Consider the following 62556-nt stretch of genomic DNA (forward strand, 5'->3'; position numbering starts at 1 on the left):
AAGTATTATTCTTGTTATTTTTGTGTGTGTGCTAATGAAGGTGTCAGGGATTGATTTAGGTGATGAATGTACAGCTATGTGGTGGTGCTGTGGACAGTCGAGAGTGCGGTTTGTTTTGTGTGACTGCGTGGTATGTGAATATATCTCAATAAAATGATGATAAAAAAAAAAATTGATTGTGGTGCTAAGTTCCAAAACCCAGAGGCAATATCCTCTTCAAGAACAGCAACTAGTTCCAGTCCCTTTTCCCATAATATCAACACCCGTTTTCAGTGGTCACTGCCTAGAAGTCCCTGAATATCAGGAAAGTGATTAAACTAGAGGAAAGGGAAGCAACAGACAAAATAGAATTTAACAAAGGATTATGAATACTGAATCTCTATGTAATTTTCTTTTTCTTAGTTTCTAATGTATTAGAATAGCTAGAAGGAAAGAAGTGAAATGGTGGAACTGTAATTCATAAATTCTTTGAAAATTGCTGTATAGCTGCTTGTTAAATTATAATTTGAAAGTTACCACCTTTTTGTTTAATATATTTCACAATAAGGAAATAACTGGAACTGTGGTACTGTAACCCTTAACATTCTCGGAAATTTCCTATATAACTACTTGTTAAATCATACTTTGAAAGTTATCACCTTTTTGCATATATGTTATATTTCACAGTAAGGAAATAACTGGAACTGTGGAACTGTAATCCATAACATTCTTTGAAATTCGCTATCTACTTGTTAAATTGCACCTGGAAAGTTATCACTTCTATGTAAATATGTTATATTCCACAATAAAAAAAAAAATTTGTTCTGGTGATGAATGCACAACTATGTGATGATACTATGAACAATTTATTTTACACTTTGGATGATTGTATGGTATGTGACTATATCTCAATAAAATTGCATTAAAAGAAATAAATGAGAAGGGTCTCAAAACAGTACAATACAAAATGTCAAATAAATATGAAAGTAGGCATTAATGGAAGAATTAAGGTCAAAATATGTATGAGTTACAAAACCAATATAGTAAAATGCAGATGAAAGTCCTGCATTATCATTAGTTACTTTAAGTGGATTAAACTCTCCAGTCAAAAGGCTGAGGCTGGCAGAAGGGGTAAAAAAGCACAAGCCCCCATATGCTATTTACAAGAGACTCAGCTTAAATTCAAAGACATAAATACATTAAAAGTGAAAGGATGGGGAAAATATACCATGAAAGTAGTAACCAAAAGACAGCTGGGGTAGCTATACTAATATCAGGTAAAATAGACTTTAAGTCAATATGAGGGACAAAGACAGTCACTATGTACTGATAAAGGGGTCAATCCAACAAGAAAAAAATTTAAATATATATGCACCTAATAGCAGAGCTCCAAAAAATATGAAGCAAATATTGACAGATTCAAACAGAGAAATAGACATTCTACATCAATATTAGGAGACCTTAATACACCACTTGCAATATTGGATAGAACATCTAGACAGAAAATCAATAAGGAAATTGAAGACTTGAATGATACTCTAAACCAACTAGACCTAACAAACATGCATAAAACACTTCACCCAACTAGCAGCAAAATACACATTCATCTCTAGTGTACATGGATGATTCTCCAGGATGGACCATATATTAGCTCAAAAAACAAGTCTCAGTAAATTCAAAAATTTGAAATCATGCAATATATGTTCTCTGACTACAATGGAATGAAGCTAGAAATCAGTAACTTCTAGAAGAAAATATAGGGAAGCCTCTTCAGGACCTTATGTTAGGAAATGGTTTCTTAGACTTTACACCCAAGTACAAGCAACAAAAGAAAAAGTAGATAAATGGGACCTCATCGTGAAACATATGACAACATGGATGAATCTTGAAGACATAATGCTGAGTGAAATAAGCCAGACACAAAAGGAGAAATATTGTATGTTACCACTAATGTGAACTCTGTGAAAAATGTAAAATAAGTGTCTTAAATTGTAGAATATTGGGGTCCTAGAGATAGACAGCAGCTAGTGAAGTGGGAGCGATATACTAATAAGAACAGACAAGATATTGAGGGTGACCGTAATGATATGGGAACGCTCAGGTATGACTATGGTTTGTTAATTTTCTTTTGCTATGGTAGGAGTATATTAGAAGGAATAAAGTTATTTCAGGATATTTGTTTTTCCCATTGCTTTGCTTTGTTTTGTTTGGAGATTTTTTTTATTTGATAAATAAAATAATTTTTAAAAAATTTTAAATGGGACCCCATCAAAATTAAAAATGTTTGTGCATCAAAGGACTTTATCATAAAGGTAAGAAAGACAACTATAATGGGAGAAAATATTTGGAAACCACATGTATTAGTCAAGGTTCTCTAGGGAAACAACCAACAGAAGATAGATGTAAATATTATGAGATTTTATAAAAGTGTCTCACACAACTGTGGGGATGCACAAGTCCAAATTCAGTCATAAAAGCAATCAACTTACTGATTATTTAAGTCCACAAAATGTCCTCACTGTAAGTTAGGCCAGTGCTTGCTTGACCAGACAACTAGGCACCATTACTTGGCCAAGCTGACCCATGAGCCTAAACATCACACCATATATTCAACAAGGGTTTAATATCCATAATATATAAAGAAATCCTACAACACTACAACATAAAGACAAACAACACAATTAAAAAGTGGAAAACGGACTTGAGTAAATATTTCTCTTAAAAAAGATGTATAAATGGTCAAAAAGCACACGAAAAGATACTCAACATCATTAGCCATTAGGGAAATGCAATTCAAAACCACAATGAGATATCATTTCACACCCACTAGAATAGCTATTATTTTTTAAAATGGAAAACTACAAGTATTGGAGAGGATGTGGAGAAATAGGAACATTTGTTCTTTGTTTGTGGAAATGTAAAATGGTGCAGTCATTGTGGAAGACAGTTGGGCAGTTTCTCAGAAAGTTAAGTATAGAATTATCACATGACCCAGCAATCCCACTTCTAGGTATATACCCAAAAATTGGAAAGCAGGGGCTCAAACAGATATTTGCAGACCAGTGGTCATAACAGCATTATTCACAATTGCCAAAAGTTGGAAGTAATTCAAGTGTCTATCACCAATAAATGGATAAACAAAATGTGGTATATACATACAATGGAATTAAGTTCTAATACATGCAACAACATGGATGAACCCTGAAGACATTATGCTGAATGAAATAAGCCAGACACAAAAGGACAAATACTGTATGATCACAGTGATATGAAATAATTAGAATAAGCAAACTCACAGAGTCAGAAACAAGAATATAGGTTACCAGGGGCTGGGGCAAGGGTAGAGAAGAGGGTGTTAATGTTTAAAGGGTACAGAGAAAAGATTTGGTCATGGATTGTGGTGATGGTAGCACAGCATTGTGAACTTAATTAAAAGCACTGAATTATATATTTGAATATGATTTGAAAGGGAAATTTTAGGTTGTATATATGTTACTTGAATAAACTAAAAAAAGAAAAAAAACCATGAGACTGTATAACACAAACAGTGAACCCTAATGTTAACCATGGACTTAGTAATACAATTATAAAAACGTTCTTCCATCAGTTGCAATAAATGTACCACAAAATGCAAAGTGTTAATAAAAGAATGGTATATGGGTACTCAGTATTTTCTGTATGACTTTTCTGTAAACCTACAACTTCTCTGATAAAAAATAAAATAAATTATTTGCTCTTGAAAATACATATCCCACAATATGAGCCCTCTACATCAGTGGCTGATATAGACCATCAAGTCATGTTAATGGATAGACTGCGAAATAGGAGAAGACTTAAGGCAGGGAGATCTTACTACCACAGGTGTATGGAGCCTCCCTACAAAACTAACAGGTTCTTGTGGAGGAAAAATAAGCATAACCTTCTATTGGTCCAAGATAAACTACAACTCATGGAGGACATTTCATGCCAATGCCACAGGCCAATTACCACAGCATTAGCAAGAATATTTATAATGGGTGAAAGAAAGCACACCCCGTGCAATGTGGGTTACTGGTGGGTACTTCATGACTGGGAGGAGGATGACCTGGGGACCTTGCCTAATGACCCCAAAAAATGAATCCAGGCTTACAGTATTGCAAATAAATATTTATGAGAAAGCTGTCATATTGGTCAGGCATAGAGAATGTGACAAGGACACAGTTCCCCTTGAGAAGAGGAATGATTCATCTGACTGGTGAAATAGTAAGAAGAAGGAGCCAAGCATGTATGGCTGAGACCCTTCTGGTGTCTAAGGCCTTTCTTTCTCTAAGTTGTAGCCCCTGTTGTGCTCGCCCAAATCTGCCCGTAACTCTGCGGGTGCATGTAATTCTCATTTTCTGTGTAGCTTTATTAGAAGCAAAGCTGTTATTTTGATCATCATCAGTCTAACTTCCATGTTTACTACCCAGGAGAGAATGGTACTATGATGCTTCTTCCAAAACCCCAGAATGGCTTCTCACCCTCTTCTATCTACTGAGGAAGAATCTGTTTTTGCTCTGTCTAGCTTGCAGAAACTCTGTTGTAACAATCTCAGTATTGGGTAAAACAGATACTAGAAGAGCTCAAGGAAGGTCAAATTAAACTTACCTGAGAAAGGACATGGAGCTCATCTTGAAAGAATATAATAGATCTGGAAGGTGAGAGGAGAAATCAAAACCCCAGAAACAAAACCCCAGAAAGATGATGAGAAGCAGCTGGAATGATGAGGGGGATTTGGGGAAGAGAGTACACTAAAGAGGATGTTCAGGAAGTTTTGCTATGTGGCAGGTGGCAAAGTTACCTTTTTACTCCCTCCTCATGAGGCATCTGTCTTGACTGACATACATTGCTTTTTAGGTGTGTGATTTTTTAGAATTTGGGATTCTTCTGGATGTGACAGTATGCTGAGACTCACCTATAGGCAGATCTGTTTTATTCTGATTCTAGGACATTGAGACTTGCTAATTAGAGCAAGGTAAGAGAAACAAATTTTCCTAAAGTGATTTTGCAGAACACTAGTACCACAAGACGTTAATTGGTATTCAATAAAATAAATTTAGAGACCTCTTTATCTCCCACTAGGAGATTTATGATGGATGGTAACATCCCAGCCAAGGTTCTGGAAAAATAGTCAAAAAAGGAGCCCATTTTTACCTTAATCCAGCAGCTCCCAAATTGAATCCCAAATCACCCCAGAACTCCTTTTTCATGGAAGACACTCTGAGAACCCTAGCCTGAAGGATTAAGCAGTAAGTCCCAAAGAACTGCTTGGTGATATGGGGTGAGAGAAGACACTGAATATTATCACCAGAAGCTATCATGGCATTCATTTCTCTGCCCATGAAGAAACTGTTTTGACTTAACCTTCCACCCAACAAGAACTCTTACTGTGAAAGAAAGGTGGGGAAAAGAAGAGGGGACCAGGAAGAAAGATAATCTGCCATGACCACAGACACGAGGAAAATGCTTACCTTGCAGAAAAAGCAGCAAGAGCTAAAGATGCAGAACTCTTGCTTGTTGGAGAGACAGAATGCATTGCACAGCCAGAGTCAGCAGTTGCAGAGCATATTAAAGGGAAGCCTTCCATAAAATCAATGGAGAAGAACTCAGTGCTTAAAGACTGCGTAAACAAAGATTAGAATTAACTAATGCCTTTTCCTGCTTCAAGAACAAGGTGATACCTACAAACGGGAATCCAGACCAGACCAGAACCAGCCATTTAGGCACACACTTGTTAAATGTTACCCCTTTTTCCTCAATGAAGTGTCATTGATGAGTGATATAAACAGCAAAGCTGGACTTAGTACCTACTGTATATCATTATAGTTTATTATATATAAATTGTTATAGGCAATTATGTGAAATAACTTGTATATTCTCAGAACAAAGTGCTTTTCTCCACTCCATAAAGACCTGAGTTAAATAAACCCATGAGTTGAAAATCTAAACAGATTTATAACTATAAAAGAAATTGAAAACCTAATCAATGCTACCATTTCAAAAATGGCACCTGGCAAGGGTTTTATTCCATGAGTTCCACCAAAACTTACCATGAGTTCCACCTGTTTCTTAAACAGGTGATGTTTGTGTTTTCTTTTTATTTCCCCAAGGGGGGGAAATGATGGAAAGCTCTTCAATTCATTTTACTAGACCACTATACCCTAATACCAAAATAGGGTAAGAAGGAAAGCACCATCTAAAAAAAATTCAATAATTTATAAATATATAAATGAATTCCAAATTAAAGGGAAAAAGCAAATACAGCAGAATATTTTAAAAGTAATACATCATGCAAAAAGAATTTCATATTAGAATGTCTATTAATGTAATCTGCTACTTAGATAAATGGAGAAAAGTCATATACTAGCTTTTTTCCCCACATATTGGTAAAAAATCCAAAAGATCAATAAAATCCAGCATGGCTATGGATGAACAAACACTTTCATATGCTGTTGTTGGACATTTAATTGGTAAAGGCGTTTTTGTATGACAACATGGCAGTTTCTAAGAATCCTCAACCTGTAGAAATACCTGTACCTGTGCAGAAAGACATTTACAATGAAGTCATTGCAGTTTGTTTGTAATTAAAATTCAATTTGAAAAAAGCTAAATGTTCATGAATATGGATGGATATGATTGAATAAATTATAATGATTTCCGTAATATGGAATGCTATTCGTCTACTGAAAAGCATGCAGTATAATCAACCAAATGCAATGTGTAGGCCTTATTTGGATTCTGATTCAACAAACCAACTATACAAAATGTTTATGAGATAATTGGAGAAATTTTAACACTGACTAGATATTGAAGTTATTAAGTTTTATTGTTAACTTTTTAGGTGTAGTATGGCATTGTGGTTTCAAAAAGTATCACCAGGTTTTGGAGACACATAATAAAATATTTACAAATGAAATTATATGATATCTGGAAGTTTCTTCAAAATAATCCAGTGGAGAAGAGAGAAGAAAGAAGTTGGAGGGAGGCAGTTATCAGATAGAGATAAAACATCAGTGACTATAAAGTGATAATTACTGAAGTGATGAGTATTTTGGAGTACTACTTTCTCTACTTTTGTATATGTTTGAGATTTGCAAGTTTTTTCAAAGAAACAGAAATTTAAAGTCCTTTTTTTCTCAAAGTAGAATAAGAATGACATGAAAAATCTTCAAGGCATGACCATGTGCTGCTGAAGTTTCTCTCTCCCCTCCAGACCTGCTGTCAACATCAGCTGAGGACACTCCTTTTGCCTCCCAGAAGTGTTCTGCTTTGACCTACACTTGAGGGCTGGAGGTAGAACACAGATGGTTTAGAGGCAGAAAATGCTGGGCAACCCTTTACCTTAGCCCATATTTCTCCCAAATGTCCAGTTCCTGGTCCACATTTCAGCACCAGCAGATGCCCCAAGGACTCACTCATGACCTTGCCCACTGACTTCTTTAGAGACTCTTAGAAATGCTCAGGGAAATGGCTCTGTTTGGCTTACCCTCTCTTAAAAGCCTTCCTCTAATAGCAGTGATAGTGCCTCTACCTTACACAGGTTTGTGTTTGCAATTTCATTTTTCAAAACTAGCATAGCAAACTACAAAGAAAATTAAGCCAAAAGCCAGGGTTAGTTCTTACTTCTGGGGAAAGAGAGGGTGATGTAATTGTGGAGGGGCACAGAAGGGGTCTTCTAAGGTACTGATGATGTTTTATTTCTTAAGCTAAAAGGTGGGAACAAAAGTGTTCTCTTTTATTCCTCTTTAAACTATGTATGTATATTCTATATACCTTTCTGTATTTAAGATACATTTTGTACATAAGTTTAAATTTTCAAGGTGTATTTCTATGTGTAAAAAGAATAATATATAATGTGTGACTTTATTATGTACATACAATACATATTTATGCACAGACAAAAAAGTCTAACAGATAACACATTCAACTGTTAACACTGTGTACTTCTGGGCATAGGAGTGGGATTGAAGGATGCACTGAAGGGGCCCTATCATTTTTCCCCTCAATATATTTCAGTATCTTTTCAAAATTTTTATAAACAGCTGGTATAACTTTGATTTTTTTGAATAAGAATCTTTCCAGAGTTTGAGTTTTGTTTTTGTTTGTTTGTTTGTTTTTTAATCCCTTGGTATCTGGCTAGTATCTCCCTGACTAATGGAATTAAGATTCTCAGGCCTGCAATGGGCAAACCAGATATCCCTCAGAGCAGTACTCTCAGATTTTAGAATGCAACAAAATACCTAAAGAACTTGTTGAAAAGGCAGATTCCTGGGCCCCAATTCTGGAGAATCCAATTCAGCAGGACTGGTATAGAATCTAGGAATTTTAGCAAAATGCAGGTAATCTGGGTAAGAGGCCACATTTTGAGAAAAACTTGTCTCCACCAAATGCTAACTTAATGAAGCTTATTTTGTTCTGGGTGTGTTTCACCTGTCTGAATTGAGACTTAGAACTCTAAACAGGAATGGCAAGTAGGCAGGGCAGCAACACAAAAAGGACTGATATCAGGAATTCCTTATCAGAGTGGCCTGGCAAACAGCACAAGATGCAACAAACTTAGGCAGACCTGTCTTTGTCAACCCATTGACAAGAGAAGATGATAATTTGAAGTTGGGTCAAGGTCAGAAACCGCAGCTGGGATTTCTCCCAGGAGCCCAATTATAGCATTATACACACACACACACACACACATACACACATAAATACATACATATATATACACACACACATATGAATAGATATATATTCATATGTGGCTCAGGTCTGTCCATCAGGTATTCCTTCTGAAGAGTCTTGACTAAGGTCAAGTTTGGTTCAAGGTAAAGCCTCCTTTCTAAATCCACCTATTTCTGTTAACTGTTTTCTTGTCTGTCTCCTCGACTATGCTCTCACCGAAATGTCAACTCCTGGGATATCCCTTGTCTTGTTTCCCACCTTCCAAGTTTTATTCCCCACCGAGGTCTGGCCAAGATTCAGTAGAGTTGGGTTCTAGCCTTGACTTAAATCCTTTTAATTGTGTTATCTTATTAACATCTTGTTGCTCATCTGTTGTTTATGCCTGTCCAGTACTCATTCCCCATATTCAGATAAAAATGCCCCCATTCCCCTGCAGAGGACTATCCCTGCCCCACATTCCATGCACTCAGTTCAGGAGCTATTGTCTCGGGGATGAACGTGTGACCCAATCAGAGCCAATGAGACACAATCTGTAGACTTGCTGGAACTGTTGAGAAAGAGGCAGTCTCTTTTTTTCTATTGTATTTAGAGCTGAGGATGTAAGCTTAGAGCTGTTAACAACCATCTTGCTTCCTTACAGGGAAATCCTGTCTTATGGGAAAACATATGGGAAAACAGACCTGGGAGATGTCAAGAGAGATTGGGTTCTAATGATATCAATTGGATACCTCTTTCGCTGGACACCAAAAGCTAGTTCTAGCCCTGGACTTTTCTATTCTGTCAGCCAAAACATATGCACATACAGAGAGGGAAAGAGAGGGGCAAACCTCTCATTGCTTAAATAAGTTTGAGCAGGATTTTCTGCCACTTGTGACAGAAAATATTTCGTAGACATCTGTTTTTCATCCGTAAAACAAGGATAATACTTGCTACTGGACTTTGGTGGGGTCTGAGTATTTAGGAAAGGGTAAAGCCTATTCCTTTATAAAGTGTTATTCCTACTTGCCACCTCATTCTGCTCCTGCTTGACTTCTTGCATGCTAAAATATGAAATGTAATACTATAAAAGAACATTTCCATTACTAAATATGCCTGAACTATTTTCAGGGAATTCTGATCCCATCAGTTCTTCAGAATTTTTCAAATAATAGAATTCTTTGAAGATAGGTCAGCAAAGTTCTGTTTCAATGAACCAGTTGTTCCATTGGCCACAAAAATAGCTTTTGAAATAAAACACTATATTACAAATGGTATTTGTGAAGACATCATTTTACCTGAAATACATGTGAACATGCTTTGGAAATGAAATTGCTTTGTAAATTTATTGTTGATGTTTGGTAAATTTCCATTACTACTAATTAAAGTCTTAACTCCTGGTTTTTGAATCTTGGGAGTTGCTGCTCATAAAAAGGCACAGCTGTGTGGGGAGCCAACAATGAAAGCTCTTTGGTCTTTATCCAAACAGTAGACTCTTTTCAATAATCAATTGATCATTTTGCTTCTGTAATCCTCTTTTTCCTTCATTTCTGTCTCCCTCCTTTCCATGACTCTTTAATCCAGCTTTGAAATTTGATTCTTTGTTTTGATCAATCTGCAGTATTTATTCCCCATAGCCATTATCAGTGCCCTTCCAGGAATTCATCTGATGCTGTGAATATGGGAAGACAGGGAGATACAGGGGTTTTGGTTGCACTCTAAAAAGTTAGCAAACAGAAGCAATAATTTGTTATGTGAATTCTGTCTCAATAAACTTGGTATTAATTTTTAAAAAGATGAAGAAGCAATGAGTTAATACTGACCCCCCTCTAAAGCACTGATACAAAGTCACATACTGATCCTCCCTAGAAACCAAACTGCTGTTGGGGCTCATCAGCATGAAGGATGATGACATTCTTCGCTCAGTAGCCAAATAAAACCCAGAAAACCATTCTTCAGCTGTTACCAGTGAGGCATGTGGAATCACAGTGGGTGGTTTTAACTGATAAAGGCATTTTATTTGCCAGCATTTAAATGTGCCCTTTAAAGACTAGAATCAATTCCAACATCCCTATTTATGCTCTGATGCTGCACATGTGTATATATAGCAAACCAGCCATTATGAAGGAAGCTTTGCATCTTCTTTTCACATAATCTAAAACAATGGCAAATTATGATGTGGTAATTAAATCAAGACCTTACATAATAAAAAATATTATGGGCTGGATATAGTCAAAGCTACCTTCTTTTTAAATTTTACTTCCTATTTTCATATTTCATCCTACCTTGCCAATGTATTCTCCTTTTAATTCATTTTCTAGCTAGGCTGGACTTACTACTTAGGATGACAGGTACCACAGTGAAAAGATGATGTCACCCTTTAGCTAGTCCCAAATCGCTCTATTATTGCAGAACCACATGTACTCTCATTCATTTATCTCAGCTGACGTCGCTCCACAGGAAGGCTTGCCAGGGCAGATGTGAGCTCCCTTGGCAACAGAAGTGGTGGAGAGTGCACATTCATTTTAAAATCCCAAGAGGTAGAATTTAATAAATCCTGGCTTTTAAAAAAATGTATTGTGAATAAGGGATATATCAAATTCTGTCCTCAAACCTGTTCTGATCAGAAACTTCAAAAAAGCTTGAGGGTGAAACAACTCCCAAAATTTATTCTTGTTATAAAAGTATTTTCTTCATTTCAAGGCATGCTTTTCACCCACCAAAAAAAAAAAAAAAAAAAAAAAGTGCAGATTATAACAGCCTATTTTGCATAGTTGTTAAATTTGTGTATATTTGTTAAGAAATGATGTTACGCTTTAGCTATTGTGTGAGTAGGAGTTGGGGCAAAAATTAGTAATAAAAATAATAATAAATTAGTAAAAAATTAGTAATTAGTAATTAGTAATTATACAGGGTCCCAACCAAATGTACTAACGCAGCTTCAAAATCAAACACAGGGCTTTAGGGAGGTAGTTAGGGACTTTTTGAAGAGGAGAGCAAGAAATCAGAGCAATGGTATAAAAGAAAAGAGTAACCCAGGAAATGAGCATGAAGAGAAAACCCAGGAAATATCAGGTTCATGTGAGGGATGCTCTCCCCAGATCTGCTCTTCCCTCTTCTTTCTTCTTTGGTTCTCTGGAACAGAAGTAACTCTTAAAATACAGTTTATTCTGCTTTATTTTTAAAAAAGATAATCCATGCACATAGTAAAAACTCTAACAGCACAAAAAGACATATAAAGAAAAGGAAATCTCTCTCCCACTCCTGACCCCAGACCCCTAGTGTCTACAACTAGTGCACCCAACTCCTAGCTACTATAAGTGCTGACTATGAATGGTTCACAGCTGCCTCCATCTACAGAGAATTCTCCACCCCCCCAGCCCTGTGGCACACTGCAGCCAACACAGGAATACGAACAGCTGGCACCGGGGTACAAAAGCTGGGACAACTCTGTGGTGCCATTCATGCTCTAGAGATCCCTGTGGGACCAGCAAAAGCTGTTGTCCATTGAGACCACATACTCGCTTAGTCTTTGTGGCAGATTGAATTGTGTATCCCAGTTTGGACATTTTCTTGGTCTTGGTATGCATTCTGGCAGGTGTGAACCCACTGAACTCTTCAAGACCTTATGTCAGTTAAGGTGTGGCCCCACTGAGTCAGGTTGGGCTTTGATCCAGATTACTGGAGTCCTTTATAGGCAGAGTTTATAAATCAGATGGAGAGAATCCTGGAGAGGCCGCCATGCGCATTGCTGTGTGACAGAAAAGCCAAGGTCAACCAGTCAGCCCCACAGTCTTTGGGGAGAAAGTATAGCTTTGCTAACTACTCAGTTTTGGCCTTCTCCTAGCCTCAAAACCATGAACCAATAAATTCCCGCTGTTGAAGGCAATCCACCATATGGTATTTGTTTTAGCAGCTAGGAAACTAAAACAGCCTTTTCCCCTTGCCTTATCCTGCTTCCCTCCCTCCGCTTTACCTGGAAGCACTTCCTCCTAACTGCACAAGAAACCCTGTTTCAGTCTTTGCCTCCAGAGAATCTGACCTCAGACACTTATTCACCATCCCTTACCTTGATTTTTCCATTTATTGATTTCTTGAAAAGGGTTCCATATTTGTACATACGGATCAATCTCATTCTTTCAACAGCCACATAGTATTCCGTTAAGTGGATTTACCATAATTAATTTTGCAGACCTCCAGCCACAGTCATTTTCAATGATTGTGTACAGCTTTTGTTTGCTTGTAAAAAGACTCAAGTTTTTCATCTGTTAAAGAGGAATAGCAATCATATCTATCTCCTAGGATTGTTATAAGAGTCAAGTAAGATAATGCATATAAAATGCTTAGTTCATCTTCTGGCACATAGTAAGCATTCCAAAAGATTATTAAACTAATAATTATTTATTTATTTATAGGTTATCCTCCACCTTTTTCCAAAAGGATTTAAGGTACTCTAGACCGACTGCAAAACAGTGCAATATAAAACCCTTAAGGATAAAACAAAAGAGAGGCTAGCTGAAAGAAGCAGAAAAAAATATACATGCTTTCAGACGTCAAGTGTATCAGTGAATTAGAATCTTTGTTAAGATGTAGAGTTATAAAATACCATATTTCTATTAAATTAATTAGCAAAATAAAGTATCTTCACTTTTCTGATAATCTTTTCTCTTGGCTTAATTAAAATCCAGGAAGACTCAGGGACATTTTACCTTAAAATTCCCTATAAAACATTATAAATAGTCTATGTGTTGATACATTTTAAATTGTGTAATGAGGAATACTAATTTCATGAGATGCAAATAAGTATTACCCCCCTCCCCCAAAAGGGATTCTGGGTCAAAATGATTTGGGGAAATTCCAAGGTAAGTTTTGCCAAACAAGTTGTTTATTTATTTGTTGCAGGACTTCTCAAGCCTTTAATATGCTAATGGACTTAGTGAATTTCCAAATTTATTTGACTGAAAAAGGGAATTCCCAAATTCTCTTTCTTGGCAGAGCATCTTACACCATTAGTTTTCTGGGAAACACAATTATTAAGAGCTTCTCCATGTCAATATTTTCCAACCTTTTTCAAGTTTTGACATAACCGATGATCTTACTGAAACCCAAGACACAACAGGAAAGAAAAAGGAATAACTTCAATGCTGAAACATCCCCTCAAACCATTAGTGAGCCCATAATCCTTATAAAAAAAATTTTTTAAGGTGTCTCCACTGGGAAGATGCAGCCCTGTACACATGTGGCTTGACATGTGAAGTATAAGACTATATTTTAAGCCTCCACTTACCCTTAAGCAGGACACCTTTGTGCAGGTCACAATATACACAACTGCACAAGGTGATTCTGCCCATTAGAGGAGTTATTGTTCAAAAACATGACCCTGCTGTCCTGACTTCTTGACTTGTTCCCAGCACCCTCCAGACCATGCAAGTTGACTTTCCTTTTTTAAAATTTTCCAAAAGCAAAAATAATACCAGTCACTTTGCATTTTTGAGAGGATATTTACAGCTTTTAACCAAAAGAATAAAATGCCACTACAGGAATAATATAGAGATACATACAACTATATACCAGTCCATCAATGCCCTATGGTCATCATCCTTAAAACATACACACACACAGACACACACACACACTCATACACACACACACCAGTATCCAGTTGCTTCTTTTCATATTCTTGGAAGCTTCTAGTTGGTAACTGGGTTGGTGAGAAAAGTTTGCAGGGCTGAAGGAAGAAGTTGAGGCTGGAAGAGTATGGTAAAGGACTGCTCCCTGATGGGTCCTACAAAACTGTGTTTGAGCCTCTCAATTTATAGAAAGGGGAAAGAAAGAGGAGGCCAAAAGATGTTAGAGTCAAGACAGATACGAGATGCTGGCACAGTTGGGGCTGCCCCATTCCTAGGAGACAAAGAATAGCACAAACCTCAGCTTGTGGCCTTTTGAATGCTCAGGATGACACATCCACCAGACCTGGTAAGTGGGTTTGGGAACCAGAAGCCCCTAAACCACAGAAGTGGGTTTGACACAGGCCTTGCCCCCAGCCCACTCACAGACAGATTATAAGGATGATATTGTTTCCTCTCTGGGAACTTAATCTAACTTTTACACATTTGAGAGCAATTACTGCCTTGTGACATTTTACATATCTAGTTAGTTGCTGGGGAGCCTCTCTTCAACCTCATGAGCTACAAAACCTTAGCACTTTTGCTGTATTTTTGGAGTAAAACTTTATTTTCAAGGTTATTTGAATTCATAGTTGACAAATTATAAAGACCCTGCTGGTTCGTAGCCCCTGCATCTCTCTATTCTCACAGGTAAGTCTCTTAGGACCAGGTCAAGGACAGGTCAAGGACCAATCTCCATTCCAAGGTGGAAAAAGACAAGGACCTGCAAATGCTTAACTTGGACCACTCAAATCACTGTGCCTTACTGCTTCTCCCCGCTGGCAAAAGGAGTAGATGTGTCTCAAGTCTGGTAGGAAACTCCTGGACCTCTTGCTCTCTCATGCAACATGTTTACACACCACTCCAAGGGCAAACATTAATTCTCAAGGGCAGCATAGTCTAAACCCCTAAGGGGAAGACTGTTTCCCACCTGCCCCACAAATTGAAAGATGGTTTCACCCTGCAATGTAGTATTTGTTGTATTTGTTGTAGGCATTAGTTTGAGGCTACCCTGCACCATTTGAAGAGCCTTCCTGTGTTTGAGAATTTCCCACAGTTTAAGTTCCACTTCCCCAAGGTTGAAACCAGAGCTGACTTTCCCTGCCTTGCAGCTGTCTTACACTGTGCCCAATGATAGATCAAGGAGAGAGCAACTCAAGGAACAAGGTCCTGCTCAGAATCCATTTTCTAGCCAAGATGGAATAGAGTAACCCAGAGGCATGGAGACTCCAGAGCTGACAGTGGCAGCAGAGTCTCCACTGGATTTGTTTGGTGATGTTAAATTCTGCTGCTTGCATCTAAGAACTCAGACCGATATTGTACCTTACATTTGTTTTTCCTTCCCTCACAGGCTCCAAACTCCTCCAACCATAAAAAGATGCTCAACTTCACACAAAATCAGAGAAATGCAAAGTAAATCTAGAGAGAAATATTGTTTTCCACCTATCAGATTGGCAAGATGAAAAGGTTCAATGGACTATGTTGAATAGATGTGGGAAAGCATGGTGCCAGTGGGAAAATAAACCAGTATAAGCTCTACAAAGAGAATTTGAACATAATTCTTAAAGGTGAAATGCAAAACCCTTGACTCAGCAATTCCATTAATGGAATGTATCCTACAGATCAGAGGCCAGCAAACTTTTCTTGTAAAGAGCCAGATAGTAAATATTTTACATTTGTAGGCCATATGTCACTGTCACAACTACTCAACTCTGTCACTGTAGTATGAAAGTAGCCATAGACCGTACATAAGCAAGTGGGCATGGTTGTGTTTCAATAAGACTTTGTTTATGAAAATAGACAAAGGATTAAATTTTCCCACAGGCTGTAGTTTGCCAATCCTGGCCAGATATCCCAGTACATGGAAAAAAAAAAACATTTCTACAATATTCATCGCAGCAATAGCATAAGAATGGAAACCCTTTCCATGCCCATCAAGAGAGGACTGGATAAATAAATGATGGCACAACCATTCAATGAAATAGTTACAGCCACTTAAAAGAAGGAGGCAGCTCTAAGTGTACTGATAGGGTTTGCTGTCCAAAATATATCAAATTAAAAAATAAGCAAGGTGAAAAACAGAACATGCTTCCATTTTTTATTAAAAAGTTATATATGTAGATGTATGTATTTGCTTATCTAAGCATAGCACATATCTGAAGGAAACAGAAGAGACTGGGAAGGGCAGCTGGATGGCAGGGGACAGAAGTATGAGGAAGACTTGTTTTCACTGTATACATTTTTGTACCCTTTGAATTTTATATCATGTGCTTTATCTATGAAGAACAAATAAATACAGTTTAACTTTTAAATGCATATTCTCTTTCAGTAATGCCTTGGATCATCCAATATAGACAGGAGAATAAAATGGTGCTCTGCATAGTAAGCCAAGCTATATCCAGAGACCCCTCCTATACCTGTAGGCTGTGTGGCATCTGTCAAAGAGCATTATGCTGGGAATCGGGACACCTGGGTGCAAGCTACTGTGAACCAGTTGCCTCATTGCTCTTATCATCACTTTCCTTTCCTATAAAACAAATGAAATTGTGCTTTTGAGCTACTTAATATAAAATAACATTATTGTTTGGGGGGAAGTCTCTTGATGTCTCTCGGCCTCTTTCCTCATCTGCCAAATCAGAAATTTGAACTAAATGAGCTTTTCAACTCTAAAATGCATGGTTATGTTAATAAACAACATTGTTGCTTACAGGAATTCAGACAGAATAATTAACTTGGCAAACAAGTGAGGGTCTCTTTTTGCTTATCTCAAGAAAGTGACTTCCAAGTCCAAAAAGAAAATAAGATATGTGGATGCATTTAGAGACCCAGTCCAACCTGGAGGCAGGGACAATCGCTGGGCTGCCTTCTTTCGCGACACCCCCTCCTCTTTTCTTGGCCCGACTGATACAGCAGTCATCAGCCAGGCGGCACTTATTGAGCTATCACTAGGTACAGAACACACCTAGTAGGAAAAGCCTTAGGAAATGTCTCTTATAAAGAGGTATACATTAAGAGGGTCAAACAATAGACTCAAGAGTACTAGAAGGACAAAGAAATGGAGGGACTGGGGTCAAAGCAGTCACTCAGGGAAAGCCCCTGTGCCCCTTCCTCACTTCTGTCACATGGCTCTGCTGAGAGCCATCACTCGTACTGTTTCAGGAACTACAGAGAGATGACAGGATGGTGATGAGGAAAAGCAGTGTTGCATTATCCTCCTATTTCTGAGAATTAAGAACAGGAATTGGTTATTGTTAAACAAAAAGTTTGGAGTTAAACTGACAGGAAATAACATATGTCTTGAGTTATAATGTGGCAAATGTTGTGAGATCTATTTTCTGAAAATGCCAACTGTATGAGAGTGTGCTGATGTGATAAAGACCCAGAGCTCTCAACACCATCTCAGCTGTGGAAGGATCTTACTTTTCCCTCCTCGTGAACCTGGACTTTGGTGTAATTTCCCAGGCATCTGGAAAAGAATATCACAAAAATTCATAAAAATATATTCTCACTTAAAAGAAATTTTTACTGCTGAATAAACCATTTTACCCTCTCAATCTTAGAACCATGGTAGCCAGTCAATTTAAAGAGATTTTAACACATGACAGGTACTTGAAAACAGACTGTCCTGGAAATTCAGAGAGCACAGCAGGGGTACATCCCAAAAATGTCTGGACAAAGAGTGTGACATCTTTAATGCAGCAGAGGAAGCATAGGATGGGGTTTCAAATGTGAGTTACAGAATTGTACTCACTCTTTGAGAGGTGGAAGATAAAGATTTATTAAATATAAGAAGACTCCAGGGTTTGGTAAAAATTTTAGTGGATTGTGGGGGCAAGTAAAAACAGGATAGAAAAGAAAAAAAGATCAAGAGTGAATTTTGTTGAGTAAGAATTTGTATGAACCCGTTCTTTGGGCTGCCTAATGAGAAGGATCCTGTCAAGGAGACTGTGCTAGAGAAGAGCAGGCAGGCCCTATGGTGTAGGGGCTTGTGAACACTCAGAAGGAGCAGCACTCAAGAATGGAGAGAGAGGACCCCAGCAGTATGTCCCCTTTGTTCCTTCACCAGTCCCAGTCCCCTCCCTGACTCCCCAGGGGGAATCACTATCATAAATTAGGCTTGACCTTTCAGTCTGTGTTTTGCTACGCATCTAGGTATCCATAAACAACAGATTGTATTGTGTGTTTTTTACCTATCATTGGAAAAAATGGTAGCATCCAGTATATATCTTTCTGCAATTTGCTTTTTCATAGCTCGTTTCCTGATGCATATGGATCTAGCTTGTTCATTTTAACTATTTAATATCGTTCCAAGAAATGAATACACCGTGATTATTTATGCATTCCCCTATTGATGGGCAATTAGTGTATTTCCAGTTTTCCTATCTTGCAAACACTGCAACAATGAAAATCCTTGTGTGTATCTCCTGGTGTACATATGCAAAAAATTTTCCTAGACCAATATATACCTAGAAATAGAATTGTTGAATCCTGTAGTATGTTTACTCAGCTTTAAAAAATATTACTAAATTATTTTCCAAATGGTTGTACTAATTTACACTCACATCCACTCCCCAGAATACAAGACTTTTTTATTTTTGCTATTCTAATGGATATGAAGTGCTATCATGTTTTAATTTGCATTTTCCAGATTTCTGATGAAGTTGAGCAGCTTTTTATATGCATTTCTCATCTATAACTTGCATGTTTATACTGTTTTACCACTCTTTTTTCATCCGTTTCATGTTGATTTGTAGGAGTACCTTATATATTCTGGAAACTATTCGTTTGTTTAATATGTCTGAGGCAACTTTTTATCCAACAGTTTGGAAACCAAAAATCACATTTGTAGTACAAAATTCGGATATATATGTATTTTTTGAGAAAAATTCTTATTTGATTTTCTGATCTAAAAAAAAAATCATAAAATATTTTCTATCTTTGACTGATGCATCAGAATGCCTACGAAGGGCCAGTTCCTGGAGTATGCAAAAATGTTTCATCATATGTAACAATAAAACTTGACGTAAAAGAGGAACTTTCCTTCTGATTTGTTTTAAACTTTCTGTATCATTTGCCCACCCCCAATCAATGAAAAGAACCAGAAAGCACACTCAAATTTGAAAATGTGAAAAGACTTTATTTACAGAGACACTATTTATAAAGGAGTGAGCAGGTATCAGGAAGCCATGAGGGAAGGTAGCAGTGGAGCCATCACCATCTCCAAAGGGATAAGGGCGAAGGACAGCCTGCCAGAACCTGGAAAGAGAGAGGCCAGTGTTGGCTGGGTCACCTAGACAACAGCAGTGACCTTCTGTTGAGGGACACAGCAGCACGTGACAAACCTCTAGGAAAGAAGCAGGGAGATAAATGCCCTGACCCCACGTTCCTCTCTTACTCCTTCCCATCACCTGCAGAAAGCAAGAGAGCCTCCCAGGGCAGGGAACAATTCAGAGAAAGATGGAGAGTGGATCTAGAGGGGCAAACTGAAGAAATCCAGCACACTTGCCTAGCCAATCAACTTCAGAGTCTATCCCGTGCATAGGAAAGGTAGGCAACTTAATTAAGGTACAAATAATTATGAAATATTTTCCTTCCATCCTGAATATGAGTTTAGATCCTGAGTTACCAAGCCAAGAGCTCATTCTAATCCCTATAAAGAATAGACTACAATACTCTAACCCTCCCAAAAAAAGTCATTTAACAAAGATCAGAAATGTTGAATAACTCACAATTCCTTGCAAACCCCATGCTCTACTATAAACTTTTAAATGTCAAGGATGACTTAAAGGACATTTTTAATTATGTAGGAGCAATAAGGAAAAGAAAAGTGAAAGACTAATAATGGGGGCAGATATTTAGCTCATTGGATACTTTATCTCCTGCCTTCCATCTTTCATCTCTGCCAAGGAAAATGACCACTGTGACAAAGCATGTTATAACAACATTCGATGAGAGACCTAAAAATCCAAACTGGTAGGAAGATTACAAAGAGCACCCGGGTTCCCTACATCAGTAAAAACCTCCTGGCCTGAACAAACTATATCCCAGCCTGATAATGGAAGAACTTGGTGATAAAATAAGCTGGTTCTTGTTATTTCAGAAAAAAATCCTAGAAATTGGGACAGGGATGGACAATGTAGTTCTTAATCAGATTATCAAACATCACTTTGAACACAGAAAGAAGCAAGGGGAGCACTTAAACCTGTATGGAATTCAGGAAGGACAAGTCATGATTTAATGAATTAACATCACTTCCCTTTTTATCCAAACTCTGCCAGATTGATAGAGAAAGCAGTTTTCATTCATCTTCAGCATTTGAGGTCAGCAATTGACAGAGACTCTCATCTTGTGAACAAATGGAAGAATTTGGCCCAGATGATCATAAGATAGATGTTAATTATGAATCCATATAGCCCAGAATCTCTAGGGTCATGGGTTTCTATCTTCAGCCTTGTCCTGTTCATGGAATAAATAGCTTAGCCTATGGTTGGCTTGCTTATCAACTTCTTTAATGGCTGAGGGGAATAATCAAAATATTTAATGGCAGAGTGACGATCTAAAGACTGTAACAAAAAGCCAAACTTAATAATAAAAATATAAATGAAATAAATGTAAAGCCCTATTCCTAAAATTTTTACTGTACGAGAACAGAATTAGAAAAACATAACTAGACTTTGAATTAAGCATAGTGAATTTTATTTCTTGCTTTTATTTCTTTTCTCTTCCAAAAATCTACCAAAATGACAGCAGAAGAATATTTTTTAAAAGAAAAGAATAAATTCACAAGAACAAAGAGAATGAGAGAGAATAGATGACAGGAGATGTAAGTAATAATTTGAAAGCTAGAAAACAGTAACTGATTTGACTGAGCAGAAACCACCGTCCATGAACCTGGAAGGAGGAATACCAAAGAGAATGAAGCCAATTCACCCTGAAGAACCCTGGAGAGGCCCAGGACTACGAGGCTCCAGGAACTACAGAAGGGAGTGGTGAAGCATGGAATGAAAAGTAGATGCTTGTGAAGATTTTCACAGTATAAGCTGCTTAGTGAGGATGTGTTTCCATTCACCGAAGATGTTCAAGCAGTCATGTAACTTCTAATCAAATATGTCATACAAGTAATTAAAGCTTTGGCTAGAAAACTGATTCTGATGACCTTTAAAGTCCTACAACCTCTGAAATCCTATGATTCTAGAATTTATATCATTGTGTGGATGGGACTGCAGTAGGTTTGGGTAACTTCTGGAAGTAGTTCCTGTAAGTGTCCTATAGGTGGCACTATGGTATAAAATGACATTCTGCAAAGGGCTGCTCTCACCTGATTCTTCTGCACTATACAAAGAAATATCTAGCAATAAGTAATAATTAGAACGTTTCTGAAATTTTAAAAATCAGAACACTAAATCCATAGGTTCACAATACCTCAGTACAACAGTTCTAGTTATGCCTGAGCCTTTGCGTGCATTAGTTTGGCATCTTTTGGATTTATGCAAATCTCAGCCGTGACACTTCAATGTTATATACCAATGTGACTGCTCCTTCACATCCCAGGTGTCCTGCCTCATTACTATGTACCCTTTATGGCAGAGATTCTGGGAATGCAGAACTTTACAAGCTTTCTGCTCCTTGATTTAAAAAATAATAAATAAATAAATAAAAGCAAAGCAAAACAAAAAACTTCTCTTCCATACAAGTTTAACACCAGTATCTCAAATAGGATTTTGTTTCTAGATCTCTTCCCTTTTCCACAGCTAAAGGAGATTTACACTTAGATTCTTAAAAATTAATTATTTAGAGGATCTAAGATGGCAGCATAGGGAGGAGTAGAAACTAGTTAGTCCCCCTGAAACAACTAATAAACAACCAGGAATAACTGGTTATTATAACTAGTAAATAATCCGGAATAACTGAGGGGACAAACATGACCGTCCACTCATCAAACACCAACCTGAATTGGGAGGAATGCCTGAGATCACAGCATAAAATCTGTAAGTAAAAACTGCGGATCCAAGCTGGGAGCCCCCTCCCCCCACAGCCCAAGCTGCAAAGCCTTGTGGTGCTAGAGAGAAGCTCTCTTCCAGCAAGTGAATATAGCTCAGCTGAGCTCCAACTGGGGTTTCAACTAACAAGTGTGACTGCTTGCTATGAGCTACAAATCCCCAACAAACAGACAGAAGCTTTGGGTGACAACTGACCTTGGAGAGCCGGAGGGTGCTTTCTGTCCCTGTTTCAGCTCAGTGGAGAAAGCCTCAGCCATTTTCAGTTCCCAGCACTCTGACCCAGACAACAAGGGTGGAGATAGCACAGGCCCAGTCTATTCAAATGCTAATGACTTCTCCCTGGGGGGTTATCTTCCCTAAGAGAAAAGGGGTGTGGCTCAGCTCTACTACCCGCTTTCCATTCAGAACCAGACCCCAGAGCCTGGGGGCAAACAGCCATGGGCCACACCTCCTTACAACAGTCTGGAATTACAGGCTGACAGGCACCACCTGCTGGGCAGAAAAGCACAGTGATCTGAGGCATCACAGGGTATCCCAATTTTCTAAGATACAACCTCAGGGAAACTGGATATGAATATTTCTTCCTTCTGGGACCTGAGCCCATTCTGGTCTGGGAAAACCTGATTGGGGTAACCAAGGAAACCATGCCTAGACAACAGAAAACTACCACCTACACTAAGAAAAATGAAGTTAGGCCCAGTCAAAGGAACAAACTTATACTTCAATTGAGATAAAGGAATTGAAACAACTAGTAATAAGTCTATTCAAAATGTTTAGGGAAGATATGGCAAAAGAGATGAACTGTATAATGAAAACACTGGGCGTACATAAGGTAGAAATCAAAAGTTTGAAAAACCAACTGCCAGAATCTATGGAAATGAAAGGCACAATGCAAGAGATGAAAGACACAATGGAAACATACAACAGCAGATCTCAAGAGGCAGAAGAAAACACTCAGGAACTGGAGAACAAGGCAACTGAAAGCCTACACACAGAAGAACAGATAGAAAAAAGAATGGAAAAATACAAGCAACATCTCCAAGAACTTCAGGACAAAATGAAAAGCAAGAATGTATGTGTCATTGGTGTCCCAGAAGGAGAAGAGAAGGGAAAAGGGGCAGAAGCAATAATAGAGGAAATAATCAAAGAAAATTTCCCATCTCCTATGAAAGACATAAAACTACAGATCCAAGAAGTGCAGCAAACCCCAAACAGAATACATATGAATAGGCCTACACCAAGACATTTAATAATCAGATTATCAAATCTCAAAGATAAAGAGAGAATCCTGAAAGCAACAAGAGAAAAGCAATCCATCACATACAAAGGAAGCTTGATAAGACTATGTGCAGATTTCTCAATAGAAACCATGGAGGCAAGAAGGAAGTGGGGTGATATATTTAAGATACTGAAAGAGAAAAACTGCCAACCAAGAATCCTATGTCTGGCAAAACTATCCTTCAAATATGAGGGAGAGCTTAAAATATTCTCTGACAAACAGACAATGACAGAGTTTGTGAACAAGATACCTGCTCTACAGGAAACACTAAAGGGAGCATTGCGGACAGAAAGGAAAAGACAGGAATGAGAGGTTTGGAAAACAATTTTGGGAGATAGAACCACAGCAATGTAAGTACACTGAACAAAGATGACTGTGAGTATGGTTGAAAGAGGAAGGTTGGGACCATGTGGGACACCAGAACAAAAGATGAAGGATAAAGACTGGGACTGTGTAACTCAGGGAAACCTAGGGTGCTCAAAGATTGTAATAAAAGGTACAAATATGTTTTTACATGAGGTAGAACAAATGAATGTCAACTTTGCAAGGTGTTAAAAATAGGGTGGGATTGGGGGGAAAATACAATCAATACAAACTAGAGACTATAATTGACAGAAACATTGTATTATGCTTCCTTTAATGTAACAAAGGCAATATACCAAAGCTAAAAGCATATGGGGGAGTGGGGAATACCGGAAGGGTATGGGATTCCTGGCATTGGTGATGTTATCTGACTGTTCATTCTACTTTAGGTTAATGCTATCTTTCCTTTTGTTGCTTTCTAGCTGTCAAGTTTTGCTTTTTTGGTTTGTTTGTTTGTTTGTTTTCTCTTTCTGTTTTCATTTTCTTTTGTCTCTCTGCCTTCTTTAACTGTTCCTCCTTCTTTGTGGAAGAAATGGAGATGTCCTTATATAGATAGTGGCAATGGTGCTGAATATATAAATACGTGACTATACAGGGAACCAATGATTGTTTACTTAGGGCGGAATGTATGGTGTGTGAACAAAACCGTCTTAAAAGAAATGGGTTGATGAAGAAATCTTGAGGGCACTATATTGAGTGAAATAAGACAGACATATAAAGGCAAATATTGCAGGATCTCACTGATATGAACTAAATATAATATGTAAACTCATAGACATGAAATATAAGTTACCAGGATATAGAATGAGGCTAAAGAATGGGGAATGGTTGCTTAGTATGAACAGAATGTTCAACTAGGGTGAACTTAAATGTTTGGAAATGGACAGGGGTGATGGTAGCATGTTGTGATAACTAACTGTGCTGAAAGGTGTGTGAAGGTGGTGGAAAGGGTAAGCTCAGAGTCACACATGTCACCAGAAGGAAAGTTGGAGGTAAAAAGATGAGAATGTATAAAACAGTGAATCTTGTGGTGGATAACATCTCTGATTAACTATACAAATATTAGAAATCTCTCTCATGAACTAGGAAAAATGTATGACACTATAAAAGTTAATAATAGAGGCATATAGGAAAAAATATATATATCTATTGCAAACTATATACTTCAGTTAGTAGTATTTTTTTTTTTTTGCTGGGTGTACTTTATTGATGGTACATGACAGAGTAGGGCTCTCAGCCCCTCCCCTTCCTCAGGGGGTCTGGGATGGAAACTGTGGAGGATGGGTGATGCTCGGTGTCAGGGCATCGATTTGGGGCCAGGACTCCCCAGCAGATGATGGCCTCTCTTCCTCTCATGCTGTTGCTGGGGCTGGTGGTCCAGGGGCTCTTATTCCTTGGAGGCCATGTAGACCATAAGGTCCACCACCCTGTTGTTGTAGCCAAATTCATTGTCAGACCAGGATATGAGCTTAACGAAGTGGTCATTGAGGGCAATGCCAGCCCGGCATCAAAGGTGGAGAAGTGAATGTCACTGTTAAGTCACAGAAGACAACCTGGTCCTCTGTATAGCCCAGGATGCCCTTCAGGGGCCCTCTGATGCCTGCTTCACCTTCTTGATTTCATTGTATTTGGCTGCTTTCTCCAGCTGGCAGGTCAGATCCACAATGGACACATTGGGGGTGGGGATGTGGAAGGCCATGCCAGTGAGCTTCCCGTTCAGCTCTGGGATGACCTTGCTGACTGCCTTGGCAGTGCGAGTAGATGCAGGGATGATGTCCTAGGCAGACCCATGGCCATCACACCATAGTTTCCCATCCACAGTCTTCTGGGTGGCAGTGATGGCATGGACAGTGGTCAAGAGTCCCTCCACGATGCCATAGTTGTCCTGGATGACCTTGGCCAGCAGTGCCAGGCAGTTGGTGGTGCAGGAAGCATTGCTGACAATCTTGAGGGAGTTGCCATACTTCTCATGGTTCATGCCCATCACAAACATGGGGGCATCAGACAAAGGGGCAGAGATGATGACTCTCTTGGTGCCACCCTTCAAGTGAGCCACAGCCTTCTCCATGCTGTGAAAACATCAGTGGACTCCACAACATATTCAGCACCAGCATCACCCCATTTGATGTTGGTGAGATCTCACTCCTGGAAGATAGTAATTGGATTCTCATTGATGACAAGCTTCCCGTTCTCAACTTTGATGATGCCTTTGAATTTGCCATGTCATACTGGAACATGTAGACCATGTAGCTGAGGTCAATGAAGGGGTCATTGATGGCCACAATCTGCTCTTTGCCGGAGATTACAGCAGCCCTGGTGACCAGGCACCCAATACGGCCAAATCCATTTGTTCCGACTTACCATCATGTCTCAGAGATGCAGCTGGCACTGCACAAAAAGATGCGGCTGTCTGGTGAGTGGGCAGGAGCAGAGAGCCCAGTTAGTAGTATTTTAATACTCTTTCATCAACAGTAACAAGTGTACTATACCAAAACTAGGAATCAATAATGGAGGCAGGCATGGTTAGGGCTATGGAATTATTTGAGTTTCCTTTTTTGTCTTCATTTCTTTTCTGGAGCAATGAAAATGTTCTAAAAATTGAAAAAAAAAATGTGTTGATGGATGCACAGCTGTATGATGGTAACCATAGGAAATTGTACACTTTGGATATTTAGATAGTTGTATGGTATGTGAACAATCTCAATAAATATATATATATATATATATATATATATATATAAATTTTTTAAAAAACTAATTATTTAAATAACATCAGGTACTTTCTGACAAATTTTGCCACTCAACAAAGCTGTAAAATTTGGTTTCTTTATTTCTCCAATCAACTTCAGATTGCAAAGTTTGTAGGGATTTTCTGCTCCTCACCAAGGAATGGCTCATCAGCTCCATAGATTCAGTTAACTGTGCTTCTGTATTCAGACATAAAATCCAGGAAAACTTCCCCAAAATAGAAATCAATAAAACTGTCAAATTCACTTGTTCTAGGCATAACATGTTTTTATGGACTTTTCAACTCACTGATATTTATTTATTATTTATTTATTCATTTATTGGCTAAATGCCATTAGACCAAGACTGTTTTTTTCATGCTTGGTTCTAGTCTAGCTGACAAAAAAAAAAAAAAAAAAATGCTTGGAATGGGAAAAAAATTCCCACATACTTTCTTTTAGTGGCCAGATTTTTTCAATAGTAATAGATTTCTGCACCTTATTCCAAGTGTGTGTCCCAGCTGCTCTAGTTCATTACAGACGCAAGCCCAATGTCTGACTGACTCTTGTTTTGTCTATTTGTATGTTCCTGAAATGTCCTCTGGATCTGAAGAGTATGATGTGGTAGCTCACAAGATTTCCCCTCTGTACTAATTCTTATACCAGCTGTCTGGGCTTGAGGATTCTGTCCCTCTCTAGAGAAAATGGAAATATTTGGAGCAGTTAATAAGTACTTAGGGCAAGATTTTTAATTGTTTGTGTCAAAGAAGGAAAAGTAACACATGGTTAGTTAGTCCTTCAACTCAGTCAGTTCTAAAGTTTCAAAACTGTTCACAGCATTTCCAGCATCACTTGTATAAGTGAACACCCATCACACCCCAAGTCACAAAATGAGAAACTGTCAAAGAAATATGTGCCAGTTTGAATGTATATGTCCCCCCAAATGCCATTATCTTTGATGTAATCTTGTGTGGGCAGACCTATCAGTGTTAGATTGTAATTCTTTGAGTGTTTTCATAGAGATGCACCCCACCCAACTGTGGGTGATGACTCTGATTGGATAATTTCCATGGAGGTGTGGCCCCGCCCATTCAGGGTGGGTCTGAATTAAATTACTGGAGCACTATATAAACTCAGACAGAAGGACCAAGCTTGCTGCAGCCAAGAGGGACACTTTGAAGAAAGCACAGGAGCTGCAGACTTGAGACAGTTTGAAGATGGCCACTGAAAGCAGACTCTTGCTCTGGAGAAGCTGATAGAGGACAAATATCCCAAGTGCAACTAAGAGTGACATTTTTGAGGAACTGCAGCCTAGAGAGGAACATCCTGGGAAAAAGCCATTTTGAAACCAGAACTTTGGAGCAGACACCAGCCACGTGCCTTCCCAGCTAACAGAGGTTTTCCGGACACCACTGGCCATCCTCCAGTGAAGGTACCCGATTGCTGATGTGTTACCTTGGACACTTTGTGGCCTTAAGACTGTAACTGCATAACCAAATAAACCCCCTTTTATAAAAGCCAATCCATTTCTGTTGTTTTGCATTCTGGCAGCATTAACAAACTAGAACAGATTTTGGTACCAGAGAAGTGGGGTGCTTTTGCTGCTGAGTTTGCAAATGCCAAACATGTTGGAACAGCTTTTTAAATGGATAAGGGGAAGATTCTGGAAGAATTGTGAGGAACTTGGTAGAAAAGGCCTAAACTGCTTTGAAGAGACTGTTTGTGGAAATATGGACTCTAAAGATACTTCTGATGAGGCCTTGAACAGAGATGATCAATGTATTGTTGTGAACTGGAAGAAAGGTGATCCTTGTTTTAAAGTGGTAGAGAATTTGGCAAAATTGAGTCCTGGTGTCAGAAGGAAGGAAGAATTTGAAAGTGACAACCTGGAATACTTAGCTGAGGAGATCTCCAGACTATGTGTGGAGGATGTACCCTGGCTTCTCCTTGCAGCTTATAGTAAAATGCGCGTGGAGAGAGATAAACTTAAAACTGAACTCTTGGGTTCAAAGAAACCAGAAGCTGATGGCTTGGAAAATTACAGACTTCCAGGGAGTGGAATCCCAGAAGCTACAGCCCAATATGAGGATGTAACCAAACATGGAATCCAGCCACCATTTCAGTACAAGCCAAGATTGGAAAAGGAATTAAGCAGAAAGGATTTGTGGAAAGTCCTATTGTCTGATGGTTTTTACCCCTGTGTGCTTCATGCAAAGCCAACAGAATTTCTGTGAGATCTTTATAAGACAGAGCTGTTGCCAGTCTGGACTGGAGGAGACAGACAAGGAACAAATTGAAAGAAAAACTTCTTCAAAGACAGAGCCATGGAGATTGAGGTCTGGAGTCAAGAGGTCTCGGGTTGGAAGAGCGGAGCAGCCCACATGCATGGAGGTTGAGGGCGGGCCTTCCGCCTCAATGCTCAGGAAATGTTCTGCAACTCCAGGCCCCAAAGATGGTGGAGCACATTCCCAGGGAATTGGGAAGAGCCTGGCTGCCACCACACTGTTCTGAAGGGGTTGAGCATGTTCCCCGGAGATGGAAGGGAATCCAGATGCTTCCCCGATGTTTAAGGAGGGTGGGGCCAAGAAGGTGGTCTCTCCAATGTGTGGATATGTTGGAGCACTCACCCAAGTGTTTGGAGAGGAAACAGCTACTGCAAAGGCCCTTAGGATGGGTTAGACTCCCGCTCTCTCAAGCCCCAAGGATGCAACGTCATTCTGTTAATGACTCTCAGACCTTGAAATCTAATGGAGTTTGTCCTGTGGGTTTTAGGAACTGTTTTGGTCCTGTTAACCCTGTTTTCCTTACTGTTTCTCCTTACGGCAATGGGAATGTTTACCCTATGCCTGTCCCTCCTTTGTATATCGGAAGCAGATAACTTGTTCTAAGTTTCACAGATAGAGGGGAATTTTGTATTAGGACTGACCATGCCTATAATTGATTTCAATGGGATCTTGTACTTAACTATCGTTACTGAAATGATTAAGTTTATGTGATATTGTTGTGGGATGAATGTATTTTGTATATGGAAAGATAATGTCATTTTGGGGTCCAGGGAGTGGAATGTGCCAGTTTGAATATATTGTGTCCCCCAAAGGCCATTATCTTTGATGTAATCTTGTGTGGGCAGATGTTATCAGTGTTGATTAGATTGTAATTCTTTGAGTGTTTCTTTGGAATGTGCTTCACCCAGCTATGGGTGATGACTCTGATTGGATAATTTCCATGGAGGTGTTGCTCCGCCCATTCAGGGTGGGTCTAAGTTGATCAGTGGAGCCATATAAATGAGCTGACATAACAGAAGGAACTCAGTGCAGCTGTGAGTGATGTTTTGAAGAAGAGCTACAGCTAAAAGGGATGCTTTGAAGAAAACACAGGAGCTGCAAATGAGAGACAGTTTGAAGCCAGCCGTTGAAAGCAGATTCTTGCTCCAGAGAAGTTGAGAGAGGACAAATATCCCAAGTGCAACTAACAGTGACATTTCTGAGGAACTGCAGCCTAGAGAGGAACATCCTGGGAGAAAGCCATTTTGAAACCAGAACTTTGGAGCAGATGCCAGCCACGTGCCTTCCCAGCTAACAGAGGTTTTCCAGACACCATTGGCCATCCTCCGGTGAAGGTACCCGATTGCTGATGTGTTACCTTGGACACTTTGTGGCCTTAAGACTGTAACTGCGTAACCAAATAAACCCCCTTTTATAAAAGCCAATCCATTTCTGGTGTTTTGCATTCTGGCAGCATTAGCAAACTAGAACAATGGGTAATTATAAATACCAGTATTTGGGGGTGATACAATTCCACTTTTTAGTTCTTACAGGTTCAAAAATGCAAATGCATAAAAGGTAATGATAAATCCAGGGTTATGGACAAAGTGCATAAAGATGTAATTTAAAATTTTTAACTAATATGGACTAACATTGATGAGTGAAATTTGAGAGTTGAGAACACAAGTTATCAGGAGATAGAGGTTAGAGATTGGGCATTTATTTGATGCTGAAGGAGTACAGAAGTTTCAACAGGATTGATTGTATAGATCCAGAAATGAAATGGATAGCATAATAGTGTGTGATGGTAACACAATATTGTAAGTACTCTGAACAAAGAGGAGTGTGAATATCTTTGAAAGAGGAAGGCTAAGGGCATGTATGATACCAGAAGGAGAGATAGAAGATAAAGACTGGCATTGCATAACTTAGCAAAACCTAGAGTGGTCAATGATGATGATTAAATGTACAAATATAAGAATATTTTTAACTGATGGAGAACAAATGAATGTCAACATTGCAAGATGTTGAAAATTGGATGGAATAGGGGAAAAAATACAATCAATGCAAACTAGAGTCTATAATTAATGGTGATTTAGTAAGATGCTTCCATTAATTGTAAAAAAAGCAATATACCAGAGCTAAATGCCTATAGGAGGAGGATATAAGGGAGTGATAGGGGATTCTTGGTGATGGTGTTGTCTGACCTTTACATTGTATTTTATTTTTATTTTTCTTCTATCTTTTGTATTTTTGTTCTTAATTTTTTTCTCCTTTTCCTCTTTCTTTGGGGAAGATATGGAAACAGCCTCATATAGATGGTGGTGGTGAATGCATAATTATCTGATCATACTGGGAATCATTGATTGTTTGCTTGGGGTAGATTGTATGGTGTGTAAATAAAACTAAAAAATAACAGAGGGATACAGGTGCTGGAAGGAGTGTGGAGAGAGGGATGTGCCTGTTCTCTGTTGGTGGGGAAGTGAAGTGGCCTGAATGGTGGCAAGAAGAAAAAAGTTGTGAAATGTGCAACTAGGTGAGTGGACCTCATTGAGTGAAATAAGCCAGAGTCAAAAATACAAACATTATAATAGTCCTCACTAGTATGGACTAACTATAATGTGCAAACCCTGAGAATTCAATCTGAGAGCATAGGTTATCAGAGGAAGGCTTATGGTAAAAGTTCCTAGATTGTAAGCTCTTACAGCAGTCACAGCTATTCTTGAGTTGTAATAGTTATCTCTAAATTTTGAGATGCTGAGCTGTTTGTGTATAATCTGGTCGGTCCCTGGAACTTTGGGTATCTGTGTGACACCTGAGACTCAGAGCCAGAGTTCAGCATCACCCATACAGCAAGTATTGAAGAAGCTGAAAAAGAGATCAGACTTCAATAAGAGATACAAATGAAATGGACTTTATTAGAACTAAGGTAAACCAGACTAAAGGGAAATAGATGATATTGACTGTGTTTCAAAACCTCAACTTCTGAGTGAGACCAAAGGAAGAAATGTTTATTTAGTGAAAAAAATCTGTATTTTCTGTAGCACGCTATATAATTTAACTTGTATAGTCAGTTTATTCAAACACCATAATTACATGAAACTTGAATAGGGGGTGAGATCTGGTTGGTTTGTACAGGTTAGCATGAAGCCCTGATACATCCCAGAGTAACTTTGGCAGAAAAAGAAAAAGTATTTGCAAAGCCCCCTTGAGGGCCTGGGGGAAAATGTGGAAACATTATACTTCCCCACCTGGGGAATTCCAGGTGTTCTCACAAGCATTGGGGACTACCATTGTAGTAGACCAAGTCTTTGATCTTGGGGCTTGCCCTTATGAAGCTAATTACTGCAAAGGAGAGGCTAAGCCTACTTGTGATTGTGCCTAAGAGTCACACCCAAGAACCTCTTTTGTTGCTCAGATGTGGCCTGTCTCTCTCTAAGCCCACTTGACGGGTAAACTTATTGCCCTCCTCCCTACATGAGACATGACTCCCAGGAGTGTAAATATCCCTGGCAATGTGGGACATGACTCTTGGGGATGAGCCTGGATCCAGCATCATGGGATTGAGAAAGCCTTCCTGACCAAAAGGGGGAAGAAAAATGAAACAAAATAAAGGTTCAGTGGCTGAGAGATCTCAAATGGAGTCAAGAGGTCATTCTGGAGATTATTCTTATGCATTATATAGATATCCCTTTTTAGTTTTTGTTGTATGAGAATAGCTAGAAGGAAATACCTGAAACTGTTGAACTGCAATCCAGTATCCTTCATTCTTGAAGGCAGCCGTATAACTATAAAGCTTATATGGTGTGACTTTGTGATTGTGAAAACCTTGTGGCTCGCACTCCCTTTATCCAGTGTATGAACACATGGGTAGAAAAAAGGGGGACAAAAAGTAAATGAATAATATGGTGAAGGGGAGTATGAAATGTTTGGGTGTTCTTTTTTACTTTTATTTTTATTGTTATTCTTTGGAGTAATGAAAATGTTCAAAAAATTGATTGTGGTGATGAATGCACAACTGTATGATGATACTGTGAACAGTGTACACTTTGGATTATTGTATGAAATGTGAATATATCTCAATAAAAGTGCATTAAAAATAATAGAACATCTGGACAGAAGATCAATAAGGAAATATAAGATCTAAATGATGCTATAAACCAACTAGACCAAACAGGTAGAAAAATACACATTCATCTCTAGTGCAACATGGATCATTTTCCAGAATAGACCATATGTTAGGTCCTGAAACAAGTCTCAATAAATTAAAAAATATTGAAAATCATACAATGTAGCATCTCTGACCGCAAAGGAATGAAACTAGAAATTGATTACAGGAAGAGAACTGGAAAATTCACAAATATGTGGAAATTAAACAATGCAGTCTTTAAAAAACAATGGGTTAAAGAAGAAATCACAAGGGAAATTAGGAAATACCTTGAAGCAAATAAAAATGAAAACACAACATACCAAAACATATAGGGTGCAGTGAAGGCAGTGCTGGGAAGAAAATGTGTATCTCTAAATGCTTATACTTAAAAAGAAGAAGAAATATCTCAAGTCAGAGACTTAACCTGCCAACTGGAGGGTTTAGAAAGAAGAGTGAACTAAACCCAAAGTGACCAGAGGGAAGCAAATAACAAAGATTAGAAAGGAGGTAAATGAAATTGAGAATAAGGAAACAATAGAGAATCAACAAAATAGAAAATTGGCTCTTTGAAAACATCAATAAAATTGGCAACCCTTTAGCTAGAATGACAAATTAAAAAAGAAAAAGGATGCAAATAATGAAAATCAGAAATAAAATGGGGGACAATACTACCAACCTCAAGAAATAAAAAGAACTATATACTATGAGCAACAGTATGCCAACAAATTAGATAACCTAGATGAAATGGACAAATTCCTAGAAATACAGACTAAATAACTGATGCAGGAAGAAATAGAACATCTCAACAAACCAATAACTAGTAGAGATTTAATCAATCATCAAAAACTTCCCCACAAGGCCAGGATGAGATGGCTTCACTGGTGATTTTTACCAATCATTCCAAGAATAATGAACACCAATCCTGATCAAACTCTTCAAAAAAATTGAAGAGGAGGAAACACTTCCTAACTCATTTTATGAGGCCAACATCACCCTCATACCAAAGCCAGATAAAGATACCACAAGAAAAGAAAATTACAGATCAATATCTCTTATGCATATTGATGCAAAAATCACCAATAAAACACTAGCAAACTGAATCAAACAGCACATTAAAAGAATTATACACCATGATCAAGTACAATTTATCCCAGGCATGTAAGGGTGTTTCAACATAAGAAAACCAATTAAAGTAATAATATACCACATTAACAGAACAAGGAAGAAAAAAAGCACACAATCATCTCATTTGATGCAGAAAAGGTATTTGACAAAATCCAGCATCACTTTTTGATAAAAATACTTTCAAAACTAGGAATAGAAGGAAAGTTCCTCAAGAGGATAAAGGGCATATATGAAAACCCCACCACAAATATCCTAATCAATGGTAAAAGGCTGAAAACTTTTCCTCTAAGATCAGAAACAAGACAAGGATGCCCACTGTCACCACTGTTATTTATCATTGTACTGGAAGTTCTAGCCAGAAGAATCAAGAAGAAGAAATAAAAGGCATCCAAACTGAAAAGGAAGAAATATAGAAAATCCTGAAAAGGCTACAACAAAGCTAATAAACAAATTCAGCAATGTTGTGGGGTACATGATCAACATGAAAAATCAGTAGTGTTTCTAATTCTTTGGTAATGAATATCTGAAGAGGAACTCAAGAAAAAAATTCCATGTACAATAGCAACTTCTTTCAGAATCAAATATCCATATAATAAATTTTACCAAGAATGTAATGACTTATACAGTGAAATCTACAAAACATTGCTAAAAGAAATCAAAGACTTAAATAAACAAAAGAACATTTTTCATGGATTTGAAGACTAAGTATTATTAGGATGGCAATTCTACTCAAAACAATTTACCAATTCAATGCAATTCCAATCAAAACTTCAAGTCTTCTTTCTAGAAATGGAAAAACTAAACATCAAATTTATATGTAAAGGTAAGAGGCCTTGAACAGACAAAGCTTCGTGAGAAAGAAAAACAAAGTTGAAGGACTTACACTTCCCAATTTTAAAACTTATTACAAAACAACAGTAGTCAAAAGATCAAGGTACTAGCACAAGGAAGACTTACAGACCAATGTAATCTGATTGAGAGTAGAGAAATAAACCCTTGCATAAATGGCCAACTCATTTTTGACAAGGGGGTCAACTCCATTCAATTGGGAAAGAATCATGTTTCAACAAATGGTACTGGGAAAAATGGATGTCCATATGCAAAATAATGAAGATGGACACCTACCTCACATCATATACAGAAATCAATTCAAAATGGATCAAAGACCTAAATATAAGAACAACACTATAGAATCCCTAGAAGAAAACATAGGAAAGCATTTTTAGGAACTTGTGTTAGGAAATGGATTTTTAGATTTTACACCAAAAGCAAGAACAACTAAAGAAAAATAGATAAATGGGACCTCATCAAAATTTTAAAACTTTTGTGCATCAAGGGACTCAGGGTTTAATATCCAGAACTTATAAAGAAATCCTACGACTCAATAACAAAAAGACAAACAACCCAAGTTTTCAGTGGCTGAGAGATCTCAAGTGAAGTCAAGAGGTATCTCTGGAGGGCATTCTTATGTGCTATATGGATATCCCTTTTTAGTTTTTAGTGTATTAGAATAGCTAGAAGGAAATACCTGAAACTGTTGAACTGCAAGCCAGTAAACTTGATTCTTGAAGTTATGCTTATCAAGCATAACTTGATTCTTGAAGTTATGCTTATCAAGTAAGCATAACTACGTAGCTTACCTGGAGTGACTGTGTGATTGTGAAAACTTTGTGGCTCACACTCCCTTTATCCAGTGTATGCACAGATGAGTAGAAAAATGAGGACAAAAACTAAATGAAAAATAGGCTGGGATGGGGGAAATGGAATGCTTTGGGTAGTCTTTATATTTTTATTTATATCCTTATTTGTATTCTTTTTGGAATAAGGAAAATGTTGAAAAATAGATTGGGGTGGGAGGAGGCGGGGCAAGATGGCAGACTGGTGAGCTGTAAGTTTTAGTTACTCCTCCAGGAAAGTAGGTAAAAAGCCAGGAACTGCGTGGACTGGACACCACAGAGCAATCTGTCTTTGGGCATACTTCATACAACACTCATGAAAACGTGGAACTGCTGAGATCAGCGAAATCTGTAAGTTTTTGCGGCCAGGGGACCCGCGCCCCTCCCTGCCAGGCTCAGTCCCGGGGGAGGAGGGGCTGTCAGCTCCGGGAAGGAGAAGGGAGAACTGCAGTGGCTGCTCTTATCGGAAACTCATTCTACTGATTCAAACTCCAACCATAGATAGACTGAGACCAGACACCAGAGACTCTGAGAGCAGCCAGCCCAGCAGAGAGGAGACAGGCATAGAAAAAAAACAACACGAAAAACTCCAAAATAAAAGCAGAGGATTTTTGGAGTTCTGGTGAACACAGAAAGGGGAAGGGCGGAGCTCAGGCCTTGAGGCGCATATGCAAATCCCGAAGCAAAGCTGATCTCTCTGCCCTGTGGACCTTTCCTTAATGGCCCTGGTTGCTTTGTCTATTAGCATTTCAATAACCCATTAGATCTCTGAGGAGGGCCGGTTTTTTTTTGTTTTTTTTTTTAAATCCTATTTTCTTTTTCTAAAACAATTACTCTAAGAAGCCCAATACAGAAAGCTTCAAAGAATTGCAATTTGGGCACGTCAAGTCAAGAGCAGAACTAAGAGAGCTCTGAGACAAAAGGCAATAATCCAGTGGCTGAGAAAATTCACTAAACAACACAACTTCCCAAGAAAAGGGGGGTGTCCACTCACAGCCACCATCCTGGTGGACAAGAAACACTCCTGCCCATCGCCAGCCCCATAGCCCAGAGCTGCCCCAGACAACCCAGTGTGACGGAAGGGCTTCAAATAACAGGCACACACCACAAAACTGGGCGTGGACATTAGCCTTCCCTGCGACCTCAGCTGAATGTCCCAGAGCTGGGAAGGTGGAGCAGTGTGAATTAACAAAGCCCCATTCAGCCATCATTTGAGCAGACTGGGAGCCTCCCTACACAGCCCAGCAGCCCAGAACTGCCCTGGGGGGACGACACTCACCTGTGACATAGTACAGTCATCCCTCAACAGAGGACCCGGGGTGCACAGCCTGGAAGAGGGGCCCACTTGCAAGTCTCAGGAGCCATACACCAATACCAAAGACTTGTGGGTCAGTGGCAGAAACAAACTGTGGCAGGACTGAACTGAAGGATTAGACTATTGCAGCAGCTTTAAAACTCTAGGATCATCAGGGATATTTGATTGTTAGGGCCACCCCCCCTCCCCGACTGCCCAGAAACACGCCCCACATACAGGGCAGGCACCACCAACTACACACGCAAGCTTGGTACACCAATTGGGCCCCACAAGACTCACTCCCCCACTCACCAAAAAGGCTAAGCAGGGGAGAACTGGCTTGTGGAGAACAGGTGGCTCGTGGACGCCACCTGCTGGTTAGTTAGAGAAAGTGTACTCCACGAAGCTGTAGATCTGATAAATTAGAGATAAGGACTTCAATAGGTCTACAAACCCTAAAAGAACCCTATCAAGTTCAGCAAATGCCACGAGGCCAAAAACAACAGAAAATTATAAAGCATATGAAAAAACCAGACGATATTGATAACCCAAGCCCAAGCACCCAAATCAAAAGACCAGAAGAGACACAGCACCTAGAGCAGCTACTCAAAGAACTAAAGATGAACAATGAGACCATAGTACGGGATATGAAGGAAATCAAGAAGACCCTAGAAGAGCATAAAGAAGACATTGCAAGACTAAATAAAAAAATGGATGATCTTATGGAAATTAAAGAAACTGTTGACCAAATTAAAAAGATTCTGGACACTCATAGTACAAGACTAGAGGAAGTTGAACAACGAATCAGTGACCTGGAAGATGACAGAATGGAAAATGAAAGCATAAAAGAAAGAATGGGGAAAAAAATTGAAAAACTCGAAATGGACCTCAGGGATATGATAGATAATATGAAACGTCCGAATATAAGACTCATTGGTGTCCCAGAAGGGGAAGAAAAGGGTAAAGGTCTAGGAAGAGTATTCAAAGAAATTGTTGGGGAAAACTTCCCAAATCTTCTAAACAACATAAATACACAAATCATAAATGCTCAGCGAACTCCAAATAGAATAAATCCAAAAAAACCCACTCCGAGACATATACTGATCACACTGTCAAACACAGAAGAGAAGGAGCAAGTTCTGAAAGCAGCAAGAGAAAAGCAATTCACCACATACAAAGGAAACAGCATAAGACTAAGTAGTGACTACTCAGCAGCCACCATGGAGGCAAGAAGGCAGTGGCACGATATATTTAAAATGCTGAGTGAGAGGAATTTCCAGCCAAGAATACTTTATCCAGCAAAGCTCTCCTTCAAATTTGAGGGAGAGCTTAAATTTTTCACAGACAAACAAATGCTGAGAGAATTTGCTAACAAGAGACCTGACCTACTGGAGATACTCAAGGGAGCCCTACAGACAGAGAAACAAAGACAGGACAGAGAGACTTGGAGAAAGGTTCAGTACTAAAGAGATTCGGTATGGGTACAATAAAGGATATTAATAGAGAGAGGGAAAAATATGGCAAACATAAACCAAAGGATAAGATGGCCGATTCAAGAAATGCCTTCACGGTTTTAACGTTGAATGTAAATGGATTAAACTCCCCAATTAAAAGATATAGATTCGCAGAATGGATCCAAAAAAATGAACCATCAATATGTTGCATACAAGAGACTCATCTTAGACACAGGGACACAAAGAAACTGAAAGTGAAAGGATGGAAAAAAATATTTCATGCAAGCTACAGCCAAAAGAAAGCAGGTGTAGCAATATTAATCTCAGATAAAATAGACTTCAAATGCAGGGATGTTTTGAGAGACAAAGAAGGCCACTATGTACTAATAAAAGGGGCAATTCAGCAGGAAGAAATAACAATCGTAAATGTCTATGCACTCAACCAAGGTGCCACAAAATACATGAGAGAAACACTGGCAAAACTAAAGGAAGCAATTGATGTTTCCACAATAATTGTGGGAGACTTCAACACATCACTCTCTCCTATAGATAGATCAACCAGACAGAAGACCAATAAGGAAATTGAAAACCTAAACAATCTGATAAATGAATTAGATTTAACAGACATATACAGGACATTACATCCCAAATCACCAGGATACACATACTTTTCTAGTGCTCACGGAACTTTCTCCAGAATAGATCATATGCTGGGACATAAAACAAGGCTCAATAAATTTAACAAGATTGAAATTATTCAAAGCACATTCTCTGACCACAATAGAATACAATTAGAAGTCAATAACCATCAGAGACTTAGAAAATTCACAAATACCTGGAGGTTAAACAACACACTCCTAAACAATCAGTGGGTTAAAGAAGAAATAGCAAGAGAAATTGCTAAATATATAGAGACGAGCCAACTTGAAAGGTGAAATCACTGCCCTCCCCCCTACGTGGGATCAGACACCCAGGGAAGTGAATCTCCCTGGCAACGTGGAATATGACTCCCAGGGAGGAATGTAGACCCGGCATCGTGGGATGGAGAACATCTTCTTGACCAAAAGGGGGATGTGAAAGGAAATGAAATAAGCTTCAGTGGCAGAGAGATTCCAAAACGAGCCGAGAGATCACTCTGGTGGGCACTCTTACGCACACTTCAGACAACCTTTTTTAGGTTCTAAAGAATTGGGGTAGCTGGTGGTGGATACCTGAAACTATTAAACTACAACCCAGAACCCATGAATCTCGAAGACAGTTGTATAAAAATGTAGCTTATGAGGGGTGACAGTGGGATTGGGAATGCCATAAGGACCAAACTCCACTTTGTCTAGTTTATGGATGAATGTGTAGAAAAGTAGGGGAAGCAAACAAACAGACAAAGGTACCTAGTGTTCTTTTTTACTTCAATTGCTCTTTTTCACTCTAATTATTATTCTTGTTATTTTTGTGTGTGTGCTAATGAAGGTGTCAGGGATTGATTTAGGTGATGAATGTACAACTATGTAATGGTACTGTAAACAATCGAAAGTACAATTTGTTTTGTATGACTGCATGGTATGTGAATATATCTCAATAAAATGATGATTAAAAAAAATAAATAAATAAATAAATAAATAAATAAATAAATATATAGAGACGAATGAAAATGAGAACACAACATACCAAAACCTATGGGATGCAGCAAAAGCAGTGCTAAGGGGGAAATTTATAGCACTAAACGCATATATTAAAAAGGAAGAAAGAGCCAAAATCAAAGAACTAATGGATCAACTGAAGAAGCTAGAAAATGAACAGCAAACCAATCCTAAACCAAGTAGAAGAAAAGAAATAACAAGGATTAAAGCAGAAATAAATGACATAGAGAACAAAAAAACAATAGAGAGGATAAATATCACCAAAAGTTGGTTCTTTGAGAAGATCAACAAGATTGACAAGCCCCTAGCTAGACTGACAAAATCAAAAAGACAGAAGACCCATATAAACAAAATAATGAATGAAAAAGGTGACATAACTGCAGATCCTGAAGAAATTAAAAAAATTATAAGAGGATATTATGAACAACTGTATGGCAACAAACTGGATAATGTAGAGGAAATGGACAATTTCCTGGAAACATATGAACAACCTAGACTGAAGAGAGAAGAAACAGAAGACCTCAACCAACCCATCACAAGCAAAGAGATCCAATCAGTCATCAAAAATCTTCCCACAAATAAATGCCCAGGGCCAGATGGCTTCACAGGGGAATTCTACCAAACTTTCCAGAAAGAACTGACACCAATCTTACTCAAACTCTTTCAAAACATTGAAAAAAATGGAACACTACCTAACTCATTTTATGAAGCTAACATCAATCTAATACCAAAACCAGGCAAAGATGCTACAAAAAAGGAAAACTACCGGCCAATCTCCCTAATGAATATAGATGCAAAAATCCTCAACAAAATACTTGCAAATCGAATCCAAAGACACATTAAAAAAATCATACACCATGACCAAGTGGGGTTCATTCCAGGCATGCAAGGATGGTTCAACATAAGAAAAACAATCAATGTATTACAACACATTAAAAACTCGAAAGGGAAAAATCAATTGATCATCTCAATAGATGCTGAAAAAGCATTTGACAAAATCCAACATCCCTTTTTGATAAAAACACTTCAAAAGGTAGGAATTGAAGGAAACTTCCTCAACATGATAAAGAGCATATATGAAAAACCCACAGCCAGCATAGTACTCAATGGTGAGAGACTGAAAGCCTTCCCTCTAAGATCAGGAACAAGACAAGGATGCCCGCTGTCACCACTGTTATTCAACGTTGTGCTGGAAGTGCTAGCCAGGGCAATCCGGCAAGACAAAGAAATAAAAGGCATCCAAATTGGAAAAGAAGAAGTAAAACTGTCATTGTTTGCAGATGATATGATCTTATATCTAGAAAACCCTGAGAAATCAACGATACACCTACTAGAGCTAATAAACAAATTTAGCAAAGTAGCGGGATACAAGATTAATGCACATAAGTCAGTAATGTTTCTATATGCTAGAAATGAACAAACTGAAGAGACACTCAAGAAAAAGATACCATTTTCAATAGCAACTAAAAAAATCAAGTACCTAGGAATAAACTTAACCAAAGATGTAAAAGACCTATACAAAGAAAACTACATAACTCTACTAAAAGAAATAGAAGGGGACCTTAAAAGATGGAAAAATATTCCATGTTCATGGATAGGAAGGCTAAATGTCATTAAGATGTCAATTCTACCCAAACTCATCTACAGATTCAATGCAATCCCAATCAAAATTCCAACAACCTACTTTGCAGACTTGGAAAAGCTAGTTATCAAATTTATTTGGAAAGGGAAGATGCCTCGAATTGCTAAAGACACTCTAAAAAAGAAAAACGAAGTGGGAGGACTTACACTCCCTGACTTTGAAGCTTATTATAAAGCCGCAGTTGCCAAAACAGCATGGTACTGGCACAAAGATAGACATATAGATCAATGGAATCGAATTGAGAATTCAGAGATAGACCCTCAGATCTATGGCCGACTGATCTTTGATAAGGCCCCCAAAGTCACCGAACTGAGCCATAATGGTCTTTTCAATAAATGGGGCTGGGAGAGTTGGATATCCATATCCAAAAGAATGAAAGAGGACCCCTACCTCACCCCCTACACAAAAATTAACTCAAAATGGACCAAAGATCTCAATATAAAAGAAAGTACCATAAACTCCTAGAAGATAATGTAGGAAAACATCTTCAAGACCTTGTATTAGGAGGCCACTTCCTAGACTTTACACCCAAAGCACAAGCAACAAAAGAGAAAATAGATAAATGGGAACTCCTCAAGCTTAGAAGTTTCTGCACCTCAAAGGAATTTCTCAAAAAGGTAAAGAGGCAGCCAACTCAATGGGAAAAAATTTTTGGAAACCATGTATCTGACAAAAGACTGATATCTTGCATATACAAAGAAATCCTACAACTCAATGACAATAGTACAGACAGCCCAATTATAAAATGGGCAAAAGATATGAAAAGACAGTTCTCTGAAGAGGAAATACAAATGGCCAAGAAACACATGAAAAAATGTTCCGCTTCACTAGCTATTAGAGAGATGCAAATTAAGACCACAATGAGATACCATCTAACACCGGTTAGAATGGCTGCCATTAAACAAACAGGAAACTACAAATGCTGGAGGGGATGTGGAGAAATTGGAACTCTTATTCATTGTTGGTGGGACTGTATAATGGTTCAGCCACTCTGGAAGTCAGTCTGGCACTTCCTTAGAAAACTAGATATAGAGCTACCATTCGATCCAGCGATTGCACTTCTCGGTATATACCCGGAAGATCGGAAAGCAGTGACACGAACAGATATCTGCACGCCAATGTTCATAGCAGCATTATTCACAATTGCCAAGAGATGGAAACAACCCAAATGTCCTTCAACAGATGAGTGGATAAATAAAATGTGGTATATACACACGATGGAATACTACGCGGCAGTAAGAAGGAACGATCTCGTGAAACATATGACAACATGGATGAACCTTGAAGACATAATGCTGAGCGAAATAAGCCAGGCACAAAAAGAGAAATATTATATGCTACCACTAATGTGAACTTTGAAAAATGTAAAACAAATGGTTTATAATGTAGAATGTAGGGGAACTAGCAGTAGAGAGCAATTAAGGAAGGGGGAACAATAATCCAAGAAGAACAGATAAGCTATTTAACGTTCTGGGGATGCCCAGAAATGACTATGGTCTGTTAATTTCTGATGGATGTAGTAGGAACAAGTTCACTGAAATGTTGCTATATTATGTAACTTTCTTGGGGTAAAGTAGGAACATGTTGGAAGTTAAGCAGTTATCTTAGGTTAGTTGTCGTTTTCTTACTCCCTTGTTATGGTCTCTTTGAAATGTTCTTTTATTGTATGTTTGTTTTCTTTTTAACTTTTTTTTTCATACAGTTGATTTAAAAAAGAAGGGAAAGTTAAAAAAAAAAAAAAAAAAGAAAAAAGACAAACAAGGAAAAAAAAAAAAAAAGATGTAGTGCCCCCTTGAGGAGCCTGTGGAGAATGCAGGGGTATTCGCCTACCCCACCTCCGTGGTTGCTAACATGACCACAGACATAGGGGACTGATGGTTTGATGGGTTGAGCCCTCTACCATAAGTTTTACCCTTGGGAAGACGGTTGCTGCAAAGGAGAGGCTAGGCCTCCCTGTATTTGTGCCTAAGAGTCTCCTCCTGAATGCCTCTTTGTTGCTCAGATGTGGCCCTCTCTCTCTGGCTAAGCCAACTTGAAAGGTGAAATCACTGCCCTCCCCCCTACGTGGGACCAGACACCCAGGGGAGTGAATCTCCCTGGCAACGTGGAATATGACTCCTGGGGAGGAATGTAGACCCGGCATCGTGGGATGGAGAACATCTTCTTGACCAAAAGGGGGATGTGAAAGGAAATGAAATAAGCTTCAGTGGCAGAGAGATTCCAAAACGAGCCGAGAGATCACTCTGGTGGGCACTCTTACGCACACTTTAGACAACCTTTTTTAGGTTCTAAAGAATTGGGGTAGCTGGTGGTGGATACCTGAAACTATTAAACTACAACCCAGAACCCATGAATCTCGAAGACAGTTGTATAAAAATGTAGCTTATGACGGGTGACAGTGGGATTGGGAAAGCCATAAGGACCACACTCCCCTTTGTCTAGTTTATGGATGGATGTGTAGAAAAGTAGGGGAAGGAAACAAACAGACAAAGGTACCCAGTGTTCTTTTTTACTTCAATTGCTCTTTTTCACTCTAATTATTATTCTTGTTATTTTTGTGTGTGTGCTAATGAAGGTGTCAGGGATTGATTTAGGTGATGAATGTACAACTATGTAATGGTACTGTAAACAATCGAAAGTACAATTTGTTTTGTATGACTGCGTGGTATGTGAATATATCTCAATAAAATGATGATTAAAAAAAATTAAAAAAATAGATTGGGGTGATGAATGTACAGCTATATGATCATACTGAGAACAGTTGACTGTACACCATGGATGATTGTATGGTATGTGAATACATCTCAATAAAATTGAATTTTTTAAAAAAGTGATTTGAAAGAAAAGGTGTGTGTATGTGTCTATTTTGTTGTTAAAAACAAAACAAAAAACTCCCAGTTACACTGTGCATTCCCCTCACATAAAAAAACAAAAACAAAAACAAAAAAAACACTGTCCTCAAATTGTTCATTGTGCACTTTTGTGTTGTTTCATTTAAATGACTGTTCCACTTAACATTCCTTTGGTTTATCTGAACATGCCTGGTAGCAAAATAAATTGTAGCACAACATAGTATATAAGTAAATAAATGTATATATTTTTAATAGAACAAGAAGTTTACTTGACAAAGCCTTAAAAGAGGGGCATGTTTTAAAATGGTATTAAAAAACAAATTCCAGTTTTTGTTAGAACATGGAAATTGGGAGGGTTTCTTCTTTCATAGTGTAGAGGAAAGCTCATTATTTTTAAGGTAATAGTTGAGATGAAAAATCTGAAGTTTCCTCAGGTAAATAGTTTGGTATACAGATATACTCTTAGTCTCCTTAAAGAAAAGCTTGCTATGATTGTACAGACATGTCACATTTTATGATTTATACAAATATTTTAAAGCAGGAGATAGGTTTAGGATTGTCTTTGGCTAATACTATCTTGAGGCACAGAAAAGTAAATGATGTATTTGAGACTCTGGAAATTTTATTAGTATGCAAGGAGGTTGGGAATGCCATCTCCTTCACTCTTTTGGTAGTTCTTTGGTAATGTGACCAGCAAGTTTGTTATGGCTCATATATTGTAAAATGTTAAGTGCCTGAAATTCACCTTGGTAATACATTTGTGATGGACACTTGGCAAAACAGTTCTTTATAATATTGTTTCACAAAATTTTAAGACAAAGGCAGATCAGGATTGGAATATGAGCTGTAAATCAAATTATCTACAGAAATCTATTAATGTAAAAAAGAATTTTTTCTTCTGTTGTATCTGATTAAATCAAAATGACTTAGTTTGTGATTGTTAATATAAATATTTATTGGTGTGCTTTGGGAGCAAAATATTTTTTCTTGAGAGAACTTACCAAAGCTAATTTATTTATTATGTTCACAGGTTAATGAGAGACTGAGGTTTTGATTTGGGGATATGTTCTTGAATTCTATAAACACATAAAGTCATTCACTGTGTGAAGAAAGAGTTGTCTGTACTCCTCATACTGTTGTTTTATTATTTCTTTTTAATAGGAAAAATGATCAGCTTCAAAGAAAATGGGATTCATTCTTAATGCTGAGATTTTCTTTAAAACTAAAAATGTTAATATTGAAAAAAAAACACAGGACTGTACAAAACAGTGAATACCAATGTAAACTATAGACTATATTAATAGTATAATTATAATAATATTGTTTCATTAATTGTAATATAGGTACCACACTAATGCGAAGTGTTAATTATAGAAAAAACTGTGCGTGTAAAGGGGAGATAAATGGGAACTCTGCATTTTCTGCATGATTTTTCTATAAACCTACAATGAATCTAATTAAAAATTTTTTAAAAACAGAATGACATGCCAGTTTTTCACCTATATAATTGACCAAATTTTTTACTTTATTTCATTTTGGTGGTACCAAAAAATCCATCCTTAATTTTTCATGACAGCTTTTTGGAAATATAATTCACATACCTTACAGTTCATATATTTAAAGTGCACAATTCAACTGTGCTTAGTATATTCACAGAGATGTGCAACCATCACCACAATCAATTTTAGACATTTTCATCACTCCAAAAAGAAATTATGTACCCATTACAGTCACTCCCTATTTTCCCCAAAATTCCCTCCCCCATCCTTGGGCAACCACTAAACTATTTTCTGTCTCTATAGGTTTGCCTATTCTGGACATTACATATAAATGGATTCACACAATATGTGGTCTTTTGCAATTGGCTTTTTTCACTTTTTGGCAGATTCCTTAGGATTTTCTATGTACAAGATCATGTCATCTGCAAATAGTTTTACTTCTTCTTTTTTCAATCTGGACTTATATAATTTCATTTTTTTGCTGCTGGTTAGTACAATGTTTAATAAAAGTGGTAAGAGTGGACATCCTTGTCTTGTTCTTGATCTTAGGGCGAAAGCATTCAGTCTTTCACCAATAAGTATATTAGCTGTGGGTTTTTCATAGATGCCTTTTATCAAGTTGAGGAGGTTCCCTCTCATCCAAGTTTGTTGAGTGTTTTTATAATGAACAGATGTTGAGTTTTAGCAAATGATTTTTCTGCATCTATTGAGATGACCAAGGAGTGTTTGTCCTTGATTCTGCTAAAATGGTGCATTGCATATCCTCAATTTTTTGAAAGTTTTTAAAATAACACATGTATACAGCAAAAAAAAAAATTTGAAGATACATAACATGAATGATGAAAACCAAACTTCCTTCACCTTTGACTTTCTCCCATGATAATCATTATTCGTTCCTTTTTTCTTTATAGACATGTTATCTGGATATACATAAATGACTAAGGTCTATGTTCTTCTTACACTAATAGAAGCCTAAAACAACACACTGGCCTCTTGCTTTTTCATTAACTACAAATAGACCTACCCCATTTAATTGCATTGTATTTTATTGTATGAATATACCATTATTTATTTAGTAAAAATCTTATTAGCTGGGTAACTTTGGGCAACTTACTTAACCTTTCTGTGTCTCAGTTTCCTTATCAGTAAATAAGGATAACAATAGTACTGGTCGTCTATCTCATAGAGCTATTGTGAGGATTGAATTAATTATTCCATTTTAAATTACTAAGAAGAATGCTTTAGACCTAATAAAAGCTTAATAAATGTTTATTATTGCTGGGGATTAAATCATATCCCCCACAAAAGACAGTTTCAAGTCCTAACCCTTGGTTCTGTGGATGTGAACCCATTTGTAAAAAGTAACTTTGAAGATACTATCACTGAAGGTGTGGCCAAACTGAATGAGAGCTGGCCTTAATCCAATATGGCTAAATGGAAATTGGACACAGAAGAAACCAGAAGTCAGCAGAAACTAGAGGAGCAGAAAGAAAAAGAGATTGCCATGCGATAGAGGATTACCAGAGTGCTGCAGACTTCGGGAGCAAGCAAGCCCTGCCAATACCTTGCAAGTTGGGCTTCTAACTTCCAAAATTGTAAGACAATTTCTTATTGTTTAATCCAAGCAGTTTGTGGTTAATGAAAATGTTCAAAAATTGGGGTGATGAATGCACAACTATATGATGATACTGTGAACAACTGATTCTACACTATAGATGATTTTATGGTATGTAAATATATCTCGATAAAACTGAATTTAAAAAACAGTATCCCATTCAGGTTGTTTGATCTTATAGCCCCTATTTTTGTGCACAAATATATAATTTGGGCATATTAAAAGAGTTTCATTGTGCCCATTGTAATTCAAGATTATCTTTAATATGCCAGGTCCAAGTGAGATAAGAATTTACATGATGTAGGACCATAATTTGTATAAATAAAACCAGCTGGAGTGCTTGATGGTAGTGCACCACTAGAATTTTTTAAAGAATTAGAACCCATCGTTTCCGATTGAGAGCAATCCTAAAGCCTAAAAATCCTGATAGGATTTACCTTAGGGTTGGGTTAAGGAGGTGTCTTACAGTGTGCCTTAGGACACTTCTTTAACCTGGCAGACAGTCTGTGCTCTACATGTCCCAGCGGAGACCAGGTATCCCCAGTTGCATGAAAATTGTCTTGAAATTGGCGACCTTTTGTCAGTCTTGCCCTTCCTGTGATCAACTTATCCTTACACGGGTCAGAAGCTGAGGATTTGCATTAGAAGCTAGCAGGTGCTTTAATATTATTTAAGTGCCCAACTTGTGCCCACCAAGATGAGGATGTGATTGCTCTCAGTCAGGACAAATGTCAGATATAATATCAGAGAAGGAAGGGATTTCAAATATTTTCATACTCACTGCAAACCAAAAAGGCCACCAAAAGGACTGCTGCCCCCCATCCAAAGCAAAAGAACAAAGTACAAAAGAAAACCAGAGGAGGGAGTAGCAACAAACCAGATAAGATTTAACAAAGGTCTATGAATAATGAAACTTTATATAAATATATGTATTTTTTTTTTGGATGCAGGGGTGTTGGAATGGCTGGAAGGAGGTAAATAACATGGTGGAACTGTAGCCTTGAGCATCTTTTGGGATGTGCTCTATAGCTGCTCATTGAATGGTGCCTCAAAGGTCTTCACCTTTCTGTATATATCTTGTATTGCATAATTAGGAAGGAACTGAAACTGTGGAACTGTAATCTGTAACAATTTCTGAAATTACCTATGTGACTGCTTGTTGAGCTGTAAATCAGAGATGACAGTTTTCTGTATGTATGTTATATTTTACAATAATGGAAATGGCTGAAGTTGTGGAACTGTGACCCATGACAGTCTTTGAAATTTGTTCTCTAACTACTTGTGAAATTGTACTTTGAAAGCTATTACTGTTATGTAAATATGTTAAAGTTCAAAATAAAAAAAAAAAAAAAAAAAGCTAAAAAAAGAAAAAACCAGAAGAACAAAGTTCAAAATGCCCTTAAGTAGAAGACATGCAAACAAAGGCCAGAACTTCAACCAAAGGAAGGGAGATTCAGAACTGAGAGGACTCACCAACAGAAACCTGGGGCCACTGGGGAGATGATAGAGCACAAGGGGCTTAAGCAAGAACCATGCTTCAATCCAACTGTGGTTCGAGAGCAGAGGTAGTACTTGCTTTGGATCCTACTTCTGAACACCAGATACGTGGACCAAGAAATTCCAGACTGAGCAGCAAGGCAACAACAGTGTTTATTTGGGATCTTAGAATTTCAGTTTGAGAAGCACAGATTCAGGTAGCAAAGCAAACTGTGTCCCATCTTGGGCTTCCAAAGCAAGGGTTTTTAAAGAAGAAGATTATATCAATTGTTTGTAAAGAATTATGATTGGGGGATATTTAGGACTTTCAAAATGTCCTTCAAGTTAGACAGTTTACTGATTTCTTTTTCTTATTGTTGGTTTATGGCATCCAGCTGTCCTCAGAAATATTGATACTTCTGGTTTCGCATGCCTTGGTATTTTGCTATATCTGGCTGCTGTGTGTTTAAGAGTAACTTCCTGAATGGCCTCCCAACTTCATTTTATATATCTTAGCCATAGGAAGTCTATTTTGTTTTATTTCTTTTCTCATAATCACTAGACTGTCATCTTTGGAAGACGATATAAGGAAAACACAAATGTTGCGCATTTTCCAGAAAGTCGGCACTTTTATTTACATTAAATTTATTATAGCATAGAAATTTATTTGCTATAATAGGAGAAGAAAGAATTCAGAATTATATATGTGCCATGATATACAAACTAAAACTCAAAAACACTATGCTTAGAAAAGAGACCAAAAGAAAATAAGACTATCACTGTACAGTGAGTTTAGAGATGGATTTTTTTTTTTATTTTATGGCATTGAATTTGTGTACTTCCTTCTAATATTCTGTTTCCTGGTTTTTTAAATAAAACAATGGAATTTCATATTCCACAGAGAATCATTGCAAAGTCAGCACAAAAACCAAAATTCACGTATATGCAAAATTATCCTGAACACCCCTTAAATTGGGCTGTCTCTCAGAAATTCCAGTTGTGATTAATTGTGCAATGCACTCAGTTTCTCCTCTATCACTGGAATTGTTGTTATTTCTTTGTTGAGCACCAGAAGAAGTAGATAGGAAACAAGGTACTATATTATGAGAAAAATTTACATGTTAATCTCTTTGGAATCATACCCAATATAACTCATCACAGAAAAACTTAGGAATCAAGGCCAATTGAAGGCAAAGCAGGTTTACATTTCCCATCTTATGCTCACTCTAGGGCTCACTGAATGGAATGTTATGCAGAATCATCCACAATTTAGATTCTTTTCTCACTTTCTTCTTTTTGTGGAACTGAGCTCATGTAGTTGTATTTACGTAAGTTAAATATGCATGTGATGAGAATATACTGTACATGGTGCTTTAATAATAGGAAAAAATTATTTTTGAGAGGGCAGATACTCTGGGATACATGAAAATATGAACACATTAAACTTTCGTTCCTTTACTTCTTTTTTTCAACCAACATAGCTGAGTACCTGCTATTTCCAGCACTGGGCAGATAATGGAGACAGAAGGGAAAGATAAAAGTCACTGACCCTACCCTCATGGAGCTTAATCAACTAACCAGTCAAATAAATGTAAAATTACCACTGAGATAAAGAAGAGGTACATAGTGTTCTGAGAACATATAATAAGGATATTTGATCTACATTGAAAATGTTTTGGAAAGACTCCCTGAAAAATTGATTACTGAATGAGATCAGAAGTGTGGTGAATGCCATGAGTGGCCAGTATACTGAAGCCAAATCACAGTGGCTCATGAGAGAATAGTTAAATTTTCAGGAATTTGAGGAGCCAGTTTTAAACACAGTCATTATTAAAATTTTAATTATGTGAACATTAAATAAATTATACTAAAAACAAAATAAGTAAATACTAAAACTCTTCATTTTTTAATTATTTTTACTACATTTTACAACTATCTATGCTGTTAAGTTTATTTAAATCTATTGTATCTGTATGGCGGGAAAACTATATATGGTGCTACTATGCATCTCTTCCCAATTTCACATTTAGTAACTTCACATCAGTAGCTTAACATTGGCCATAGTGAGAATATTTACACCAGGGAAATTAGCAGATGCTATAAGGCAGGCCTTTTTCTCCCAGTGAGGAGAGACAATTGTTAAACATTTACCAGTGTACTACAATGAACAGCCCAGATTCCCCTTCGAGGAAAGATTTGCTGTCCCAGCCAATAGTGCTATCAGCAGATAACCTTTAGCTGTCAGTCTGTTTAGGAATTGCTTACATGCAGAAAGCCACCCATATCCAAAGTGACCTACATCCTCTGACTGATTGAGGTGAGAGTATAATGCCCTGGCCATTTCAGCCCAATACAGTATATCACTCAAAGTCAATTTTAGCTCCAAAAGTCTCTGTAAGGTCCACTGAAGCTTTCACTAAGACTGCTTCATTTCTTGACTACTCTTTCTCCCCAGTCACCTTCCTCTCCCTCACTTCCACAGGAGTTGGAATGGAGAGCATGCCTAATAAACAGCCTACACACTAAACTCCATCTAAAAGCCTGCTTCCTAGAGAAGCCAACCTGCAACAAGAAGGGTGAGTAGGCTTTTATTGAGCAAATATTGGGTATGGAACATTCTAGGCATGGCAAGCAGTCTGTAGAAAGTCTTTATTGGAAGACAGATTAGCATGATCAAAGAAAAAAGAAGTGACCAGAACCTAGAGAGTAGGAGGCAGCTTCCTGTGAGATGAGGCTGAAAAGGTAGGTTGGGGCAAGACCATACAGGATGTTATTAGTCATATTAATGATTCGAGTTTTGTCTTAAGTGTAATAGGAAGCGACTGGAAGGCTGGAGGAGGGAGTCAGTGCATTATAAGATTCGTACTGGAAAAAATTACTGTGACAGAATGTGGAAAACAGAATAGCAAGATTGAACATAGAAAAGCTAGTTTGGAGGTGGTGGTTGTAGTGGTGAAACAAAATATGATGGCTCCATCAACTTGGTAGTGATGGAAATGGAAAATATTGAATTAACTCAAGAAACAATTCAAAGGTAAAAATGATAAGACTTGATGATGGATTGGTAGAGGTGTTGGATGCTACCTCAGGCTAGGTTTTTAGTTTGCCAAACTGGGTAAATGGTGTCTCCGATAAGATGAGGAAACATTGGAAAAGGGTCAAGTTTGGGAGAAAGCTCATGAGTATACTCTTGGTCATAAAGAACTTGAGCTTCCTTTGAGACAACCAAATGTGAGGGAAGAGAATGTTTAAAAAAGGAATGAGAAATCAACTATATTAAAGTTGAAGACTGAAAGATATCCATGGGAAAGCAGCTTCAGAGGATTGATAAACATAGAAGCCGGATTGAAACAGTGAGAAATGAGCAGGAAGAGAAAAAAGAGAGGCATTTTTCCTTCTAATTCACACACAAAAAAAGTAAGAAATGTATTTATGTTGACCTTAAGAAAAAGTGCTGTAATTCTAATCGAATCATCTAAGCAAAACAAATATCAACTGGGAAGCCCACACCAGAACCATGTTTCACAACCAGTATGACAATGATGCCACTATTTGGAGCCATCAGGGCAGGACTCATCAAAATAAATATGCAGTGGAAGCTGTCAAACAGGGTTCAGCCATGTTTGTCTGAAATCTGAAACCCATGGGTTGCATTAAAGAGGGCACAGTCAGAGCTTACAGGCCATCTGAAAAAAATTCTCCATGTTGACAACCTTATTGCTATCTCAATTGCATGGTTTACCACTGATGCTGATGCATGATACAGTTTCATGCACCAATAGTATTTGGATTCCAGATTTGTATTTGACAGACCTCTTCCTGTGTCTCATCTTGTATAGCTAATTAGAAGCAAGAACCAGATATGGCTGGGACCAAATGGTATAGGGCTTATCATTATTCATTATGATGATATGGGCCCTCATATTTTCCAAACCAGTCCATCACTAACTATTTAGACAGCAGAGTTATGTCCATTGGAGCCCATTCTCAATCCACTCGTACTTACCTGTAGAGACATATGTCTGGGTTTATGGAATGCAACTTGAATGAACTGCTTAAACATGGTCTGTGTACCTTAAGAAAAGATACTTTCTGCAGAGTGGGACCTAACAGCAAAGAATGTTTCCCTTCATTTGTTGGTAAAGAGTTGGAGTTCATGATTGATAATGAGGATGATATGTCACCATTCCTGGAAGGTCTTGAAGAAAGACTACAGAGAAAGGCACAGCCTGCTGAACCTTCTGATGAAAATGCAGAAAAGGCTGATGAACCAATGGAACTTTAAGTGTTAAACCAGTCTATATAGGTATTATAAAATATATAGCAATATGGGAATATGTGCCTGAATGACAATAATCTATACTATACTTTGAACCAAAAAATGCAGAGTGGTAGAATGGTATGTTTTAGGAATCAGTCTGGATTGAAACCATATAATGGGGTGCATTTTTCTTTAAGAGGGTCTGTAGAATCATTTTCTGGAAAGTATAGAGTATCTGTACTACTGTTTTTATATGAAGAACATAGTGTCTTTCTGGTTTTAAAGAAAACTGTGAAATAAAATGGTTCCACCTGCAAATATATATATATAGATAGATATATCAACTGAATGCAAGCTCCACCTGAGATGAAAGTTAATCTCAGCTTATGAATGTCATTTTACCAAGTTCTCTGAGTGCCAAAGAAAATAAATGGAACTAGCTTTAGAAAAACACAAGTTAGCTATTACCACTGCCATTCTGACTAGACAATCACAATTTTACAAAGAAATTACTACCAAAAAATATTCCTGCAAAAAATCACTTGGAAAAAGGAAAGCATGCATGTCACTTTTTTATGAGTCTCACTTGGCCCACCACACTCTGTGCCAAGGATTATCACCAGATGTGAGCCAAACATCTGAGCATTTTAGCACAAATTCTATAAATAAACAGAATGTTATGAGACTCCACGATGGCTGATTAGGGAAAGGCTGGGAGACTTCTCTTCCAGAAAATCAGAACTATGGGAAAGCCTGAAACTGGCAGAACAAAGGTTCTGGGGCTCAGGAGATCAGGGGGCATGCCATGCAACACCCAGGGAACTGCAGGATGAAGAGACAGAGAAGCTGCAGTGAAAGACAGTGGTCAACCCCTCAGCCCTGGCTCCTGGAGACCATCCCCCATGGCAGAAAGCTTTGGGGTGTCCAGTCCCTGGAGGGAAGACAACTGTAGACAGGGACATAGACATCCACTTTCCCCAAAACAGGGCAGGACATGGTCTAGCACTGTTCCAGCTTTTGGCAGGTGAACTAGGAATAGTGGGACCTGCAGGTTCAACAGGCCAGACCTGACATTGCTGCCCTTGTCTGGAGTCAGCATAGAGCTAAGAATAGCCTGCCTTCTGAGTCTGAGGGGAATCAGTTGCTGAAGAACACCATCTGCTGGCAGGAGAGGAATGTGCATCTCCAGGAAGATGTCTAAAAGGCTTTTGGGCAAAGAGAGCCATATGCTGAGCAGGCCAGGAAAGCACACCCTTGGGGAGCAGACTTAAAGGCTTTTTGGCATCTTTACCTGACCTTCTTCCTGGGGCCCTGTGGAACTGGTGCATGCCTACTTCATGGGTCCCTGGCCCTGCCCTGGTTGGGTAATAATGTTAAAACAAGTATCTAAGAGGAGCATCAACACAAAGCCAATCAACAAGAAAATATTAGGCATGAAAGAAAATCTGACCTTCAGTGTGAATTCACCAAAATAATCTGATGCTCAGACATCAGCAAAAAATTACAAACCACACTAAGAAACAGGAAGATATGGCCCAGTCAAAGGATCAAATTAAAAAGCTGGAGGAGATACAGAATCTGAAACAAGAAGTCAAAGATGTTCAAACAAATCTAAACAAATTCAAGGACATGGATAAAGAGATAAGGAAATTAATAAGACATTGGATGAACATGAAGAATTTGAAAGCATGAAAGAAAAATAAATACATCTTATAGGAATGCAAGGCATAATAGATGAAATTAAAATATACTAGAGGCACACAACAACATATTTTAAAAGGTGAAAGAAAGGATCAGTGATCTAGAAGACAGAGCATCCAAATTTGAACAGACAAGAACAGACAGAGAAAAGAATGGGAAAAATTGAGCAGGGTCTTAGGGAACTGAGATGTGTACAAACATTCACGTCAAGGGTGTCCCAGAATGAGAAGAGAAGGGATAAGGGGCAGAAGGAATATTTGAGGAAATAATAGCCTAAAATTTCCCAACTCATATGAAAGATATAAATACACATGTCCAAGAAGCACAACTTACTCCAAACCAAAAATTTCTGAATAGACCTACTCAAGACACATATTAATCAGACTCTCTAATGCCAAAGATAAAGAGAGAATACTGAAATCAGCAAGAGAAAAGCAATTCATTACATACAAAGTGTTCCGGTTTGCTAATGCTGCTGTTATGCAAAATACCAAAAATGGATTGGCTTTTATAAAAGCAGTTTATTTGATTACAAAGTTACAGTCTTAAGGCCATAAAAGTGTCCAAACTATGGCATCAACATGTATACCTTCACCGAAGGAAGGCCAATGGCATTCAGAAAACCTATTAGCTGGGAAGGCATGTGGCTGGCATCTGTTGATCCCAGGTTGTATTCCAGCTCCTCTCTTAGTTCCTGTACATTCTTCAAAGTGTCCCTTTCAATGGCTGTCTTCAAAATGTGTCTCTCAGCTGCAGCTCTTCTCCAAAATGTCACTCGCAGTTGCTCTGAGGTCCCTCTTTTTATAGGACTCCAGTGAACTAACCAAGACCCACCCTGAATGGGCAGGGACACATTTCCATGGAAATTTTCAATCAACAGGTCACACCCTAATCAAAGATGTCACTCACAGTTGGGTGGGTCACATCTCCATGGAAACACTCAATCAGAAGGTTCCAACCTAATCAACACTAATACCTCTGCCCCTACAAGATTGCATTAAAGAATATGGCTTTTTCTGGGGGACATAATATATACAAACTGGCACAAAAGGGACACCTGATAAGACTAAATGCTGATTTTCATCAGAAACCATGGAGGCAAAAAAGCAGTGGTATGATATATTTACTATACTAAAAGAGAAAATGTGCCAGTCAAGATTTCTATATCTTGCAAAACTGTCCTTCAAAAATGTGGGTGAGGAGGCGGGGCAAGATGGCAGACTGGTGAGCTGTAAGTTTTAGTTACTCCTCCAGGAAAGTAGGTAAAAAGCTAGGAACTGCGTGGACTGGACACCACAGAGCAATCTGTCTTTGGGCATACTTCATACAACACTCATGAAAACGTGGAACTGCTGAGATCGGCGAAATCTGTAAGTTTTTGCGGCCAGGGAACCCGCGCCCCTCCCTGCCAGGCTCAGTCCCGGGGGAGGAGGGGCTGTCAGCTCCGGGAAGGAGAAGGGAGAACTGCAGTGGCTGCTCTTATCGGAAACTCATTCTACTGATTCAAACTCCAACCATAGATAGACTGAGACCAGACACCAGAGACTCTGAGAGCAGCCAGCCCAGCAGAGAGGAGACAGGCATAGAAAAAAAACAACACGAACAACTCCAAAATAAAAGCAGAGGATTTTTGGAGTTCTGGTGAACACAGAAAGGGGAAGGGCGGAGCTCAGGCCTTGAGGCGCATATGCAAATCCCGAAGCAAAGCTGATCTCTCTGCCCTGTGGACCTTTCCTTAATGGCCCTGGTTGCTTTGTCTATTAGCATTTCAATAACCAATTAGATCTCTGAGGAGGGCCGTTTTTTTTTTTGTTTTTTTTTTTTAAATCCTTTTTTCTTTTTCTAAAACAATTACTCTAAGAAGCCCAATACAGAAAGCTTCAAAGAATTGCAATTTGGGCACGTCAAGTCAAGAGCAGAACTAAGAGAGCTCTGAGACAAAAGGCAATAATCCAGTGGCTGAGAAAATTCACTAAACAACACAACTTCCCAAGAAAAGAGGGGTGTCCGCTCACAGCCATCATCCTGGTGGACAGGAAACACTCCTGCCCATCGCCAGCCCCACAGCCCAGAGCTGCCCCAGACAACCCAGTGTGACGGAAGTGCTTCAAATAACAGGCACACACCACAAAACTGGGCGTGGACATTAGCCTTCCCTGCAACCTCAGCTGAATGTCCCAGAGCTGGGAAGGTGGAGCAGTGTGATTTAACAAAGCCCATTCAGCCATCATTTGAGCAGACTGGGAGCCTCCCTACACAGCCCAGCAGCCCAGAACTGCCCTGGGGGGACGGCACTCACCTGTGACATAGCACAGTCATCCCTCAACAGAGGACCCGGGGTGCACGGCCTGGAAGAGGGGCCCACTTGCAAGTCTCAGGAGCCATACGCCAATACCAAAGACTTGTGGGTCAGTGGCAGAGACAAACTGTGGCAGGACTGAACTGAAGGATTAGACTATTGCAGCAGCTTTAAAACTCCAGGATCACCAGGGAGATTTGATTGTTAGGGCCACCCCCCTCCCTGACTGCCCAGAAACACGCCCCACATACAGGGCAGGCAACACCAACTACACACGCAAGCTTGGTACACCAATTGGGCCCCACAAGACTCACTCCCCCACTCACCAAAAAGGCTAAGCAGGGGAGAACTGGCTTGTGGAGAACAGGTGGCTCGTGGACGCCACCTGCTGGTTAGTTAGAGAAAGTGTACTCCACGAAGCTGTAGATCTGATAAATTAGAGATAAGGTCTTCAATAGGTCTACAAACCCTAAAAGAACCCTATCAAGTTCAGCAAATGCCACGAGGCCAAAAACAACAGAAAATTATAAAGCATATGAAAAAAACCAGACGATATGGATAACCCAAGCCCAAGCACCCAAATCAAAAGACCAGAAGAGACACAGCACCTAGAGCAGCTACTCAAAGAACTAAAGATGAACAATGAGACCATAGTACGGGATATGAAGGAAATCAAGAAGACCCTAGAAGAGCATAAAGAAGACATTGCAAGACTAAATAAAAAAATGGATGATCTTATGGAAATTAAAGAAACTGTTGACCAAATTAAAAAGATTCTGGACACTCATAGTACAAGACTAGAGGAAGTTGAACAACGAATCAGTGACCTCGAAGATGACAGAATGGAAAATGAAAGCATAAAAGAAAGAATGGGGAAAAAAATTGAAAAAATCGAAATGGACCTCAGGGATATGGTAGATAATATGAAACGTCCGAATATAAGACTCATTGGTGTCCCAGAAGGGGAAGAAAAGGGTAAAGGTCTAGGAAGAGTATTCAAAGAAATTGTTGGGGAAAACTTCCCAAATCTTCTAAACAACATAAATACACAAATCATAAATGCTCAGCGAACTCCAAATAGAATAAATCCAAATAAACCCACTCCGAGACATATACTGATCACACTGTCAAACACAGAAGAGAAGGAGCAAGTTCTGAAAGCAGCAAGAGAAAAGCTATTCACCACATACAAAGGAAACAGCATAAGACTAAGTAGTGACTACTCAGCAGCCACCATGGAGGCAAGAAGGCAGTGGCACGATATATTTAAAATTCTGAGTGAGAGGAATTTCCAGCCAAGAATACTTTATCCAGCAAAGCTCTCCTTCAAATTTGAGGGAGAGCTTAAATTTTTCACAGACAAAGAAATGCTGAGAGAATTTGCTAACAAGAGACCTGCCCTACTGGAGATACTAAAGGGAGCCTTACAGACAGAGAAACAAAGACAGGACAGAGAGACTTGGAGAAAGGTTCAGTACTAAAGAGATTCGGTATGGGTACAATAAAGGATATTAATAGAGAGAGGGAAAAATATGGCAAACATAAACCAAAGGATAAGATGGCCGATTCAAGAAATGCCTTCACGGTTTTAACGTTGAATGTAAATGGATTAAACTCCCCAATTAAAAGATATAGATTCGCAGAATGGATCAAAAAAAATGAACCATCAATATGTTGCATACAAGAGACTCATCTTAGACACAGGGACACAAAGAAACTGAAAGTGAAAGGATGGAAAAAAATATTTCAAGCAAGCTACAGCCAAAAGAAAGCAGGTGTAGCAATATTAATCTCAGATAAAATAGACTTCAAATGCAGGGATGTTTTGAGAGACAAAGAAGGCCACTACATACTAATAAAAGGGGCAATTCAGCAAGAAGAAATAACAATCGTAAATGTCTATGCACCCAATCAAGGTGCCACAAAATACATGAGAGAAACACTGGCAAAACTAAAGGAAGCAATTGATGTTTCCACAATAATTGTGGGAGACTTCAACACATCACTCTCTCCTATAGATAGATCAACCAGACAGAAGACCAATAAGGAAATTGAAAACCTAAACAATCTGATAAATGAATTAGATTTAACAGACATCTACAGGACATTACATCCCAAATCACCAGGATACACATACTTTTCTACTGCTCACGGAACTTTCTCCAGAATAGATCATATGCTGGGACATAAAACAAGCCTCAATAAATTTAAAAAGATTGAAATTATTCAAAGCACATTCTCTGACCACAATGGAATACAATTAGAAGTCAATAACCATCAGAGACTTAGAAAATTCACAAATACCTGGAGGTTAAACAACACACTCCTAAACAATCAGTGGGTTAAAGAAGAAATAGCAAGAGAAATTGCTAAATATATAGAGACGAATGAAAATGAGAACACAACATACCAAAACCTATGGGATGCAGCAAAAGCAGTGCTAAGGGGGAAATTTATAGCACTAAACTCATATATTAAAAAGGAAGAAAGAGCCAAAATCAAAGAACTAATGTATCAACTGAAGAAGCTAGAAAATGAACAGCAAACCAATCCTAAACCAAGTAGAAGAAAAGAAATAACAAGGATTAAAGCAGAAATAAATGACATAGAGAACAAAAAAACAATAGAGAGGATAAATATCACCAAAAGTTGGTTCTTTGAGAAGATCAACAAGATTGACAAGCCCCTAGCTAGACTGACAAAATCAAAAAGACAGAAGACCCATATAAACAAAATAATGAATGAAAAAGGTGACATAACCGCAGATCCTGAAGAAATTAAAAAAATTATAAGAGGATATTATGAACAACTGTATGGCAACAAACTGGATAATGTAGAAGAAATGGACAATTTCCTGGAAACATATGAACAACCTAGACTGACCAGAGAAGAAATAGAAGACCTCAACCAACCCATCACAAGCAAAGAGATCCAATCAGTCATCAAAAATCTTCCCACAAATAAATGCCCAGGGCCAGATGGCTTCACAGGGGAATTCTACCAAACTTTCCAGAAAGAACTGACACCAATCTTACTCAAACTCTTTCAAAACATTGAAAAAAATGGAACACTACCTAACTCATTTTATGAAGCTAACATCAATCTAATACCAAAACCAGGCAAAGATGCTACAAAAAAGGAAAACTACCGGCCAATCTCCCTAATGAATATAGATGCAAAAATCCTCAACAAAATACTTGCAAATCGAATCCAAAGACACATTAAAAAAAATCATACACCATGACCAAGTGGGGTTCATTCCAGGCATGCAAGGATGGTTCAACATAAGAAAAACAATCAATGTATTACAACACATTAAAAACTCGAAAGGGAAAAATCAATTGATCATCTCAATAGATGCTGAAAAAGCATTTGACAAAATCCAACATCCCTTTTTGATAAAAACACTTCAAAAGGTAGGAATTGAAGGAAACTTCCTCAACATGATAAAGAGCATATATGAAAAACCCACAGCCAGCATAGTACTCAATGGTGAGAGACTGAAAGCCTTCCCTCTAAGATCAGGAAGAAGACAAGGATGCCCGCTGTCACCACTGTTATTCAACATTGTGCTGGAAGTGCTAGCCAGGGCAATCCGGCAAGACAAAGAAATAAAAGGCATCCAAATTGGAAAAGAAGAAGTAAAACTGTCATTGTTTGCAGATGATATGATCTTATATCTAGAAAACCCTGAGAAATCGACGATACAGCTACTAGAGCTAATAAACAAATTTAGCAAAGTAGCAGGATACAAGATTAATGCACATAAGTCAGTAATGTTTCTATATGCTAGAAATGAACAAACTGAAGTGACACTCAAGAAAAAGATACCATTTTCAATAGCAACTAAAAAAATCAAGTACCTAGGAATAAACTTAACCAAAGATGTAAAAGACCTATACAAAGAAAACTACATAACTCTACTAAAAGAAATAGAAGGGGACCTTAAAAGATGGAAAAATATTCCATGTTCATGGATAGGAAGGCTAAATGTCATTAAGATGTCAATTCTACCCAAACTCATCTACAGATTCAATGCAATCCCAATCAAAATTCCAACAACCTACTTTGCAGACTTGGAAAAGCTACTTATCAAATTTATTTGGAAAGGGAAGATGCCTCGAATTGCTAAAGACACTCTAAAAAAGAAAAACGAAGTGGGAGGACTTACACTCCCTGACTTTGAAGCTTATTATAAAGCCACAGTTGCCAAAACAGCATGGTACTGGCACAAAGATAGACATATAGATCAATGGAATCGTATTGAGAATTCAGAGATAGACCCTCAGATCTATGGCCGACTGATCTTTGATAAGGCCCCCAAAGTCACTGAACTGAGCCATAATGGTCTTTTCAACAAATGGGGCTGGGAGAGTTGGATATCCATATCCAAAAGAATGAAAGAGGACACCTACCTCACCCCCTATACAAAAATTAACTCAAAATGGACCAAAGATCTCAATATAAAAGAAAGTACCATAAAACTCCTAGAAGATAATGTAGGAAAACATCTTCAAGACCTTGTATTAGGCGGCCACTTCCTAGACTTTACACCCAAAGCACAAGCAACAAAAGAGAAAATAGATAAATGGGAACTCCTCAAGCTTAGAAGTTTCTGCACCTCAAAGGAATTTCTCAAAAAGGTAAAGAGGCAGCCAACTCAATGGGAAAAAATTTTTGGAAACCATGTATCTGACAAAAGACTGATATCTTGCATATACAAAGAAATCCTACAACTCAATGACAATAGTACAGACAGCCCAATTATAAAATGGGCAAAACATATGAAAAGACAGTTCTCTGAAGAGGAAATACAAATGGCCAAGAAACACATGAAAAAATGTTCCGCTTCACTAGCTATTAGAGAGATGCAAATTAAGACCACAATGAGATACCATCTAACACCGGTTAGAATGGCTGCCATTAAA

General features: G+C 38.3%; 2 pseudogenes; one reads left to right on the forward strand and one right to left on the reverse strand.

The window, feature by feature from the left end:
- Positions 1-25344: 25344 nt before the first annotated feature.
- On the reverse strand, positions 25345-51708 carry LOC119508402 (annotated as a pseudogene).
- Positions 51709-52884: 1176 nt separating this feature from the next.
- Positions 52885-53652, forward strand: LOC119508407 (annotated as a pseudogene).
- The last annotated feature ends 8904 nt before the right edge of the window (positions 53653-62556 follow it).

The sequence above is a fragment of the Choloepus didactylus genome, chromosome 13 (genome assembly GCF_015220235.1).
Source record: "Choloepus didactylus isolate mChoDid1 chromosome 13, mChoDid1.pri, whole genome shotgun sequence".
NCBI classification, from domain to species: domain Eukaryota; kingdom Metazoa; phylum Chordata; class Mammalia; order Pilosa; family Megalonychidae; genus Choloepus; species Choloepus didactylus.